Genomic DNA, 72,089 nt, shown 5'->3' with positions numbered 1-72,089 from the left:
ATATATATATATATATATATATATATATATATATATATATATATGTATATATATATTAGGGTGCGTCAAAAAACAACATTTTTGAAAATCATCTGTAACATGTACCTTCATCTGTTCTTTATAATAAAATAACACTGGGTTAAAATTTTTTTCAGTGGTACTTCAACCATACTTCTTTAAATTTTTAATGGGTCTTCAATAATCATAAAAATTTTTTTTCCTCAAAAGTATCGTTGTTAAGTCTTGTTGAAAATCGAAAATTAAAATTTTAAAAATAATAATCTTTTTTTTAAGAAAAACATTGAAAAAAAATATAACAAAAAAATTGGGTAAAAATGCACATTTTATCATTTTTAGTTAGAAAGTTTCAAATGCTATTTAGTATAATCTAAAAGTAATAATTTTTTTTATAAAATGATTATTATTTTTATACAAATTCCTTTCATTTGAGACCTAACAAGAAAAAAAAATTTTATTAATATTAAATGACCCATTAAATGTTTAAGGGTCTTGAGACACCCCTAAAAATATTTTTTATTCAAAAAAAATTTTAAACCTAGCGTTATTTTATCATATAGAACAAATTAAAGTGTACTCTGCAGACGTTTTTTAAAAGTATTGTTTTTTGAACCACCCTAATACTTATACTTTTTGGTTTCAAAGTCATTTTTGTTGTTGTAAAAAAGAGTATGAACAGGGTGATTTAAAGGTAATGTAGAGTGATTGAACATATATGAAGATATTAGTATTAAAATAGCTTGTAGCTTTGTTAGGTTAATATACATATTTTTTAAATTTGCAATTTAAATAACTTAACACTTGCGTTATATTTTAATAAACCTAATTTTGAACCAATCAAATCTGTTACCATTTTGCCGCGTAATAGTTGTTGCTTATTTCAACATCTAAATGTGAGTTATCATCAATTGGTTGCACAAAGTGTTATAACAGAGATTATACTATTTTAATTACATTTAAAATATAATCAGTTGCCGCTAAATACCTAATTATTATTAATTAATTTGTTAAAACTAGTTTTTTAAAAACTGATAACCTGATGATTACTAACCAACTGATAATCTGATAATTTACTAATTACAATTAACTACGACAAAATAACTTTTTAGCAAACTATAGCTACGTAAATCTTATTAATAAATTCGACCTAGATACTCCGTAGCGCTAACATTGAATGCGCTTGTTAAGAAAATGCAACATTTAGTTTATACACTAAACTATTTTGTGTGTGACTTTTGAGTCAAATATATAATAAATACATCTTACATATAAATGGACTACACTGCATTAGCATCTAGCATTGCATGATAAAAAGCATTCGTTCTTAATGAACTGGGTGTATATGTGGATGCATTTTATTTCATTTTATTTCATCCATTGAATGATGTATGGCATTATTACTTCAATTATTTTCATGTTTTTTTTTGTTTTTTATGTTTTGTTAATTCATCTCCCTAAAGCCCAGAAGGCCACTACAGACGAAAAGGCTACTTAATTGTGGTTATAACCCTCCCTCAACTTTATAACTCCGAAACACGAACCTTGAAAAACAAGGCCGCTGCGCGGTAAAACAAGTTAAGCGCGGTACTACCAGGGACGTGGACGTAACTGTAAAGTTTATTGTTATTATTTTATTATATATATTATTATTGATTTATTGCAATTTATATTATATTGTTGATTATTGTTGAGTTATTATGTAACATTATGCAGAGTCGTTTCTAATTTATGTATTTATACATTATGTAGTTTGTAATTCATACTTTGTGTTTCTCATTTCTAATTTTACTTATTAACATTATACTTATTAACATTATAATTAAAAAAAGTTGAGTTTTTGACACTAGTGGCGGTCCTTAGTGGGATTAATTTGAGTATAAAATTATGAGGTGATAGCTTTTTATAATAAAATAAAACACAATTTTTGCATTTTATTTTGATTGACTTAACACTGGTAATACGTACTTTAGGTATATAAATAAACACACAAACTATTAATTAAAAATTTTTCATAAAACTTATATTAATCATTATAAATTAATAAATTTAGTAAAGTTATGTAATATTGGAAAAAAGCACACAAAAACCAACTTTTTTTAAAAAGCCCATCATTTTTTAAAACAGAGGTCTCTATCAGTTTTCCAAAATGGTCTGTAATTTTATTACTTGTGTGGCTGGTCAGCTTTGATACAATGGTATGCATCACTTGACGTGCTCCTGAAAACGAAGTAGTATGAAATTCAGAAAATGAAATAGTGATCAATTCATCAAAGCAATACAAAGGGTTCAGGATCCAGGAATGTTGAATTTAAAAAAGTAACTGAAACACAAATTGAAACCAAGAATTGAACTCGTTTTCTTCATATTTTATAATTTTTTAAAAATTTGTGGATGTCAGTTATTAAACACTGTGAATTAATTAGGTTACTTAGACGTTACTAAGACGTTGGTTGATCAATTTTTTAAAATCTTTTTTTTGTTTTTTGTTTTTTGATTTTTTGTCATATAACATTCTTGTATATTTTATTGCACCACGAAAATGTTAGTTGAAGGCCAAGCCAACAAAAATGCTAGTTTAGCCGCAACAAATTAATAACATAAAATTTAAAGGGATTTAGAATTTATTTTGAAAATATAAAACTTATTTGTTTCATGAACCCTCCATATTACAAATATTCTTTTGATTTGTTTTGTGTAATGCGTAAATTTTGTTATGCTCTGTTGACTGTGCTAAAATTTAATATAAAATGTTATAAATGTTATATATCGATATAATTATAATAAACATGCTTATAAATGAACATGTTAGCTAATGAACGTTATGAGTGAGTACGATCGATATTTATAAATTATCAAATTAATTAACAATAAAGAAAAATAAGAAACTTAACGTTGTTTATTTTGTCGACGTTATATTGTATAACGTCGACGTTATATTGTATCGTATTCAAAGATAAAAAAGAATAAGATTAGTAAGAACGCCAAGGTAAGAAGAAGTGTACTGTCTTTTAAAGTTATGTCAGCAAGCTGTCGGGTGTTTGTCAAACGTTATCTTGTTGAGGGCAACAGACACTAACTAAAGTGCGCTATTATGTTTCTGCTTTCAATATCAGGCACTGACTATATTTTGGAAAAGAAAGTATTTGCTAAATCCAAGTTTCATTTAAGACAGTACTCTTCTCGTTCTCTTGGTCGCTCATGACTAAACCTCTTCACCCAGTCACCATTATTTTTAGGTGTATAACTGTTCTGCAACCATAAATATTGGAGATTTTCAGACCAAGTCAAAAGGTTTAGAAAGACCAATCAGAAGAGAATTTGAGTACCTCTGTGACGCCAATATTTCCATAATTTACGCACCATTGGTAGCCACTTTGCACTTAACTTGTGCGCCTTCTTATGAGATCGTTTAATCCGAATACCTGTTAATGTACATGAATCTAATTTTTTGAAAATAATACTTTAATAAAACAATTAAATTGACTAATTGTTTTAATGGATATTGAGATAAAAAGAAAACAAACAGTCAGTACTCAGCAAACATTGTTTTAGTGTATTTGCAGTGGACCTATATAGACATTTTTTAGCGGTTCATTGGGGTTTTGTTCATCGGTATTTAATGGACCATTAGTGGCAGCCCCTGTAAATGGTAAATTGATAAATTTCTGACGTTTTAACATTGGCTAATCATTGGATAACTACTTTTGGCGGCTGCCACTAATGGTCCACTAAGTAACCAATGAGCGAAACTACAGTGGTCCGCCCAAAATTTCCGTATAGATCCACTGAAACTCCATTATAAAATGTTTGCTAGGTAGGGTTAGTAAGGAATGGTTAAATAACTTTGTCAAGATTTAAGTTAATCATTATAAAATACTTACTAAGGATTGGTTTGGAAAAAAACGAATTGCACCTCTAATTCGAATTCAAGCACTATTTCCCAGCAAACATTGTTGTAGTTTGCAGTGGACCTATATAGGCATTTTTTAGCGGTTCATTGGAGTTTTGCTCATCGGTTACTTAGCGGACCATTAGTGATAGCCGCTATAAATGGCAAGCCAATAACTTTCTATTAATACTTTACACTTTTGGCAACTGCCAATAATGGTCCACTAAGTAACTGATGAGCAAAACTACAGTGGTCCGCTCAAAATGTCTATATAGGTCCACTAAAATTCCACTATAAAATGTTAGCTGGGTTTATTGTAACATACTTGTCATAAATTAATTTAAAAGTTATTATTGTTGAGTTAAATTTAATCAGCAAAATAACTGTTTTATATTAATTAGTTTTATTATAGTGTTGGGTGCTATAAACATTTTTTTGCATATTTTATTGATTTATTTATTTGCATGTATTATTTATTTTTTTATGCGCTTTTTAAAAGTTGTAAATTTCTTTTTATAATAACCTTGAAAAATAGAAAAACTTTTGAAAACATTCATTAAGAGAACAATTTTTTAAAATACCTGAATGCAAAATTCCATTGGTATTCTCTTTCGTTGAGTTCACTACAATTATACATACACTCATATATATATATATATATATTTATACATATATATATATAAATATATAAATATATATATATATATATTTATATATATATACATATATATATATATATATATGTATATATATATATATATATATATATATATATATATATATATATATATATGTATATATATATATATATATATATATATATATATATATATATATATATATATATATATATATATATATATATATATATATATATATATATATATATATATATATATATATATATTAGGATGCATGTGCGATGCAAGTGTATGTAGTTGCATTTTTACTTAAACAATATTTAAATAAAAATTGTGTTTCTAAATGTGTATGCAATTAGTTTGAAAATTTAAAGATTAAAAAAAAATAAAGTAAAATGGAGAAATACTGAACAGTGGGGGAAAATGAACACTTATGAAAAGATAATTTTGTTTAATTTTGTTTAAATTCGGTTAAAATAAAAATGTTTAATAATTATTTTAGTTCTAAATTGTGGAGAATTTTGCACTTTATCTTAAGAAATAAAAATAAAATAACTTCAATTAATAATTTTCAGATGCCAGAGGGCACTGGCCCCCCTCCCTTACTTTTTCTCTAAAAGGCCTTTTTTTTTATATTTTAGAAACTTCTAGATATAGAGAACTTTTTTTAGAAATTGACGATTTTGTCCCTCTACTTTGAAATCCACGTTGTCGGCCCTGGCATGAGTATTTTTTTTTTTTAATTTTATTATAATACCAACGAAAAAATATTGGAAATAAAATGAAATAATATTGAAGTAAAAAGATATATTTGTAGTAAAAGTTATGCTGATTAAGAATCCTTTTTCGGAAATGAATTTGTTATTTTCTGAAAAGTTATAACGGAGATACGGAAAAGTCATGTTTTCGGGTAAAAGCTGAACACAAATAATTTTCGCACTTGGGTATTATTCGCATCAAATTAATTAACTTTTTAACTCTATTAATAATTATCTTTTTCTATTATTATTATTCCTTATTCTTTACTATAATTTACTTATAAAACAGCCTCTATATAGATGTTGGTGTTTAGGTGGTCCGTCAAAATTTTTAGGTGGTCCGTCAAACGCTGAATATACAACTTCACCGTCAGGATTGATGGAAGATAAAAGATTTGTGCAAAGGATGAATAAGTTATTTATACCAAAAATTAAAAAAGTCCAGGCACATATGTGTTAGTATTGGATGGTCATAACACAGATGTAACATGTTGAGTTGCACTAACGTGCATTGAGAACAATATCAAGTTAAATGTTTACTAGCTCACTCCTCTCACATACTTCAGCCATTTGAAGCGGGAGTATATTGTCATGTCAAAGCGCTTCGGCAAAACTATTACAACATCATTATGCAAGCACATTATACAGGAGTTTATCAAAAGAAAAATTTGTTTAACTTCAAGCCAAGGTTTAGTGGTGAAGTATTTACGCGAAGTAACTAGAGGATTTCAAAATACTGGTTTATTTCCACCTGATGTAAGCAAAATTGATAAATCTAAATTACAAATTGCTGAAACATTTGAAACACCTTAAGTTTGTGTAGTTGACAAAGTCAAACTAGACAAACTCAATCTAGACAAACGCAACCTACACAAGCTCAATCTAATAAAAATCTTAACGCACCATTTTAATCAACGCAACATTATTTGCAACTTATTGACTGAAGTATGAAACAATAATTTGTCCTGTGACACCAGCATTGATACAAGCATTACTTTGACTTGAATATCTTTAAAAGAACATTTTTGAGTCCAAAATGTCAATACAAAAAAAAATATATATATGTTAACACAAAGAGTGGAGTGTGAATGCCTAAACGAAGCTGAAATTCTAAAAAGGCTACAACAAGCTGAAGAACTAAAACAAAAAAAGCGCAAACTTGCCTTAATGTTGATGATGGGCTTGAGTTACAACTTTCAAAGAAGCAAAAAATAAACAATTCTGGACAGCAACAAAAAAACTCCGAAAAATGCTGAAACTTGTGGAATGAAAATGAAAAAAATAAAAATTATAAATGGTCTACATGTGAAAGTACAAATTCCAAAAGCTGGTTTTGTCAAACATGTTAATCTAAAAAAATATAATAATGGTGAAGAATTTTATTGTATAAAAAAATGTCGAAACTTGTAAAATCTCTTTTTGTTGTATATTAATCTTATCATTTGTAAAATAATCCTATCTTTTTGTAAATTAATTGTTTTTATTATAATTAAGTAACCTCCGCCTCCCTAGAAGTATCTACGTACTTAACCTACCTACCCAACATTTTATAATATTTATTTAAGTTTAGTGTTTCCTTACTTTTATAACTGACCCTATGCCCCACATCTCATATTAGCTATTTAGATACCCCCTCTCTCCCATCCGAGCGTACATACTTTATGAACAATCCCTAACATTTGTCTTGGTTTAAACTTAATTTTAGCGTTTTCTAGTTTTTGATGCAATAAATAGTTTGTAAAGTTGTTTATGTTTTTAGAGCAAGTTTTTTCCAAAATATTTTCCGAGAACTCGGGAGTTATCTTATTTTGTAATTGTAGTATTTTTGGATATTAATTTGTTGTAAAGATAACTAAAACGATATATAATAGAGAAATGCGATTGTTTTGTTAACTTTTTTGAAAAGTTTAATAAAACAAGATCAAGTTTATATTTTAGCATAAACAACAAAATTTGTTGTATGTTAATTTTATAAACATTTAGTGCATTAAAAAATTGTAGCAAATATTCAGCATGGTTGAATATCTTTGTTAAAGACTATTCTTGCGGCATGTTATTGATGTCAATAAAATGAAGCTAAGTTTGAATCTATGGGTACTTGTCCATGCTATATTAACATACATACAATTAATTTGTATGAAACAGAAATATTGTTAAGTAACATTTTTAATGTCATATTTTTTTATTTTTTTTAAGAAGAATAGCGTGCTCAACTGCTTACAATGCTTTTGATAGATTAATAAGGGTTCCTAGAATTTTCTGTTATCGAACGAGTCATTTATGCTATTTACAAGATCTAAGATTGCAGGTTTTATTAAGTGTTGCTTTTGAAACCAAATTGTTTTTCATTTAAATTATTGTTATTTGTTAGGTAATATAATTTATTGTAAACTATTCGTTCAATATTTATAGAAAAGGCATGAAGAGTTTGAGTCTATAGTTATAATGTGAAAATGGAGTTTGTATCTATGGGTACTTGTCCATGCTATATTAACATACATACAATTAATTTGTATGAAACAGAAATATTGTTAAGTAACATTTTTAATGTCATATTTTTTTATTTTTTTTAAGAAGAATAGCGTGCTCAACTGCTTACAATGCTTTTGATAGATTAATAAGGGTTCCTAGAATTTTCTGTTATCGAACGAGTCATTTATGCTATTTACAAGATCTAAGATTGCAGGTTTTATTAAGTGTTGCTTTTGAAACCAAATTGTTTTTCATTTAAATTATTGTTATTTGTTAGGTAATATAATTTATTGTAAACTATTCGTTCAATATTTATAGAAAAGGCATGAAGAGTTTGAGTCTATAGTTATAATGTGAAAATGGTTTTATAGTTTTAAATATTGGTATATCTTTTGCAATTTTTAATTTATCTGAAACAGCTGCTGCTATAATAAAATATTTAAGCATTTTAAAGATTGCTTTATTTATTAGCGGAAAACTTATAACTAAATAGCTGCTAATCTCATCGATTTCTTGTGCTTTGTTCATTTTTAGGGAGTTTATTTTATTTTATTTGGGAGTTTATTGCATCCTCGAGCTCTTCATGTTATAGTTCATTAATTTTACTTCAATATGTACAGTAGCGAAAAAAATAAATAGATTGATGTTCAATATTACTGCTGCTTATCAATATTACTGCTGCATAGATTTCTGATGCTAAGTTAATTTTTATGAAGTTTTTTGCAACTTTGAGTTCTTCATTACGTAGTCCATTGAATTTTAGTTAGTTATGTAGATCTGTAAGGTTTCAAAAGAAGTATTTGGGCATTGAATTTTGGACGCCATGTTAATGCCAATGTTTGCAAAAAAACTGTTGAAATGTTCGGGATCAGAATATTAGCCATACTCTGATGCATTCACAACAATTCTATCAGATATTTTTTTTTGTAATTTTTCACCAGTTATTTCTATCGTGATCGAAATATCGGTTTGGCTCAGTACCTTCCGGCCGGAATTACTTAGCAATAATTCGAGAAATACTCAACGAAATAATACCAAATTTTTTTATAATGAAATTTATTGTATCATTTAAAGTGTTTTTTTTTTATCAATTTGTACAGATTTCAGAAGACGCTTAGAAAGTATTCGAAAATTATTAGGAGTAGGTGCCATCCTGGGTCTTGTTTTCAGTAACCTTTTTCGATGCTGCTATCCATTTATGCTTGAACTTTTTGTCATCTTTCGCTGATTTCTTGCTTTTCAATAAGATAACAACTCAACAAAATTCTTTAACAATTTCAGATTTGTTGCTTTTCAACAAAACAACAGCTTAACAAAATTCTTTTACAATTTCCCAGTAACTCTCAATGACGCTCATTTTTTTTCTTAAGGTATTATCGCAAGTCTGGTTATTTTTGAAGAAAAATAAATTCAACGTTCTGTTATAAATTTCTTATTAGAAATATGTTAAGATTATACACTTATGTTGTAAGTTTGAATTTATACTTATATACAGTTATTATATATTTCACAATAAAAAAATGTATTAATTTATGGTTAACCTAAAGTAAAGAAACGTACTATTATTTTTTAATACCATCATTAGTTTTGACCCAAAAAAGCGAAAATGAAGTTAAAAAAATACATTTTTGTTGATGTAAACATGCGGATTAAGGTGGTAATATGATCAAAAATATTTTATGATGATTTTGAATATAACTTTTTTAACATTTTAAGGCTTGCTGAAACAATAGAATTATTTTCCAATTATATAAATCTTTTATTTCTTATTTAAAGTATGAAGTATTCCTTCTAGGCAACGGCGTAGCAACGAAAATAAATATCATTTACTGATTCTTATTAAACTACTAAAGCAAAATTTTATTAAAAATTTTTTAGAAATTACTGAATGCTATTTCAAAAATCAACTGTGCATCTAACACCTTGTTGAAACGTTTGATATAGAGCAAAGCCGACTACAATTCAATCTCTAAATATATTGCAACTTTTGACTGGAATTCGGCTCTTGACGGGTAAACGATTTCCAACAAATACCAACTATTCATCAAAAAAATATAACAAAATAACATCACTATACGTTATAGATCCCTTCAACAACCATTCCTTATACTTTGAAGCACAACACGTAGGTGACCGAACACTTGAAGCCACGAAACACATCTCTACCTTAAAGCACTAACCCTACACTCAGCGACTATCAAGATTAAACCTGACAACGCTAACTAAACAACGAGCAAGAGAAGATCTCATTGAATAATACAAAATTAACAGCAAAATTGACATAATTAACTTCGCAGTCTCTCAACGTTAACCAAACTCAACGTCATCAAAGTACAGTTTAAACAACTCAAAGCACAACTTGTTTCATCAAAGTACACATTAAACAACTCAAAGCACAACTTGTTTGAAATTGCGTGGAAAGAAATACAAACCGTGTGGTCAAACCATGAAACACTTTAACCAAAAACGTGGTAAATTCAACTAGTATAAATAACTTCAAACATGAATTACCATTATTATAGCACTTAACTGTAATTTGAAAGTTAAAGACTATTTTCATTCCGAGGCTGTATTTTCATCATAGAGAGGACTGGCGTCCCGCTCTTCAACAATAGTTTCTAAATTTAATTGATTGTGAATAAATTAAATTAAGTTTGAATTTTTTTCTGCCGAAAAAATAATAAAAATAAACCACTTGCGTGCTAATTTCTGCTTATGAGTTGTGAAGTTCTACTTCAAGTTTATTGAAAGCTAATGTTATCTATAAAAGTTATTGATGATAAATATAGCCAGAGAAAAATTATTTATCATTGTTTTTTTTATTTTTTTAGTGTATATTAACATAAACATATTATTTCTATTTGTACAAAACGAATACTTGCATTTTGAGGAGTAATAAAATTAGTTACTCCAGCGTATTTTAAAAATAATAAACATTTAAAGAAAATCAAATTTTTTTAATTTTATCACGAATTAAAGACATTTTTTTACTTTTTTGGAACCATTGATGCACTTTACGCTTTCTTTTCTTGTTCAACCCAGCGCTGAGAAAAGCTCAATGCCATTGTAACTGTGGCTTTGAAATCTGACTCCACTGCTAGGTGGAGCGCAAAAATGGAATCAGGAAAACCTGTCAACAGATATCTCAAGGAAATAGAGGATATTCTCCAGAACATAATAAACAATTAAGCGACGTAAAGCATCTGTATAACCGTATATTAACATATGATTAACATATGAATGCGTTTAAATAAAGTTGGGTCTTAGGTCCCAGCATCCTGATATGAATTTTTATTGTGCAGCTTTGGATTTAGAAGTTTTCCAAATTTATTTTTATGATGAAAGAGAAGTGCTAGTTATCGTCTCACTGAATACATGAATTCGAATTTGCAATATACGGGACATTAAATTTGAAATACTGCAAAGAAAAAAGAAAAGATTAGATAGCGAAACATTGAGAGATATTTGATAGTGAAACATTGAGAGATATTTGATAGCGAAACTTTTCGCTATCTCGATCGGCTTAAAAAGGAATAAAAAGAGTTAAGAAGAGAGAAAAAACCTAACAACCGCCATCATGAATTTCACGAATTAAAAAGTAGAATCATTCGTGTGTTAAAAGTTAATGAAAATTTTTAGAATTCTTCATGATATGGAAAGGTTGTGTTTTAAAGGCAAAACAAGCTATTTGAAAGAGCTTTGTAGAAAATTTATGAAAACCTACAGTTGTGTTATGGATAGGCAAGTATTGTATGAAGAAATATTTGATTTTAGATTGCTCCTAACAAACTGTTTCTAAAAAATACCAAGATCAGAACAATTAATTTATCGTTCAGTATGCAGATGTATACGTTTTTCCTAATATGCATATAACATTACAAATATTGCTGACAATTGCAGTTTCTAGTGCCAGTTGCGAAAAATTGTTTAGTAAATTAAAATTGTATCAATTTTAATTTTCGTATAAAAAATTTTGTATAAAAATTTGCCTGCATGGGACAAATTCGATTATATAATCTTGCTTTGCTGAGCATAAAACAAGAAACGACCGAAATTAACTTTGATAACATAATCAAATAAATTGCATCAGCAGTACTAGAAAGATAAATTTATAATACAATGTTAATAGATTTAGTTTGTGTTCTTTTTACCCAATTTTAAAGTAGTTTTTTACAAAATGAAACGGAAGCAACTTATCGTCAAAGAGGGGCGCATGATTGATATTTCACCGGACGCCATTTAACCAAGGTACGCCACTGCTTGTAGGTAGATAGGTTAACTTTATTTTTGTTTTTTAAATATTTGGCGTAGCGTTTTTTTTTGTTTTTACAGATTTTTTTACTTTTCAAATATATTATTTAAATTTCGTTTACTTCCATTTTGTAATGGTTATTTTAGTATTTGTGCCCTAATGTGTCTTTAAAACTTTAAACAGAAAATTAATAATTTTTTTTGTAAATTTTGCTATTACAATTGTAATTTATTCTTGCATCTTGATTTATAAAAGGTAAGTTGGGAAACGATCCGAAATATTAGTTTCAGCTAAACCTGTTTTTAGATAGGAAATCTAGAAATGAATTTGTAAATTTGTTATCTATAGCAGAAATTAAAATTGGGCTTATTCGCATAGGTTTGTTGATGATTTAAATTTGATGATTTGTTGATGAATCGGAAAATTTAATTCTGAAACATTTTAAAGTATTAAAATATATTTAGTAGTCGTAATCTTTACGTATTTTAAATGATGTTTAGATCGCCGATGCAGAATAAGGATTTTTTGTTCTCTATTTGTTTTCAAAAAGACATTTTTTTCGTAATATATAAAAGTTTTCAAACTTTTATATATTACTTTCAGGCGGTTTGTAACAAGTGGAAACATTTTTATATTTGGTATTGGTGGTTTCTATGGTAAGGACCTAGCTATCGGAATCAGAAATAGATTCATCATAGCACCGAGTTTCTATCAGGCAAATCATACTAAATTAATAACTGCTATCAGTTAGGAAGTGTTATTTTTATAAAAATTTTTGTTAATACTTCTTATATTTTATCAGGGAATTTACAAATTCCAAGGTTGTTTTATTGCTCAATATGCAAATAAATAAGTTAAACTTGTTTTGCTGTACGATTGTTGATACATCTTGGATGTAAAACAAAGATGGAATATAATTTTTGCTGTGTTCGGAAATTTTGAAGAGTGATTAAGTGCATTCCTTTCTAATACATCAAGCTTTTGCATTAGAACGTCTTTATAATGACAAAGTTCAAGACCATATGTAAGTACCGGAACCGTATCCTCGCAGTCGGAAATACATCATCACCTTTACCTCGAACAGCTACCATTTTAGTTACGGGAAAACAAACATTCTTTCGGAAACGCCAACACTGACGTAAACAAAAGAAGTCTGTATAATGCCCAAGGGTTGTTGTGACTTAAGATGTTTTTAATGCACATATACATAAGAATATAAATACACACACAGATATATTTATATATATATATATATATATATATATATATATATATATATATATATATATATATATATATATATATATATATATATATATATATCTGTGTGTGTTTTGTAAGCTGGTTTTGTTGTTTTGAATCAACTCTGGTGACTAAGAAGGAGAATTGTGTTTTCAAAACAACAAAACCACAGCTCAATATCATGTGAAAAACTTCCTGCATCTAGCCACAGACAAAATATTTATAAGCATATAACGCTTCGTAATATCCCATGACCTTGAAAGAAAAAATTTTAGGATGTTTTATTAAGTAATGATAAGTATTGAATTCATGGCCATAAATAATGATAAGTATTGAACTCATGGCCACTCAAATGGGTCATCTTTCCAAGTATTTGCAAGAAACTTGTATGGACATTGGTTGATTCCAAGCATTGCAAGTTTGTTTATATACCTTTCTGTATTCATAAACCGGAATCTCTTTTTTTAAACTTTTTAATTTACTTTTTCATACGAATTCTCCAGCTTTATTGACTCACTTATCATTTGTTTTACCCCACCCAACAGGGTAACCATTTGCGCTATTGAAATTTTGCAATGCCACTTAACTTTCCGACTGCAAGGATTGTGCTCTTTTCTAAAAGTGTATTATATGCAGAAGAAAGAAAAACCATTATATGAAAAAAAAAATTCAATTTGAAGGTTGTCTACTTGTCCGGAATACCATCCATATATAGATGGTTAAGCACCAAACCAGCCTATACAAAAAAGTTGAAAAGAAATCTGTTTATGTTAAAAAATGATTTATGTAGTGTTTCTTTACGAACACCAATATACTAAACTTAAAAATTTTAAGTGCACTGAACTGCAATTACTTTTAATTTTTTTTGGTTTAGTGGCTTTTGTTAAAAACTTTTAAACTGTGCGTCTAATTATCTCATTTCAACATATTCTAAGGCATTAAAGTGTATTTATGTTAAAAAAGAAAAATGTAAAACGCGTTTGTTAAATATATATGCAGCAAACCTTGAGTAAATATTTTACTGCATTTTAAAAATTTGCTTTTGCTGCTTCCTTTTTTTTACTTCTTACCAGAGCTTCCTTCTTCATTTATGAATACCAAAACTTCATTTATGTATAATCCAGTTTCTCTAAGAAGCTTTATTGCGTTGAGAATTTTGTTTTTGTATTGGAAATTTAAAAGTCTTTATACTTTTGTTCTTGACTTATTATCTTTAAGTTGACCAACGCTCGTTCTATCACCACTTACCTAATTTTTTCAGTTGTTTTTTAAAAAGCTCTTTACCTCTTTTTTGCGATTGTCCCAACCTTTTCCAAGTGTTCCTTGTGTGTCGTGTCTATCAATTTTGTTTAGGTTTCTATCTATTTTCAAGTTTTTTTCTCCTTTCAAATCTATAGTTTTTTATATAATATATTTTATGGTTACAGTATTTTTTATCTGTGATAATTTTTCTGAGGTTTTGTCTTCTTGAAAACTGAAACTGTCTTCAATGTAATTTATATCTTATTATTCGATATTCGAAATTTTCCATTTACTGCAACTATTAACTTTCTTTATCGTACTTAACTTATCGGTAATAACTTTGAGGTTTGCACTGATTATCGAAGTCAATGTTTTTTTTCCTGATCTATAAGTAATTCTTTTCTTTTTAAAATACCTTTTTCCCGTTTTTATTCGTTTTTTTTTAATGATCTTCGTCGTGTTTTTCATTTTTAACGTAAAAAAGTTGAACTTTTTCACGAAAAATGTTCACCATAATGCTCACTGTGCAAAAAGGGTTCTTTATTTATGAGACGGTGTTTATGTTTTACTGTTAAAATGCGGTCGAATTACCTAAAAAGCTAAATTGCATAAAACGTAACCAACTTTTTTTTAATTTGAAAAATTTTATAAAGCTGTTATTTTTTCGACTGTCATTTTTTACAGTAATTTTATAAAACAAATAATTGTCGTCCCTGACGTCCCCACGCTTATATCTTTTTAAAGGCAGCCTTAAAACTTTCAAATGAGCAATGATTATGCAAATACAATAAATGTATGAAGCAATAACAAATATGCATGCAGCACAAATGAATAAGTGCGTTTCAAAGGCAAACTATATAAATATAATTTATACAAAAAAGTATTTTTTACATATATTTTACCTACCTTTTTTATTCATCATTGTTAGGTTATCATCGTATCCTGAACCAGACTCACTATCTTCGGAATAATTAGCATAAGTGCTTGATAATCCGTAAATGATGCATAAACATACTATTAGTGCTTTCATTGCTTTTCTAGATCCACGAATATTTTTAAAACTCATAAATATTAAATTCTTTCATTTATTTTTTAATACATTAAATTTTATTAAAAGTTTATTTAGAATTAAAATTTTATTTTTAATGAAAGTAAAAACAAATTAATAAATTTTTATAATAATTAATTATAAATTAGATAAAAAATAATTTTTTTTTATCACTATATCATATAGTTGTCGGTATTTTGCTTTTTTATTCCTGATGTTAGGTGTTGGCTACACATTTTGGTTGAATAAGTTTTATACTCATTGTTGCAGACGGAATTGCTACTAAATCTAATTAATCAGTTTAATGGACCAAATATTCTCACCAAATTCAACCTGAGAATTTCAAGTAGTTGTTTACTATATTCTTTTACTTTAATTCTTTGAAATTTACTATAAGTTAATTTTAACGAACTTATTTTTTATAAAAACAAACAATAGTAAATATTGCCATGAATAAATAACGTAATCAGTACGGATTTTCAATTTAAAAACAAAATCAAATTATATTTTTCCTCCAGTACTTCAGTACAAACAAATAAACTCTCGGAGTGTTTGTTTGCAGTTGAGTGCGCTCGTTAATTTTCAGTGATTTTTTCAGAAAGGTTCCTGGTGCGCATGAGCTGTGAGATGCACAGTAGAACGCCTTCGTGCACAAGAAATTTTCAAACGCAATTAGTTTAAAACTAAAACAAAACGCGGAATTTGATTTTTTGCAGAAAAATTCATTTTAAAATATCAATTACTTCTCATTCTTATTTCATATACATATATAGAAATAGAAGGGGGGTTTTAGTACACTTTTCACTTGGTTAGGGTGTGTGCGGCTAGCATAACATTTAAAAACCCTTTAATACATTTTTTCTTTTTTTTTTATTACCTATATTTGTACTCAAAGGTAAAAATATATATACCTGCATATATATATATATATATATATATATATATATATATATATATATATATATATATATATATATATATATATATATATATATATATATATTGCCGCAAATTGTTTTTTGAGATTGCGTCAGTGCATGATGGAGATTTTCGATTAAAATAATGTCAATTTAAAAAAATAATTTTAATAGTGCTAAACTATTTTCCACCATTAAAAAATAAACTCCGTTAATTCGAGCTTGTTAACCATCGTTTGACACCAATATAAGCAAATTGAAAAGTTGTAGAAAAGTTTTTAAATGGCAATGCATTATACTTCTCATAGCTCATGATATTTTGCTGACTGAATTTTCGGTTCTGTTTCATTAAAGTATATTGAATAATATATCTGATATCAAATAAAAAAGAAAAACAACTATTTTCTATATTAACGCAAATATGTAAAATAAGTTATATTTAATGGAACATTCGACCAACTTTGAACTTTTATATGAAATGTTTTAAAAGGCAATTTTTTTAAACCTTTTTTGTTTTGTTTTTTCTTTCTGGCGCTCTAAGACGCTCCACGAAGTCCTTACGGATTTATCAAAGAGCACCACGGAAAAATGTTTTACAAGAAATTTCACTCCTTCCTTACCGATGTTGTAAATATAATCAGAGCTAGCATTAAACTTAGGACTTCTCAATTTTGAAGGACACGCTCTAGCCACAGCGCCATGGTTGCATAGAGATAAATCTTGAGTGTGGGCCTCAAATGAGAAGTTAAATATTAGGTATTTTGTCCAGGATTTAGTTGGCGGCAATTTTTGCAAAATGTTATAATTTGACATCTGTATGAGCATACAAAAACTTTGAGTTTTTCTATACCTTGAACACCAGTGTCAAACACTAACGCAGTAAATATCTGCGACAGAATTTTAGCCAAAGTATTATTTTATTTAAAAAGTTTATTTTTCCGAAACCAACATCAAGTTCCAATAAAGCATAGTAACGAGCTCTTTTATGAATTTTTGCGTAACCTGTGTAATGCATATATACTAGTCACAGAAACTAATACCACGGCAAGTCTGAATTAATACTACGGCCAGGGTCGACCCGAAGGGGAAGGTGGGCAGTAGGATGTCTCAACCCCCTCCCCCCTCCAAAGCTATCATATAAGAATCTGAGTTGGCACATTGAGCAAGTTTTGAACTATAGTTGGCAGATTGCAAATATTGATGACCTTTTTTTTTTTTTTTTGGTGTCTCTAGTAGGCAAAAAAATACATACAAACCCCTCTTCCCCCCATGGAAGAGCTCTTTGGGATGGCCCTGACAACGGCATGTCTGAGTTAGCATTAAAGTATTTCATATAGTATGTAGAAGAAAGGATAAGATGGTGAAGGGTGTTAATGCTAAATAAATTTCAAATAGTTGATTAGATAATATTGTTTACTTTTATTTAATACGTTTATGCATAGTGAAGTTATATTAGCTCTAACAAAACAGTTGTCCTTAAATCTTTTCTTCCTTATTGACCAACAAATGCAAGAAATTAGTTTTATCTCTGAAGCTGACAGGTTAATAACAAATTTGGAGATGATATCTGTTAGGTATACTTATATTGTATAAATGTAATAGAGTTTCCTCTCTCTTTTTATTCAGAGGCGAATATATATATATATATATATATATATATATATATATATATATATATATATATATATATATATATATATATATATATATATATATATATATATATATATATATATTCATACATATATACTGATGCATATAAAAACTTTTGAATATTTTCGAAATAACTAAAACATACACAATGGATTCAACTTATCAGAATGATTTTGAAAAAATGTCAAATTTATTTCAAACCAATACTTTTAATTTAGACTATGAATCTGATCCAGATATTAATTATTTTAATGAGATTAATGGATCAAAATTCGAATGCTCTTACTTTTATCCAGATAAAATTAAAAGCATATTAAAAAATGATAATCGTGATTATTTTAATATAATCCACCTTAATATCAGAAGTTTAAAAAAGAATTTTGATAGCTTTTTAAATATGATTTGTCAAACGGAGTATTTTTTTAACGTTATTTGTTTAACAGAAACTTGGTGTACAGAAGAAGATTTTAAATCAAACTCTAATCTCCATCTTACAGAGATTAATAGTGTGTTTTTAGAGCGTAATATTAATAAGCGTGGAGGAGGAGTTCTTTTTTACTTAAAAGAAAACATTGAATATAATATTAGAAGCGGAATGAGTGTTTCTGATGAAAATATTGAGATTTTAACGGTTGAAATATTAAACAAAAAATTTAAAAATATTTTACTAAGCTGCTGCTATCGGCCACCAACTGGAAGAACTGAGTACCTAAGTAATTATCTTGTTCATAATATATAGAAAAAGCTAGTCATGAAAAGAAAAAAAATTATATACTAGAGGATTTCAACAATGCACAATGAAAAACAAAACATTACAAAGTTTTATAACCATTTATTTGAAACGGGAACAGTACCTATTATAAATAAACCCACCAGAATTACAGAGTTCTCATCCTCCTTAATTGACAACGTTCTTACCAATGACTGTTTCAATATAACGCTCAAAAAAGGTATTGTAAAAACTGATGTTTCGGATTTTCCAATTTTTTTCTGCTTAAGCGCTGACCTCAAAACAAATACGCACGGAAAAGTAACTATAAAAAAACGTATTTATAACAACAATAACCTAGATTTATTTAAACAGCAACTTTTAAATCAAGACTGGAGCTATATAAACTTTAATGAGGATATAAACGTCATCTATAAATCTTTTTTTAATATATTTTATAAAATCTACGAAGCAAATTTTCCGTTACGAGAAATTATTTTTAACGCCAAAGACATTTATTCAAGGAATAAAAAATCCTCAAAAATAAAACAAAAACTCTATGTTAAATATCTTAAAAATAAATCAGACAAACATAAAAATAACTACACAGCTTATAAAAATCTATTTGAAAAACTCCGCAAAAAAGCCAAACAAGTTTACTACTCTGATTTGCATATGAAACACAAACATAATTCAAGGCGGGTTTGGCAAATAATGAAAGAAATTACTGGCTAACATAAAACAAGCACAAATTCGATGCCGAATGCTATAAAAGTAGAAAATAAATTAGTTACTGATTCAAGTGAAATCACTGCCGAATTTAATAAGTTTTTTTCAACAATAGGAAATAACCTATTAAATAAGATTCCTTATGTAGACAACAATTCTGTTGACGAATTTATATCGTCACCAAGTTCAACTATAAATTTTTCAAATCTAAGTTATTATGAATTTAAAATGGCATTTAAATCATTAAAAAGGAATAAAGCAATTGGGCCTGATGATATAAATGGAAATATTATGATTGACTCTTTTAATGTGATCAAAGATATCCTCTTCAAAGTCTTTGAAGCATCTATTACTCAAGGATCTTTTCCAGATAGTTTGAAAATAGCAAAAATAATTCCAATCTTTAAAACAGGTGATCATACAAATATAAAAAACTATCGTATCTCAGTTCTACCAGCCTTTTCAAAAATATTAGAAAAAATAATGTATAACAGAATATACACTCATCTTATTGATAATAAACTCCTCTATAAAAATCAATTTGGTTTTCAAAAAAACAATTCTACTGAACACGCTATTCTCCAAGTACGCGCAGTATTGCCGACTCATTTAAGAATTCTCAATTCACACTAGGCGTATTCATTGACTTGTCAAAGGCTTTTGATACTGTTAATCATCATATTTTAATTTAAAAGCTGGAGAACTATGGTGTAATAGATAAAACCCTAAATTGGTTCAAAAGCTACCTAAGTAATCGCAAACAATTTGTTTATTATAAAGAATCCTCATCGCAAATAATAACGAATATAACATGTGGTGTCCCCCAAGGGTCCATACTTGGGCCACTGTTATTTTTATTATACATGAATGATCTTTACGAAGCTTCTAACTTAACGACCGTAAATTTTGCTGATGAAACAGATTTATTTCAGTCGATCGAAGACATAGATATACTTTTTAATAAAATGAATAATGAACTAAAAAGAATATCATATTGGTTTAGAAAAAATAAATTATCTTTGAATACGGATAAAACAAAATTTTTACTTTTTTACCCAACCTCTAAAAAAAAGAGAACCCAAAATATCTTGCCTGACTTATTAATTGACAATACAATCATAAAAAGAGAAAAAGTTATAAAATTCTTAGGAGTCATGATAGACGAAAACTTATCTTGGCATCAACAAATTGATAATATTTCCATGAAAGTTGCTAAAAGCATTGGAATTCTATATAAAGCTAGATATATACTAAATAAACAACAAATAACTCAACTGTACTATTCATTTATTCATTGCCATGTACACTATGCTAATATTATATGGGTTAGCGCTCACAAAACCAAACTTAAATCTCTCTATCGGCATCAGAAACACGCAGCTCGCATAATTAATTTTGCAAATCGTTTTTCAAGCTCAACATCACTTCTTATAGAAATGAAAATTTTAAATATATACGAACTAAATATTTTTAATATTTTATGTTTTATGTTTAAATGTAAAGAAAATCTCCTTGTGTATTTATAAATCTCTATAATTTGAAACCCAAAAACAAATATGAACTTCGTTGTAGTAAAACTATTCAAGAGCCATTTTGCAAAACAAAAATTAACCAGTTTTGTATTTCTTATCGTGGTCCGTTTCTCTGGAATAAAATAATATTACCTAACTTTGATTTTTCTTTCAAGTGGTCTTTTTCTTCCTTTAAAAAGAAATTAAAAAAAAATAATATTTTCAACACAAAATATAATTATCTATTTTTAGCATTTTAAGTTAATATGATTTAATACATTATTTTTGTTTACTGTATGAAGAATATAATTTATACAACATATATTGAATACTTTATATTATAATATTCAATATTGAGAATGTTATATACCTATATTATAAAATATTATGTTAAAACTTGCTTAACATCTGAAGAGTATTATAACGCATATGTAATTTTTTAATGTGCGACTTTTTTTATATATAGATTGTAAAGGGCTTCATGATAAGATCATGTGATCTTCTGGAAGTCCTACCAGTAATATATTCATTGTAAATTTACCTTGTTTATATTATTCTGGAAAATAAATTACAAAAAAAAAAAAATATATATATATATATATATATATAAAATAATAATAATTTTTTCCTAATTTTTTAAATCAGTGGGGGATAAAAAGGAGGAGGCGGAGGGGCTGTGGCTAATAGTAATATCATATTCTCTAGTAGGGTGAGTAATTTATCCCTCCCCCCTCCCCTCACTAGAAAATATAGTAAGACCATTAGGATTTCTTGGAGCACCTATTATAACTAATAGAAGAAGAAGAAAAAAAAAGTTACGACAGATAAGTTCATAACTTAAAAAGTGATAGCAAATTAAACCATAACAATATATATGTTATGTTTATAATCCTCTTTGTTTAATTTACTTTATTATTATTATATGGTTGCTATTATTATTTAATTGGTGTTAGATTAGTACTCGTACTATTAGTAAGACTACAGGGGAAAAAAGGCACATGTCACATATTTCCATTTTTGAGATAAATGAAATTTTGTCTTGTATATAATATATATTATCCTCTTTAGGCCTTTTCTTTCTATGTTTCTGCAGCATTACAAAGGCCTTTTTTTTTGTTGGATTCTACTATTTTGCTAACCTTCAGATTTATGTTTTTATAGTAGTGGACATAACTCAAATAATAGGAAAATGTGACATGTGCCTTTTTTCCCCTGTGGTCTTACTAATAGTACGAGTACTAATCTAACACCAATTAAATAATAATAGCAACCATATAATAATAATAAAGTAAATTAAACAAAGAGGATTATAATAATAACATTAAGACTTTTAAATATATATTAATGACAGAAATAATGATTCTATTAGTAATTATAATAACAACAACAATAATAATAATAACAATAATAAAATTAACAATAATAATAACAATAATAATAATATTACCAAATATCACATATAAGTATTAAACAATTTTAATTAAGTAATAATGAGGGTAATAAAAATGTAAATAAAATGTAAATAATATTAACATCACATATAATAATAAAACAAATAACAATAGTAATAATAATCTATTATAAGTCTAACATTTTAATTAGAGTATTTTTCTATTAAATAGTCAAAAACACGGCTTTTAAATTGTGAAATAGAGTTGAGTGATTGAAAATGAAAAGGTAAATTATTCCACAATTTTACGCATTGGTTTGTAATAGAATTATCACCGTATTTTACCGGACAGCAATTTGTAATAGATAATTTAAAGTTACTGAAAGATCGAAGGTAATAACGAGAACTTTTTTTAGTGGTAAAAAAATTGGAGAGTGACGGAGGGAGGTTTACTTGTTTGTGTTTCCAGTCAAATAAATAATTTAATAGGTAAACAAGATTATATAATTTGAGTATTTTGGATAGAAAGTAAAGGATGTCAGAGTTAGAATGATATTGTTTTGCAGGTTACATAATCTTAAAAAAATATTAGACTTACATTGTCCCAAACATGACAAGCATATCTAAGATGTGATCCAAAAGTTGCATGGTATATATTAAGTAGAGTTTCATAATTGACATAGTGGCGAATTTTGGCTAGCACCCCATTTGATCTGCACAATTTTATTGCTAAGTTTTTAAGATGAGAGGAAAAGAATAGATCTGAGTCAATTCGGATTCCAAGATATTTTAATGAAACTACGGGAAAGATTTTTTGGCCACTTAGTCTAAAGTTTAGTTTTTTATACATTTTAGATCGACTTGGTTTGAAAATAATAAGATCAGTTTTGTTGGTATTAAGACTTAGTTTGTTAAAGCGCAGTCATTAAAGAAGGTTGGATAAATCACGATTAATATGATCGTGATTTATCCAACCTTCAATAAAAAAGATATGATGAAAGCCATCGGAGAGTATTGTCTTGAACACCGTAGTGTTCCAACTTAATTAAGAGGATGGAGTGATCAACAGAATCAAATGCTTTCTCTAAGTCAAGAAACACTACCCATGCAAAAAATTTATTGTCAAGATCATTTCTAATAATTTCAGTTATTTTAATAAGTGCATGAGTTATGGAATGTTTGTAATGAAATCCATACTGATGTTTGTAGAGACATTGGTTTTTTTCAAGAAAGCTACAAAGCCTGTTGTACATTGCTCTTTCAAATATTTTACTAATGTTAAGTAGAAGAGAAATTGGTTGATAATTTGTGTAATCCATTAAAGAACCCTTTTTATGGATAGGAATGACTGAGAAAAAGACCTTTATTAAAAGAATTATTCAATATGGTGCAGAGAGGCTTGCAAATAACATGAGAAGTAAGTTTAAGAAGGTGTGTGGGGTTACTATTTAGTCCTAAACTTTTACCATTTTGTAAACTATTTTTTATTAAATCAGACACCTCATTGTCACTAGATTAGAAAAGAAAGAACTAGAATTAGCACGTTTTGAATAGTCAGAGAAGATACTTCTAGAAGAAATCATTTTACTTTTGGGTAAGTGTTGTATTGTTTTATAGTATTTGTTAAAATGTTAGCATCAGCCATACTGTCTGAGATAGTGTTACCATTAGACTTGAGAATGTAAGATTTAATTGGTGTAGAGGTTTTAATGTTAATAATTTCCTTTATTCCTTTCCATGTATTTTTTATTTTGTATTTATTATATTTATATTTTATATTATATTTATATTTATATTTTTTATTTTGTTGTAGTATGACTTTTGGAAATTCCTAATAAATTGCTAATTTTATTTCTGTACAATTTAAATTTATTGAATAGTTGACTTTTTGAGTTGGGATTTTTAGATTTTATATGCATTTTGTAGAGCTTATTTTTAATTGCCATTGACTTCAGAATTCCATTAGTGATCCAAGGTTTAGATTTGAGTTTAACTTGGTTTTGGTCAATTTTTTGTACGTGGCATGAAGATCAAGAATTGTGTTGAATGTTTTTAAAAAGAAGTTCATTGATTCATTGACATCATCGCCGTTTTTGATATAAAACTTCCAGTCAATATTAGAAATATCTTGAATAAATTCGTTATCATTGAAATTATTAAATGATCATTTAGTTGTTATGAATTTTTTTCTTTTGAAAGGAGTACTAGAAATGCAAACAAACTGTGCCATGTGACCTGAAATTGATATTGTTAGGTTGCCAGAAATGAGATTAGGAATTTGAAAATTGAAAAAAATATTATTAATAATTGTTTTAGATTTACAGGTTACTCGCGTTGGTTGAATATTGTTGGGTAAAAAGAGTAAGAACAAAGTGAGTCAAGGTAATCAGAGATAATAAGGGGTTCATTGTAGTTTAGTAAGTCCATGGTAAAGTCACCCATTAGCATGACTTGTTTATTTTCAGAACTAAGTTTTTCAAGTTAAGGATTAAAATAATCAGAAATAAATTCCTTTGGGTTCATAGAAGGATACCGGTATATGCAGCCAATGATGTTATTTTTCTTAAAAGGGTTGATGATTTCAATAAAGATAGATTTTAGGTATTTTGGAGCATATGCTATAAGATCTTTTCTAACATTGTAGTTTAGATTGCATTGTGAGTATAGAAGAGCACCTTCTTTTTTAGCTTCAGTAGAGCATTGTTCGATGTTATAGCCATTTATACTTATGTCAGTTATATTGGGATCGTTAATGTACAATTTAGATTCCGAAATTCCAAATACTGTTGAAAGAATGGTAGGTGAACTTATGAGACTGTGAAGATTATCAATAAGAAAGTGCAAAGATCCAATGTTTAGATGAAGGTACAATTCAGAATTAGATTTTAAAGTTTTATTAAGATCAAGAATATCGTAGTATTTGCAGTTAGAATAAGTGTTAGAGATTTTATTTATATCCTTAAACAAGTTTTTGAATTATTTTTAACTTTCAAAAGAATTAAGGTACTAGTTGGTAGAGTCTGACATGATATAGTTGAAGAAAATTTTAAGTCCGAAAGTGTGCTAAATGGCACATTCATAATTATGTAGTCACTACAGTACCAGTAGGAAGAGTCTTTGACAAGAAGGTTATACGAAATTTTGTTGATTAAACTGCATTTAGCATAAACTCAAAAAGAACAACAATCACATAAAATGCCTCTTTGATGATTGGCCACTGCTTTATTGCAGAACTTACAATGGTACTTAATTGCCATGTAAAAATATAATTAAAAACAAAGCAATAAAATATATAGTATGGTATAAATTAATAATAAATAAATACAGTATAATATAAAAATAAAGGATATAATAATTAACTAGTAATCATAAAAATATATAGTATTCAGAATTTTAAATAGTTAATTTAATAATAAATAATATAATAGCAGATAATATATGTATAATAAATAAATGACATTAAAAGATACAACAACTAAAAAAAAACATCGAACAAAAAATTATTAACTATATTAACGAAAAACAATAATATAATACAAGAAAAATAATAATAAAAGAAAATAATAATGTAATAAAAGAAAATTAATAATAATAAAATTAGAAAGACAAAAAATTGTAATATTACAAATTCAATCGTTAAAAAATAAGTATAAAACAACCAATCTTCTTATTCTTCGTTTGTAATTTTCTTTATTTTTCCTTCTTTTCTTTCTTTTTATTTGTTAACTTTTTTTTTGTGTTCTTTTATTGTTTTAATTTAATTGTTTATTTTAAATTAATTCATAAGATTATTGACTTAATTATGATTTATTGTTGACTATTAAAAACAATATTTAACTTTTAATTTGAGTTTAACTTTATTCTTTATCTTTACTTTTTTAACGGTTGATATATGATATACGACTTAAATATCTAGTACAAAAACATTTTTCAAATAGCTATACCATATCTGTGCACACACACACAGACTTGCATGCAGTAGCGCTCTATAAGAATTTTAGTAGCATTAAAGTGGCGTACGAAAGGAGCGATCTCTCTGTAAACTCTAATATTTCAACATTAAAAGTGTATTCTTTGATACTGAGTCAACATGACTTGTTCAAAATCTTTCTTGAAACGAGAATATTTCAGTAAAATTTAATGTTGTTACAACTGTTAAATAGCTCAACTGTCGACTAAATCAACTAATATATTTTCTAAAGTCGACTAACACATTTTCGAAATCAACTAAAAGTCGAATTAGTCAAAGTATGGGAATAATTTATTTTTTTGAAATAATTGTAATAAAAATAATAAAGTATTTTATATTCGGTTTCTGTTATTTAATATCACATCATTTATACAATAATTGAGCATAACGATATGAGAGAAGGGTCGCTCCGACAACGGAGCAACCTATTTCCAGATCACTATAATTTAGGGACCGCCTTAAATACTTGCTCTATATATATATATATATATATATATATATATATATATATATATATATATATATATATATATATATATATATATATTAAAAAGTCATTACAATCATATTTACAATATAATTGTATAGATTAATGACATTTAGATTTTGGAGCTTCACAACTTGATTTTACTCCAGGTCCCAGGGTCCCGAGCCAGCTTGGAGCGGTCCTCATGAAAGTATTTATGAAAGTTACAAGCAAGCACAAAAGAAAAAAAATTTATGAAATACATAACCGAAAGTTTAATTAGTTTTAAATAATGCTAACATGCAATGAATTAGATAAAAACTTTAAGAGAGTAAACAAAAAACTATGTAAAAGTTATCATAGTACATACTATTGTTTTTAAATAAACAAATAAAAATTAAAGATTGAAAAGTTTAAAAGGATTTTAAGATTTTTACTAGACTAAACTGATTTTTGTTCGATTAGTAGGAAGTCCATATTCGTTGAAGTCGACAAATTTTGACTTTCGACTAGTCGACTTTTAGTCGATTTAGTCGAAGTCGATAACAACACTAGTAAAATTTGTATTTAACACATCATTTGGAGATTTCAATTGAACTTCGAATTGAAAAATTTGAACTTCGCTGTGAATATTAACTTTATAGTTGGGACTATCCCTAAAACAAAGTGGGAAGAGAAGTGTTTTTATTTAAGGATAGAATAGAAATAGAACGCTTAGTTCAGTTGCATGCCCTTGCAAGGGTATATTGTCGTAGAATGCCTTGTAACCTACTAAATAAAAAACTTGAATGTCAATTAAACGACTTCATTGATAGACAAGTTTCATATTAAAAGAACATAGATCTAGGAATTTAGACACATACTTGCACTTCAAGTAGGGGAAAAATGTTTCACAAACAAAGGAGGTGGAGGGGATAGGGGAAGTAAGACCCCTTTCAAAGAACTGTAACTAGTGATTGTCTTAAATGGAAATCCTAACGGATAGTCACCCATATTTACAGATAAAAGAAACTAAAAAATTAAATATACATATCCGTAATATAATATAATACAATGATTGTGTGTGTGTGTGTGTGTATATATATATATATATATATATATATATATATATATATATATATATATATATATATATATATATATATATATATATATATATATATATATATATATATATAAGTTTTATAATAAACTATATTAATAATGTTTATAATAAAACCGATAAAACGGCTAACATCCAAACATTTCAGAGTTGTCCGTAATAGTAGCGTTATTTTTTCAGAACTTATACAGTATTAAGAAAAAATTAAAATTACATTTTTATTTTAGATTAATTTACAATTTGTGTTTCTCATGCAACACGTCAACATTTAACACATACAAAACAAACACTAAAAAAATTTTGGTATCATCACTTCTATTTCTTCAGGAGCTATTTAAAACTTAAGAAGTCTGCAAAGGCTTGCAAAAATATTTTTTATCAGAAATCCCATTTAAAACTTTGATTCCAGATATCGTTAATCGATTTTCGGAAAAATAAACCAGATTCGTTTCCTTAAAATAAAAGTTGAAAAAAATTTATTTTTATTGTATTATTGTACTGCTCACTACCCTGGAGTTAATTCTGAGTTCATCAGGCAATACATAATTATCATGTTATAAATATCACACATAATTATCAAGTATATATTCCAGCAAAAAAAATTAAATTTGAAGGGAATCCTAGACTGTATTTTTGCAAATTTAGTTTTTTAGAATTTTCTATTATTTTAATTCAATAAGTTCACTTTCAACAAGACCACTGTTATATTTAGAAAACCACTATTAAATTTAGAGGTTTCAAAAAAGTTGAAAAGAAGGTTAAAAAGTAACACAGTTAATTTGTTAATTTAAACAACGTTTAATTGTACATGTCAATTGTACATGTCAACTGTACATGTCAATTGTACATGTCAATTGTACATGTCAGAAAAATATGTAGACGAGAGAGAATTCTAAAGCACTGACGCTGGAGGGAAAAAATAAAATTGTTTGAGTATAAAAGAACAGTTACAATGAATGATGAATTTTTGATAAATGACAGTAAATTACTTTACGAAGTCTTTGTTAAAACATGATAAAGTATTTATCACAAAGTTAGGTAGTCTGGAAAACAAGCTCAAAAAATGTTGAGCTTTAGTCCCAGCAAAGTTAGCACCAGAGTCAAGGCACAGAGTTAGCACAAGAGTCAAGGCACAGAGTTAGCACCAGAGTCAAGGCACAGAGTTATCACAAGAATCAAGGCACAAAGTTAGCACAAGAGTCAAGGCATTCAGAATTACGAAAGTGTAACTATTAAACCATTTAATAAGATGCAACTATTAACACAAGTAGGTGTGGTAAATTATCGATAAGGTGAAATTGGAGGATTGTATATGTGGCTTATATAATGCACGACAATATTATTATTTAAAGTACTAACAAGGACATGACCCATGAGCAACATGGCACTGTAAATACTCTGTATTAAAGCTGGTGCTGGAATCAACCTCTCTGAGAAATACAAAAGAGTTGAAGGAACCTTACTATTAGTAGGTCTCAAAACCATTCAACTGAGTTTTAGAGCTGTATCCTAATTAAGAGATAACAGAAATAGTTGCTTAGCTATAACCAAAGACACAATCCAAAATCTATTAGGATACGATAGGATCTAATCTATTAGGATGATATTGTAATAAACTATGTTACCAGTAGCAGAGTGATTATAATCGTAACTAGCAACATAGTGTTATCATAAGCACACTATGCGGTAAGTAAATGTTGGTAGTAGTGGACAGTGTTAGGTAATGTTAAGGCTATTTTTAGTTTTTTTTAACATCTTCACTTCCAACAAGGCTTCAAGCAACCACCATTAGAGTTAGTAGAAGTTACTGGAATAGAAAAGGTAAAGATATTAAAGCAAGATAACGATTGACAGACAAGTTAAAAAAATTGCAATTTAAATGAATCAGGAAAATGAAACATGAAGGGAGCAAATTCCAAAGAGCTGATGTTTGAGGAAAAAAACTAGACGAATAAGAATTTTCGGAGCACTTTTGAACAGTCACAGTAAAAAGATGAGACCTTATTGAATGACGAGTAACACGATAATGAATTTTAGTAGATGGCAAAAGAGACACTAAATCTTTAGAGCAGCGCCCATTATAGTATTTATAGAAAACAGAAAGAAAAGCAACATTACGGTAATGTGACAATGGTTGAAGGTTGGCTGCAAGGGCAAGTCCAACTATGTTTACAATGCATTTTTGCACCTTGTCTAAAAGAGAAAGGGCATCATTCGAAGATCCACTCCAGATATGGCAACAGTATTCCATACAAGGACGGATTTAAGATTTATAGAGATAAAGAATAGAATCTGGAGAAAAAAAGTGGAGAGCAGGATAAAGAGATGCAACCTTAGCAGGTGCTATTTTTGTAATAAATTTGACAAGAAAGATCGGAAGTAAGAGTTAATCCTAAAAGACGAAGGGTAGATGACTCATCTAGTAAATTACCGTTCATAAATACAGGAAGATCTAAATTGTTGTGATAACGATTAACTGAAAAAAATTGAGTTTTATCTGAATAAAAGTTCACCAATTGTGAGGCCCATGCTGTAGCAGAAGTAAGATCTCTTTCAAGCTCAAATGCCCCCTCCAAGCAATCAGAGAGTGTTGGGTTCTTATCAAGACAAGAATAAATGATAGTACCATCAGCGAACAATGCTACCTTAGATTTGAGAATTTCTGGGAGATCGTTAATGTAAATTAAAAAAAGTATAAGGCTTAGGATAAAACCTTGAAGTTACAGGAAATGAAGAAGAGTGCTGTCCATCGAGGACAACTCTTATACTACAATTGGTAAGGAAGGATTCAATAATCTTAAAGATGTAACCTGATTCACCGTAAGAAGAGAGTTTATGGAGAAGACCATGTCAAACTTTATCAAAGCTTTAGAAATGTTAAGAGCGATAGCCATAGCCTCTGCACATCTATCTAATGTACGATAAAACTTATCAGTTATTACCATTAACAAATCAGCAGTAAAACAAGAAGATCAAAATCCATATTGATTATTGGAAAGTAAGTTGATAGATTCAAGATGAGAGATTAAGTGTTTGTTAATCAAAGACTAAAAAACCTTGCTTATGATACAAAGAAGATTAATGGGACGGTAGTTAGACAAGTCAGATCACTCTCCAGAATTTTTTAAAATAAGGATAACAGATGTCGCTCTGGAACTTGGACTCTGGTCCAAGTTAATGATGGACTCTGATAAGTACTTAATAAATAGTTTTGAAAGTTGTAGATAAGTTGTCTGATGGACTCTGATAAGTAATTAACAAATAATTTTGAAAATATAGACGACAGATCTAGAGAACACTTTTGCAAAACTATAACAGGTATGTTGTCAGGACCACAAGCTGTAGAATAATCTAAGCAGGAAATCACTTTAGATACGAAAGCTGGAGTAATAAAAAAGTCAAGCAATGGATCAACCTATTTGTCAGCTATATTTAATAGGATATGATTAGTGGAATCAAGAGATGAAAATGATGAAAAGTTCTTAGCAAACAATTCAGGTTTGTCTTTAGGTAAAGCAACAAAATCTGAACCATGCATAAGAGGTGAAATAACAGATTTTCCCTTATTATCGACACTGTTAAAGATTCTCCAGCAGTCTCTGGAGCCTAATTTTTTAGATGAAATATGACATTTTGTGATCTGAGAATAGTGGCCTTTGGTGTTAGACAAAACCTTTATACAATAGTTTCTATCAATAGTAAACAGATGTCTATTTTCTGGAGAATCGTTTTGGCAATAGATATGGAAGAAATGGCTACGATTGGAAATTGCAGCAGAACAATGAGAAGAAAACCCTGGAAAAGTGTGAGGCTCGACTTGGAATCATCAAGAGAAAATAAAAGATTCCATGCCAACTTGAATCAAAAAAATTATATAAGAAGCACATTTGTCAGCAGCAAGATGAAAGATTACTACCCAAGGACCATCACGAAGAAAATCTCGGAAAGAGTCCCAGCTTTAATGTAATTGTAAGAGGTACAATGATAGGGGGATTTTGATGATGAAGAAAATGAGATAATAATTTTAAAGAGATCAAACCGTGGTCAGAAGGGTGACAATAAAGAAACTGAGCCCTGACTAGGATCAAAAACAAGACATAAGTTGAGTAGAGAATGTAAATGATTGGGATCATCTGGAAAGCGAGTTGAAAAGTTGACTATTTGTGTTGGAGATTGAGAAAGCCATAAGTTGTAGGCCTGAATGCCGGCAGAGTCACTGACACTAGAACTAAGCCATTCAGTGTGATGAGCATTAAAGTCACCAACAACAATGATATTGGCTGAAGGATAATGAGAAAGGGTTTAGTCAATTTGATCAGAAATAACATCAAAAAGAGCGCAGTCTTAAAATGGAGAGCGATATAGAAAAAAAAAGAAAGGTGAGAGAGTGAAGTGGTGCTAAGCGAAAGCACATAAAAAAATAATTTGTGGATTCAAACCTAGTTTCCTGAAAAATGGGTTAATTTTTACGAATGTAAATGTCTAGACCAAGCACATGACTATTGGAGCCTTTACGAATAAAAGGAAGATAACCATCAACACTAAGATCACAAGATGAAACAGATGAATTCAAATTAGTCTCATAAAGAGCAAGGTAGGTCTGGTGAACTTTGCAATAGATAAGACTCAACAGAACAAAAGTTACTTCAAAAACTATGAATATTAGTAAATGATAGATTTAGAGAACTTGGTGATGATGATATCTGTTTTTATCTAGTCAACAGATAAAGTTTGTTTACCCCTAAACCCCTGTTTACTTCAATTGGGCAAATGATGTATTTATTTCCGCGGCTCTAAGTTTAAAAAAAAAGTGTCATGCACTACTATTTTGCATATTTTTGAATGTTTTCGAATAATTGGTAAATTACCCAATAATGATTTTAACATATAAAATCATTATTGCAATCTGATGATGATTAAAATCATCATTTCAATTCCAAAAAATGCAACTAATTAAGTTATTGACTGGTATTATCTCAGAAAGATACTTGATACTTATACTACTTATGATACTTATACTGCTTATGATACTTATGAAAAATACTTGATATACTTGATAATTATGTATAAAAAAATCCAACAATGCAATATACCAACTAAAAATTTTTTTCTGGTATTTGAAATTTGTAAAAAATAGATTCTCACCCATCAATTGATTTTTTCCAAAATTTATAACTTTATCAGAATCTCCCTCCAAAGTTTTTAACTGTGTCCAATTAAGATCATTTGCAATATCTTTAAACTCATGGTTTGTTACAGCTAACCATTTTTTTAACATACTAGAAAACACCAAATACAATTTCTGGTTTCTATGCATGGCATATAATTCTTGACTTAATATATGATGACCTAGTATTGCACCAATACGGATATCTATTTCTAAGATTTTTATAAATTATAAGCTTCAAGAAATGAAATTAATTAAACTAATATTGATTTAAGAACAAAATACCTTCCCATAACACACCATAATCTTTAGAAATGTAGCAAGCAGATTTTTGTAAACTAAATATAAAAAATTATAAATGTATGTTTACATAAATACCAACAATGGGTGGACAACCCCTCAATACTTTGTATGGCTAGAAATGATTTTGGCTCCTCCAATTTTCAGATATATTATGCTGTCTCCTGACTTTAAGTGCATAATTATTAATCTGAAAATTGAAAATGTCACCAGGCACATATAAAATGCTTATTATCAAGTTACAGGCAACTAAATTATCAAATAATTTTTACAGGTTCAAACAATAGGTTTAAACAATAAAGTAATGTAATTATGCTCTAATTTAATGACATTGATAAATAAAAAAATGTGCAAAATTTGATAAAAATACCTAAAAATTGGTTGCATTTTCACTCCAGACCCCATTAAAATGGGTAATTAAAAAAACAAACCTTTATTGGTTTAAGTTCAACTTCTTTTTAAATGAAAATCAAAAACCTTGCTACTGTTTTAATTAACTGATTCTATTATTTTATATTCTAATGCATTAAAAAGGCTTTGATCAAATGTGATATTTGAATAATAGGGTATTATCTCTCATTTGTAATGTTGAGAGAATCTAACAAAACTTGTTATGTTTATGTACATTTTTAAAACTAAAAAACAAAATTAGTTATTTTTGTTAAATTAAAAGATTAAAAAAATCTAACGTGTTAAAAAAATTTAATTTTAAATTACTAAATTATTCTTATAAAACTATAATATTTTAATATATTAATCTTACTATCATTTATTTAACTTTTAAAATTGTTTTTGTCAATTTCAACTTTATTTAAAAAAGTTGGAATTAAGAATTAGTTAATAAACAAACAACTTTAAAATTTATATAAAAAACAATATAAAAAAAAAAAAACTGTAAAACATTTACATAATTAAAAACCAAAAGTTTAATTCTCTAAACATTACAAAGAATCCTATTATTCAAACATCACAATTTGCTTTCTTATCTGATAACTATTCAATCGAATTTATCTAGATCCTTTTGTATTTTTTACACTGAATAATACAAATTAACAAAACCAAACCTGCGTACTTGAATATAGAAGAAAAAAAAACTAGATCCTACCTTGATATACCAATCAAAATTTTTTCCATTGTTGGACCACTCCATGATTTTCCTCAATGAGTACTGAGTTAATTTTTAGCCCTTTTTTTTGGATGAACTGAGGGTAGTGTTCCCATTATGCAAATTATCTTTTATGAAACTTTTGTTGTTATTTGGAAAAGAAAATATAAATACAATGTTAAGCATAATTTGTTATATTATTTAAAGAATGATAAAAAAAATTCAAAAAGATTTCTGCGTAACATTTGTGTTTTATTTAACATAATGCCTAACATGTTGAAAAATTAAAATACCAATTAGTTTTTTAAAATACTATTTGTGACTATTAGTATTTTTATCAATTGACCTTCCACTCTTATATTTGTTTGACAAAAAAAAGATTGATGAATATTTTATATATTTAAATGTAGTAAGCTCATAAAATAAATTGAGATTTGTTACAAAAATAGCATTACAAACATAAAAAATGTTAACCTAAACTAGATTTATGGCCTCCTCACTGCAACCATTTACTACTTCAAGACACAAGAATATTTACAAACTATTTAAATTCTAGACAAGAGAGTTCAGTGTATTGAAATTAACTTGCTGTTTTTCTACAACAAAAGGTGAAGGCTTTGGAGTTGAGTACAGCTTCTTGGCAATTTTACTCCACTCTTGTACATTTTTGTCAACAAAAGACAGTACAATATTTAGGTTTATATAACAGATGTGTCTCTTAAGAGATTCATTAACAGGTTTTGCCTGATCAGGTTTAAGTTTTGAGTATTTCTGCCAAAGAGCTTTGATTTCTATAAAATTTTTTGACTATGATACAACCTAAAGATATTTTATACAAATAAAAAAGTAATAAAAAGTAAAACAAAAATTTCAAAAGATTTCTGCTTGTAAAGCGTAAAAATTACACCTGATATGGGGCAATGCACCATGGTTTCTGAGACCTGATTTTTTGAAAGAAACCCATTTATTTTAAGTAAAAAAAAAGATTTTTTTATGTGGATACCTTAAAGTAAACCCTTCAAAGTAATAATAAACATGGTCTATTTTTAAATTAATAGCTTAGTTTGTTTGTAATACGCACTCAAATTGAGAATATTTTTTAACTCTGCTTAACTTACAGTATGTTAGCATAATGTAAACAGTTAATTTAATAAATCATATTTTTTTGAATAATAAATATTTTTGATTTCTGTGAATTATTTTTAGACAAGTAAAGTAAAACCAGGTCAAACCGCACACCATATCATTCCGCACATTGATTGAAATTTTTAAATACAAACTAAACGGATATGGCTATAAAAAAAAAAAAAAATTCAAATACAGACCTATCTCCTCTATTCAAATTAATAAAACTATAAGCCAATTCAACTCCATTTTTTTCTTTTTTTATAAAACTTTAAAGGAAAGTTAAAATTTTTTTTATATTTATTATCATTGCGAACAAATAGCGCTTGAACCGAATTCGATATAAAAATAATTTTAGCACTATCTTGTTGGAAATTTAATTTTAATTCTGATAGTATAATTTTTATGCAGCTAGAACAAAAAAATAAATAAAAATTCAAAAAAGTAAAAATAACTCTTTTTTCTGATAAAACCGCACACTCGATTAATTAATTAATTTAGTTTTTGCAAGTGACTAAGTGCCTATCTTTATCTAACTAACTTAGTGTTAATTCCGGTTTAATTAAAAATGAACTATATGGTAATATTAACAAATAACTATGTTATTTGTTATTATAATCACATACACCAAAATTCAATTTCAAAATCAGGTTGGATGAAGCACGATACATTTATTGAATGGCTACAAGAAGTATTTATAGCCGAAACTGAGCAAATTGGTGGTATTCATATTTTAGTATTAGATGGACATACAACTTACATAACTTTGGAGGCGGTATTGCTGTGCAAAAAACACAATATAATCTTGATTTTTTTACCAGAGCATTCTTCACATATTCTACAACCATTGGATAGAGGTGTCTATTGTCATGTCAAATAAGCATGAAAAAAAATTCTTACAAAGTAATACAAAGACTCAAAATGTAAGAATTTCGATAAAAAAAATTTCCACTGTTGCTCAATCTGCTGCACGAGAATGGTAAATGTTTTACATGCTTGCATGCAATTGCTGGTTTCCAGTACACTGGCTTATTTCCACTTAATAAAAACAGCATAAATCATAAGGCATTAGCAATCACACAAACGGTTAATACACCTTCATAAACTTCAGCAGCCTCTGCAGCACCTACATCATCTTGCTCAGACACAGCTTCATCATCTTCAACAGCCGCCGCAGCACCTACTTCAACTACACATCGATTACCATCTTTCTCAACTACACCAGCCTCAAGTTTTGATAAGTATCGAACATGTGTTGAGCGTTGAAAAAACAGTATCGAGATAGAGTTAAAGCAGTTTTTTCAATCCAGAAATCAATCGCATGTTAAGAAATCGAAGCAGTGCAACATGTCAAAACTTGCCGGAAAATTTATTACTGAAGAAAATATGATCCAATTCCTCTAACAAAAAGATGAAAAAGATGAAAAGCAACAAAGGTAGCCGTGAAAGTTGCTAAACTTAACGCAAAGCATAGACTCTCTATGCCAAGTGCTCAAATGCCTGAGCATAACAATGCTAAGCAACCTCAGCAAAACAATAATGAAGAACAAGTACCAGCAGCCAAATGAATAAAAGTTGCAAAATGTAAAAAGTGTAGAGTACAGTTACACACAGAAATGTTGCAATGCGAGAATTCAATGTGTCAGGAACGGTTTTGCAAAGAAACATGTTTACCAAAGAAATATGTAGTTAGAACTAAATTTTTTTGTTGCAAAAAATGTAAAAACTTTAATATAGTTTCTTAAACATAAGTTACATTAAAAAAATAATAAAATTTAAAAAAATTCAATGTTTTCTCAAGCGTGCGGTTTATCAGAATATCGCCTAAAACCGCACAATTTTTTTTTCTTTACAAATAACATTTTCGATAATTTTATTATTATTTTTTTAACATATATTTATATTAACTTATATAGTTTTTTATTACTTATCTAATAAAAAAAATAAATAAAAAAAAATAAAAAAGTAAAAAAGTTTTTCAATTTTTATTGATAAGAGTGCGGTTTGACCCAGTTTTACTCTATTTACTTTTTTGAAATATTCAATTAAATTAAAATATTGCATTATTATACTAATTATATAAAAGCCATTAGCGCTTTTCTTCTTCTGTTACTTCAGATAATATTATTTCCAGTATTAATTTACACAGAAAAATTCAGAATCATTGCTAGTTCCCTATTTTATATATATATATATATATATATATATATATATATATATATATATATATATATATATATATATATATATATATATATATATATATATATATATATTATATATATATATATATATAAAACAACAACAAGCTATATATTTTCTGTAAATCATTTTACAATAGTTTTGATAATAATAATAAAAATAATAACAGTTATATATAATAATAATATATTATAATAATATAAGATAAAAAAAATTAATACAAACTATAGTAATTGTAATAATAAGCATGTTTACAATAATTACAATGAAAAAATAACAGTAATAGCTAATATTATAATGATAGTTATGAGCATAAAATTGTTTATAATAATAAGTTAATGATTTAATTAGGATAGTGTCACTCATAAAGAAATCTGATCAAAGGAGTGACATATGGGCTGTAAACACATAGATTAAAGCACATAGCACATACATTAAAATAAACATGTAAAAATTTATAGTATATATACAGCATAATTTGCAGGTTTTAATAATAAAAAAAATAAAAAGATAAACAAAAAGTACTGATGATAATTGTAGCAATGAAGAAAATTAAAAGAATATTTTAATTGTAAGAAAAATATATCTAAAAGTTGGAAAAAAAATTTTTTCAGAATTTTTTTTAATTGATATTGTTTAAGATGGAGCAAAGGTATTTTAGGATATAGTACTTTGGACTCATTCAAAATGCATGCAAGGCTCCTGTTCCATTCACAAACGCACTGATAAACAATAGAATTTTCACCATACTTCTGGGTTTTAAAAGATGGTACATTTAGTTTTCCATTGTTTATATTTTCTAGTAGAGTAGGAATGTAATAGTTTACTTTCTGTGAACAAGTTTGTGATAGGAGATGGTAAGTTTTTAAAAAAGGAGTCAAAAACAAAAAGAAAATTAGCATACTTTACTAGCGCTTGAAATGTTGGAATGAAATATTTTTCAAAATGTCAGAAGGACTTCGATGAATCTGATTTAATTGGTTAAAAGTTTATTATTCTAATGGATTGACGCTGAGACAATAGCAAATTGTTAATGCAATAGTTTTTAACTTGACCCCAAACTTAACAATATCTGAGATGAGATGAGAATAATGCATAGTAAATATTCTTTAGTGTAACTTTATCAACATAATGACAAATTATGGAAAGCATACCATTTGCTCGAGTTTCTTGCTTAGTTCATTAATATGAAAGTTCCATGAAAGGTTGCAATCAATTAATACACCAAGATATTTAATAACTCTTGAAGTATATAGCTTTTTATTATTAATTTTGTTTTCAAAATTTTTAAAGAAATAATTTTTTCTCGGAGATAAAAAAAAAAAATTAGTTCAGTTTTTTCAGTGTTGAGACATATTAGAAGAGCATTTAACCAGTGAACTATACCTTTTAGATCCAAACTAACATTTTTACATAAAGAATGATACGATTTGTTGATGTGCAAGAGATTTGTACCATCAGCAAACAGATGAACTGAAGAGAAGTGAACAGAGTTGATTAGGTCGTTAACGTAGAATAAAAATATAAGAGGATCTAGAAACAGAGCCTTGAGGAACACCACACAAAACATATTTATTACTAGAATTGAAACCATTAATACTAACAAATTGTTTTCGATCTGAAAGATAAGATCGAAACCAGTCATTAACAATACCGTGAATTCCATAATAATTTAATTTAGAAATCAAAATACTATGATCAATGGTATTGAAAGCTTTTTGTAAATAAAAAAACCAAACGAAATGACCAGTATCAAGAGCTTTCCTAATTTTTTCCGTTATATTTATTAATGCATGGCAAGTAGAATGTTTTGATCAATTAAATGAGTTTAGAAAAGAGTACACTCTAAAATACATAAGTTTCTCAAGAAGCTTACTAATGTTAGATAAAAGAGAAATAGGTCTGTAGTTAGAGCATGAAAGTTAAGAGCCATTTTTAAATATTAGAATAACATGAGATAATTTCAAAATATCAGGAAATGTTCCGTTTATAAATGAGGTATTAAATAGTTTAGAAAGAATATTTGAAAATTCGTAGTTAAAATTTATATGAATATTTGTGAGAATGCTGTTTGGACCTAATGAGTTTTTTGGATTAAATTTAGATATATGAGATGAAATTTCTGGAATATTTATTGGAAATAATAATAAACTATGTCAATTTGGATGTTTAAGATACTTTTGATAGTTAATGTAAGACGAATGAATATTGGATTTGAGTTTATAAGCAAAAAAAGTAAAAAAAGTGTTAAATGATTCAGAGATTAGAGTGGGATCAGTTATATATCTTTCATTTTCTTACAAACAGTTGGGAGGTAATTTATTAAAATTTTTTACATTAATTAGAATGTTAATGCCTTTCCAAAGTTCGCAAAGATTTTTTACATTTTCTGAGAAAAATTTTTTTAAATTGGTTTTTTTACTCAGTTTAATTAATGTAATTATCACATATTTATATCTTTTAAAAATACTTTCCAACTTTTTTTTAGTAATAAGATCTTTAGATCTTATCAATTTTTGTTGGAAAAGATTGTGCACTTAAATAGATTTAATAATTCTTTTAGTAATCCATGGTTTGAATCGACGTAGCGATCTAAAATCAATGTTGTTTCAGTAATAAACGTTTGGAAACATGTGTTAGTATCATTTGACTTCATAACATCGCCCAAGTCAATTTTTGATAAATCAGATTTAAAATTTTTTTTATTAAAGTTTTTAAAACTCCTGCTATATAAATTGTGTCTGTGGTATAAATAATTTATTGAAATTGGGACAAATACAAAATTGAGGTAAATGATCAGAAACAGAAGTTGTCAAATTTCCTAAAACAATTTCATTAGCTAATAAACTAGAGAAAATACTATCAATAATTGTAGCATCAGTAATTTTAGTCAGCAAAGTAATAAAAGGGCGAATATTATAAACAGAAAATAAGTTTATAAAATCAGACGTAGCAATGTCATTATTTGATTGCATCAGATCAATATTATAATCAAGTAAGAAAATAGATTTATTTTCAGCAGATATTTTTTCAAGTAAAACCGACACAATATTATAAAAAATATCAATATCCATGCAAGGGTGTGTATAAATCCATCCAACAATAATATTAGACTTTTTAGAAAAAATAACTTCAACAAATGTGGATTCTAAATAATCAGGTGCGTAAATCATTAAACCATCTCTTCATGTGTAAATTAGTTTTTTTGATAAATATAATAATGTACCGCCACAAGAGGATTCCGTTGGTGTGTGATCAATGTTGTAATTATCAATGAGAATTGAATGAATTGAGGATGTTCCTTTTTTTAACCTTGTTTCAGTTTTACCAATAATGGAAAAATCAAAATAAATTAATGATAATATTATGTTTAAATCCTCAAAATGTTTTTGTAACGATGATATATTTAGATAAAAAAAGGAGAGAGCAATTATTTTATTAAAATTAAGTGTACATAATTCGCTTATGTCATAATATTTACAAACTAAGTCTAATGAAGTAGAAATTTCTTCCTCAGAATCTAAAACACGAGATGAAACATAATTATTAATTTGATTAAAGATTTTATTTAAATGAAAAGATGGGAAAAGGTTTGTAGACAGAGGTAAATCATCAGTTTTAAGAGTTTTATCAGAAGAAAATAGCAATTTAAATTAATTATCTTGTACATCTGTGAATGGAAAGACACTTAAATAATATAGTTTACATAATTCCGCAATGAGCGACTTAATTGTAGTAAACTGTACTTAGTATCATTAAGCCTGTTACATTTTGTATCAGTCCAAAATGAAGAAATATTATATTGAGATGAGCGGCAACTTTGGCTAATTAATTTTTTTACACAAGTGACAGATTAAAGCCATAGTGGAACCGCAATATTAGAGAGAATGTAAAAAAAAATAAGTAGAAAGTAAACAGCTATGTTATTAATAATTGTTAAAACAAATAATGCGTATGAATAGATAATTAGGAACGACCGATTACAACATCGAAAAAACTAACAATTGTAATAAATAATAATAATAATGGTAGTTAAACATTAATGCAATAGCCAAACAAACATGAAAATATGACAAAAACAAAAAAATTGAAGAAAGTTATAAAATCAAACTAAATAAGTAAAAAAAACTAATCAAAGTCAAGAGAAATAAAAATTAAAAATATAATAACAATAATAAAAATAAATATTTGATATTTTATATCGAAATAAGTAATCTTATAATAAATTGTAGTAATATAAAAAAAAAATAAAAGTGTAATATTTAAAATATGATAAAAAATAATAAATACAACAATAACAAAAATAAAAACTATAAAAATTCTCTTTTGATAAACTGATCTTCTCTTCTTATCTTCTTATTAATTTATCAACTTATCTCTTTTTTTTTTATCTCTGTTTTTTTTTTCTTCTTATTTTGTTAAGTTAAAATCGATGTTTGAATTTTCTTTTATTTGTTTTTTTAAATGGTAATTTTGAGTGTTTATTTGTTAAAAGTTTCTTTTTTTATATTATGTATTTTTTTTTTACTCTTCTTTTTTTTTGATATTTTTGAATTCTTTATTTGAAACAATTGGTAATTAAATCAGTTTTTGATTTTCTTTCTTTTTTTCTTTTTTTTTTCAACAATTAAAAAAACATGACTGCCATCTGCATTGACATCCACAAAATATCCTTCACTTTCTATTTAAACTATTTAAACCAAAACTTATCTTTATAGTTTGTAAATATTACGACATAAGGGAATTATATAGGCTTAACTTTAATAAAATATTATGGAAAATGTAAATAGAAGCTACAATTCAATTGTAATAAATTGCAAACACATCCCTACTCCTTTAGTCATGTTATTAAATGTTTTCCCAAACAAATTTGATTCAAAGCAAATCTAGTAACGAAGAAAAGAAGGTTTTTCAAGATATAAACCTGGTAAGAAAACTAATTAATAGTTTTATGAATAATCCAAGTCTCTCATGTTAAGAACGCGCAAAAAAGAAAGGATTTTCTAATAGTTTTAATGTAAAAGTTCAAAATAAACATTTTTTCAAGCTTTCAAATCACAAAAAGTTTCTAACTGCTCTGAAATTAAAAAAAAAAAAAGTGCAAGAACCCGCTGAAAAAAAGTTTTATGACAATTATATTTCTAAAAATTTCTGAATTATTAAGAGTGATAGAATCTTTATGAAGTACGATTATCAGCAAAATCCTGATGCTGTCCATTATAATGTCAGATATAGAAGAAAAGCAGATAAGAAAAATTAAATATGGAAAACATGACAAGCTTCTTAAAAAAACCTTGATTTGGCAGGCTGTTTGTAGGTATGACAAAAAATTAGCGCCCATATTTTTGAGTCATTACTTTCTGGTAAAATATATGTTAAAAAGTCTTTAAATATACGTTATTTACCTCTTACTAAATCATACTATAGTAGACATGTGTTCTGGCCTAATTTATCATCAAGTCATTATAGCAAACTGGCTTAGGATGATATAAACAAAATGATGTAAAAGTTGTATCTAAAGCAAATCCTCCGAACTGCCTATAATTCAAAATTATTGCAAAGTACTGGATAATTATTAAGCTAAAAATGAAAAAAAAATTATGCAGAAATGTTACAGATTTAAAAATGTCATTTAAAAAGTAACAAATAGTTTTGATTGTTATTCTGTGTGCAAGCTTGCGTACCACCAAAGCAAAAGTTGAATCAAAAATTTATTAGATGTCAAAAGGAATAAATAGTTACTTTGAATTATTTTATCTTCTTATAATATTGTATTAAAATTAATACTTAGTTCGAAATAAAAGTTGATGAGTACCTTTTTTTAGTTGTTTTTCTACTTTCACACTTATTTCTTGTACACGCTTTAAATTTAAGTTATCAATTTATGCCCAAAAATCGGATCTCAGAAACCATAGTGCAGGGCATTTCCAAAAAATCACGCACGGAACATTGCATCTGTTGCATTAATTATTTTGAAAATAATGCAATTTGTAATAACTGACTTATTTAATCGACATCTATGTATATAATACCTATACAAAGTATGGCCGCTATGGGTTGCGTCATTATAGAATAAATTAACTTTTTAATAGAGTCACGCACGGAACAAAAAAAAGCAAAAAATAAAAAATTAATAAATGAACCCTATTTTCTCTGAAAATGTATTAGTGACGAGTGTTTTGTTCTTTATAGGTAATTATACAAGCATTCTTAAAGATTATTACAAAGTTACAGAATTCAATAAGGTATCTTTGCTCCACAATAGTAGTTTAAACCAAAATCACGCACGGACAAAAAAAAAGTAATGAACGAAACATGCAAACTTTAGTCATTTTTGGATTGTATTTTTAAAAATAAATTGCTTGCAACTATCATAAATAACATATATATCAATACTAATTGATTAAATACATGTTTGACTAAAAAACAATACTTTAATGTATTATATTAAAGATAAATAATGTATTATATAGATAATATATTATATTAAAGATAAGAAAGATATAATATCACATTTTAAAAAATAGGTGTAGTCGTAACACTTTGGCTCGATAATAATGTGTCCACGGTTATCAAAAGTGTGGTTGCGGTACTAACGGTTTTAACTCACACAAGTCATGCCAGGAGAGGTCGTCTACAGATGGGTATATAAAATGAATTCATTTTGTTCCTTTAGAAATTTAATATGCGCCATATTATCTAAAATTTCTAATACTTCGGCAAGGTATGTCTTTGCTCTACCAGCAGAACGCAATTCTACAAAGGCAAATATAACTGGGGATATAGTATTAAATTTGTACCTTTCAGATGGAGATGATACCCCGTTTATCAATAATGATGATGATGAATTCTTAACAATTTTTCCATTTCTGGTTGGTTACAAACTGCCATAAAAGCACCATCAATATTAAAAAGAAAAGAGTGGTGCCAACAAATACCCTTGACTTTAAACTTATCTTTGAGAAGTGTCTCATCGATCTCACTTTGGTTTGTGGTAATACACTCATTTGTAATCAAGATGATGTAAAAAAACGAAATTTTAATAATCAAAAATTTCATATCTACAACCTTCATTTTGAGGTTTTTTCTCTTAATAATGACTTAAATTAATTTTGGTATTTTTTTCACTTGCAATGCTCACAAAATCTTCTAAACTGCGACAATATCGTTTTCTAGATTTTACTGTTGTCCAAACCATTCTTTTTATTTCTTCACCTATGCCATCAACTGCCCCCTTTCCATGTGATGTTGCAAAAAATGACCAACGAATCTCAACAAGATCAGATTATAATTTGTGCAAGTTATTCATGGCTGTCATGACATAAGAGTTTTTGAATTGTGATGAAGGACCATCAGTGAAAAAGTGTAATTTACAAATATTATGATAACGATTTAACAATTGTTTGATAATGAACAAGACGGCTTATTTATCATGAAGTAAATGATCTGATACAATGGCATAGGAATGTGCATTTTTCTTACTCCAAACTGCAGCAGTGAATACTGTTAGTTGCTGATTAACCCAGTAAGCAGATTGAATTTCACTTTACTCCATTATTGTGTAATTTTCACTGAAATTCATCTGATTTTAGAAGAAATAAAAATATGGATGAATAGTTTATTTATAAATATAAAAAAAAGTTTAATACAAAATTATTAAGTTTTGTTATCGTACTACATATAAAATTACACTTTCACTTACTTGTATAATTAATTCATTTTCTGATACATTTTGGCGACATAAACGAAAATACGCACTATGTTGTCGCTTTATATACACATGACGTATATAATCTGGCACATGCTGACGCAGTAATACACACGCCTTTAACAAAGATATTAGTGGTTGTTTAATTTTCAACGCATTTTCTGAGGACCATTGGTCAAAAACAAAGAGCGGTTTGTTTGAATCGTCACCAAATGAGTCTATTACATTAGAAACATATTCATCAAACTTTGGCAAACCACAGTTCGCTTTACATTACATAAACATGCAAGATTGGTTGTTTTGATTACACACAGATCTGGCAACTATGTCTGACATAATATTAAATTTTTTTTGAAGGGCATTTCTTAACAACCTGAAATTTTCATGGTATATGCAGAGGCAAATATTGTGGGGAAGATCGTTTACTAGCTTGACATAGAATGGCCGCAGATTGTAAAACTTAGATTTCCCCACTTTTAAATTAATATGCTCACTTTTAAAAAGTGAACATGCTTCTCCTATGGTCAGCATGTGACGAATTTGTTTCTAAACGAAAACAAAAATTGTTTACAAAAACTGAAAAACTTATAAAATAAAATGCGATTCCTACATATAAACTATGTGTCATACCTTCTCTTTTGTTTTCTTATTAATATCAACATCTTTGCGTCCTGGAGCCATTCTATTAATATTTTCTTACAAATAAAAATCAAGAACTTTGCAACTAACATCGTCCAAACCAGCGTAGTCAGGGCCTGATTCTGAAATATCAGAAAGTAGTATGTTTTCACGTTTACAAACTTCTTTTAAATAGTATTTTCTTTTGTTTGAATCGGCAGGTAATGCTGAATTAATTTTTTTAAGTGCCTTTTCAAAACTCTGCGGAGATAAAAAGGATTGTTCAATATCAGATGTAGATTGGTTCACCTCTCGCTTTCGCTTCTTTCTTTCGCAATCTTTTCGATGTACTTTCTCCTTTTCCTTTTCGCTCATGTTAGCTCTTTTATTTTTCATAACTATTAAATGCTTAACTTTGTTCATTTTAATTCTAAATTCTTTTAAGCAACTGTTATCAATCTAACTAATTTATACTCAGACTAATTAATTAGCAAATATGCGATTCAAACGTTATAAAGCTGAAGAAAAATAATTATCATGCATTGATGAATATTTGTCCGTGCATGATATGTCTGTGCGCGATGCAAAAAAACAATGCTAAAATATCATAGAAGAAAAAAAACACTTTTGCGATTCAATTCAGTAGCCTAAAAATACACAAAGTAAAAAAAATCACTTTCATTGAAACTTTTTATCACTTCTTTTCCTAAATAATTGAATCTTTTAAACCACGCACGGAAATTCAAAATGCCGTTCACTTAGGCATAAAATTTAAGATACCTCCAAGATACCTAGTTGCAATTTATGATAATGAAATATCAAAAGACATCATTATCTATAAGAATCAAAAAAATCTGGGCCATGAAATCAATTTTAAATATTATAATCACATGTAATAAGAATTTTTATTTTTTGTATCAAAAAATTTTTTATTTATTGCGAAGTTTGGATAATTAAAAAATGAAGAAAAACTTGTCTTCTATAATTTTTTCTTTTGGATAATCAAAATATTACCTATCTTCTTTTAAATTTCATCTTCCGAATTAAAAAAAATATTTGTTTTAAAACTTCATTTTTTTTGACTCACTGGAATGGAAATGCCCTGCAATGACAGGAATTTCAACCCTTAAAAATTACTTAATGTAAAATACATATGAAGAAAGCTTTATCTTTTGTTACATTTTTTAAAAATTCAGTCAGGCTGGAAATGCTGCCTAGAGAAAGACATTTTTCAAAGTATATTTTCTTTGCCATATATCTTGCATGATGTACAAGCTCAGGCTTACTTAGTCTGCACAGTTCATCACCAGATAACAATATTGTTGTCAATTCTGTCAACTCCAGATAATCACACCTGCACCTATCTCAAATAACACTATTTATTTAAATACAAAACAATACATTAATAAACTTATTTTTTATACAGAGTATTCAGTATACTTGAAATTTTAATACCTTTTTCATCATTTTTGTCTTAATATTGTTTTGAAAAAAAGATAAGGTTTCTTAAAACTATTCCTGCAGCCAGCTATCAAACATATTTTTCACTTAGTTAAACACAATGGGAATTATTAGAGTTTTTTTGATTATTTGAAAGAAAAAATAATTTAATTAAAAACAGAAATTTTTTTTTTTTAAAATTAATAATTCCAACTTGCGCTTTGACAATGAGGATAAATGAAAATTAAATGAGGATAAATTTGAGAATGAGGATAAATTAAGATTAAAACATTTGTTGCTAAGAGATTAAATAACACAGAAAAAGTCTGTGCTGCTGCATTGAGGGATAAATCAAGCCAAGGAAAAGCAGACTTCTGTCAATCTATGAAATATCCAACTCCAGCCAGGAAAAGTACATCTTTTTCCGTCCTTTCAACCACTTCCTCTGCAACTCTAAATGCAGTTGAAAAAGATAGTTTTAAGTTAAAAACATCACCTCCTGAATTAGCAATAACACTTTCCACTATTGTAACGTTTTACTTTATTAAAAGTCACTTGCCTATTGCTGTTAAATCTGTTTTTTTAAAAATACTTATAAGCAACTAAACAACAGAAATTTTTTTTTCGTATCTGCTACATATTCATAATCAGATTGATTTACACTAATTAAAAAGTTTTCTAAATTTTATGAAGTGTTGTTGTTGTGATTGTTGAGTGTTGTTGAGTGTTATTGTTCTTTAGTTTGATTTCCATGTTTAACTTGAAACACAATTTTTTGTGTGATCCACTTATAGTGCATGTAAAATTTTAATTGCTTGTTCCTATTCTTCCCATCTTAATTCCAAGTTGGTCCAAGATAAAGGTAATATTTTCATTTTTGGCTATAGATGTTTTTTTCTGTTTTTCCTAATATCTTCAGTTAGCTCTTCATTTTTTTTACTAGTCCTAAATCATTCTAGCAATTCTTTAAAAAATTCATTTTTTCTCTTTGCATCTGATGGGCTGTTTCTTTGAATATCCTTTTTTAACTTGTATTAGTTGTTCGCCATCTTATTGATTTTCTTCCTTTAAAGTGTTTCAAGTTTTAAAATAAAGATTTAAATTTCTTTGTATATATGTGCATGTAAGACATGACAGAAAATAAATAAAGTATGACATATGGGCCAAAGATAAGAACATGGTGCAAAAATATTTTTTGAACTTTTTGATCTCAATTTTGTTACTCAAATAATGTAACAAGTTATACCTAACGTTATATTTATATTTCCTTCTTTTTAAGCAAAAAAAAAAAAAAAATAAAATAAATAATTTGTATAATGAGAACACTTTCTTTAGCTCATCCAAAAAAAGGGCAAGAAATGACCTTTGCACCCATCTATAGAAGTCATGGAGTCATCCAATCATGAAAAAAATATATTTTAATAGTAATACTAAGGTTGGAGCATCTTAGAAATAGCAATGTTAGTTAAAATTAATAAAAGTCATTTTTTTAACACTTAGTGTACATATATTATTTGGGTGGGATGTTTCCACAGGATTGTTTTATTCTGTATCAGTTAGTTAGGGTGCCAAAAAAAACATCCATGTTCATTTTGTAAAAGAATAAATTATATTTAAATATTCCAAAATTAAAGAACAAAATATAAACTTTATTAGCTTACATTGTTGCATGCTGATTCTTACATAGATATATTTGCCAATTGACATTATCCAAATATATACCTCGACCATAATATCCTAATTTGATAAAACAAACAAGTGTACATATTTTTACTAATTTAGTATTTACTAACTATTTAAAAATTTACTTAAAATACCTAATAAATGATTTGATATACTTGGTACAATATCAATAGGACAGTGTTCTTTTAAATTTTTTCTCATTGTTCTAAACATTGTTCAAGATACTCCAACAATATTTTCAAAAGATAGTTTTATTGGAATATCAATGGTGTATGAGCCATCAAACAAACAGCTTGGATTGTTAATTGTGGCAGCTATACTCTGATATATTCCACTGTCTGTCAAATTGGAGATCTATAATAAAGATATTATAGTATATTACTTTTTAAAAGAAACCATATCAACTTTGATTTAGGTAGAAGAATTTATACACCATTGAGAGGATAAATTTTATTACCTTATATTTAAGATTGTTTGAAAACACTTTTAAAACATTCAATTGTGTAATCTCTGATTTTAACTTTACAAAAGATGGTAATAAATATTCCCAAATTAAGTTAACAGCTATATCAGATTTATTTGCGTAACTCAGATAAAAAGTAATATTGACAAATGTTCTAAACAATTTAAAATTAAAACTGATTAATAAATATTTTTGAAAAAAAAAAGGAATTTGTACAAAAAAATTATGGGTCTATTAATGTTGATTTATACCTTAGAATTACCATGGAATGTCAGAGAAAATTTTTTTTTAGACATCAGTAATTTTAAACAACATGTAATTTTTAAAGATATAATTTTGTTAGTTTACACTGACATTGAATGACACTGAACCTGGCTGGAAGTGGTTGATTCATAAGGTTATGTAGGAGACACATATATCAGGAAAAAGACAAAAGATAGAAGCAGAATGACCATCACAAAAGGAATAAAAAAAACAAAAAAAAAACCAGTCAGTTTTGAGATTAAAGTAAGTAGTGTGATGATAGAGTGAGTTTGAAAAATAAGTGAAAAATAAAAGATTTAAAGAGATTATGGGATGGTCAATAGCACCTAAAGGAGAATAATGAGAAACTAAATACTAGCTAGGGTCAGAGACAAGACACAAACCAAGAATGAAGATAAGTGATTAGGATTGTCTTGAAAACAAGTTAGAAAATTAACTATTTGAGTAAAAGTTAAAGAAATACAGAAGTTACGAGCTTTAATGCCAGCAGGGTCAGTATTGGGGCCAAGCCATCCAGTGTGATGAGCATTAAAGTCACCAATAATGGCAAGTTTTTTTTTTTAAACATATTCGCTTTTAACAAGGCTGCAAGCAGCCACTAATTAAAGTTGGAAGTTACTGAAAGGAAAAAGATGAAGATTGTAGAGCAAGATAACGATTAATGGATGACTTAAAAGATTGCAGATTATATGAATCAGGAAAGCAAGATGAAGGAAGCGAATTCCAAAGAGCTGATGTTCGAGGAAAAAAACTAGACGAATAAGCGCTTTTTGAGGACTTAGGAACAGTCACAGAAAAGTGCCCATTATAGTATTTGTAGAAAAGAGAAAGAGAAGCAACATTACGATGATGTGATAATGGTTGGAGGTTGGCTGCAAGAGCAGGTCCAACTATGTTTACTATGCGTTTATGCTCCTAGTCTAAAAGAGAAAGGGCATCATTAGAAGAACCGCCCCAGATATGGCAACAGTATTCCATACAAGGCCGGATTTGAGATTTATAGAGATAGAGAATAGAATCCGAAGTAAGAAAGTGACGAGCTCGATAAAGAGATGCAACCTTAGCAGATGTTAATTTTGCAACTGATTTGATATATGGTTTCCAAGAAAGATTGGAAGTAAGAGTTAATCCTAGAAGATGAAGAGTAGATGACTCATTGAGTACATTACCGTTCATAAATATAGGAAGATCTAAATTATTGCGATAACGATTGGCTGAAAAAAATTGAGTTTTATCTGAATTAAAGTTCACCAGCCACTGTGAGCCCCATGCTGTAGCAGAAGTGAGATCCCTTTCAAGCTCAAATGTGATTGAGTCAGAAGATTCAAACCGGACAAGTTTGTTTAATCTTTATTAAGAAAATGCAAGCAGAAATCTATAAGTCGAGTCAAGAAGATCCCACATTCACTGTCCTAGAAACGAAACAAAGTAACACCGATTTACATCTACGCCAACCTGATAGATGAAGAAAGAGTGCAAGGCTGGTCATCAGAATTATTCTGCTTACCCCGAAAGTCTTTGTTCAGGAGGTCTTCTACAAGACAGTAGCTGAGTGCAGTAAACATCTACCCAAGTCAAGTGTTTTTATCAAGACACCATTTCTTTTGCCACAACTAAGAGGCTTAAGGTAGGGAAATTTTATGTCAGAATTTGAGTTCAACTGTTTTATCTTTAGATCTTAGAATTAATAGCTATTATCCATTTCAAAACTTTAACATTGCATGTTAAACCTTTGCAATCACGATAAATGCGATCGTAATAAATAAGTCATCTATTTGCATTAAAATCAGGTTTGAATTCTCTGACTATTCTTTAATGTGTTTTCACTTAGTAACACTTCACTCAAATACCTTCATCTTTGTATTTTATTCTAAGAGTACATTCCTTTTAATGTCAATTCTAATCAAATTAAATAGGCACTTTATCTTTATCTATCCATTCATAAACCTTTATTTATCAATGCTGCTTTGGTAACTTTAATGCTTATTACACTGTGCTAGAAAAGTCAATGGAACTGGAAGGTCTAGAAGGTCAATCGAACTGGCACGCTAAGCACTAGAAGGTTAATATAACTGGCACGCTGGCACTAAGGCTAAATTGTTTTATTCTATTTAATTTCTTACCTAAACAAGTTGCAAAATATTCAACTTTGTGACTTGTTTTTCAGAAATCCTAAAACCTTTGCTCTTTGATTTGTGTTTTTCTTCTAACCCTAAATTGCGCTCGGTTTCTCATTATCTTTCAAGTCATTTAGGCTATGATTCGATCTCACTAAAAATTTTATCTTCATCATCACACTTCTAAAAACTTTTTTAAGGTTAACTAGAAATCCTTTAATAACTTTTATAATGAAAGTCTTTGGATTAATATCTTTTGACTAAGTGTTGAAAATTGCTCCTATGTAAACTGTTAGAAACAATCAGCATGGTAGCTTTTATTCCTTCTTTTAAATTTCACTCATGCCCCTCTATGCCCCATAGTTTTTTTTTTCCTGTGCAGCTGTACAGGAAAAAAATATATGGTATTTCTAATTGCAACATTTTTTTGCCTCTACTTCTAGTTAAATACTTTTCGGCGGTGCTCTGTGACATCTGGTAGCACCTTAAAAAATAGAAAAAATAAATTGCTTACTCATTTATCATTCCATCATATTCCATGTTAAGTAGAGGTTTGTTAACTAAGAAAATTAAATTTTAAATGTTGATTGTGTATTTTCAAGTTTAAAAAAAACTGCAAAACATACAGGTTAAATTACACAAATAATAAACCAATAAGACATGTACCAGAAAAAATCTGTGCGTGTTCTGATGTGGTGATTACGTAAACCATGCATAATTTTAAATAGCTAATTGTTTTAAAATGTCATTGTATTAGTGTTATTCAAAATTTAAGCAACTCTATTATTTAAATAATTAGTTTTAATAAAATGTCATTAAATCAAGATAAGAAGGAAGAAAAGTTTTGCATTTTCTTGTTGAAAATCCTGGTGTATCAAACAAAACAATTTCTAAAGAGTTGCAGGTTGCTTTGAGAACAGTGCAGAGCGTTGTGAAATGATTTCAGGACACTGATACAATCAAAAGGAAATCAGGAAGTGGAAGAAAAAAATGTTTTGTTAGACGAGATCTTGGTAAAAAAGTAAAAGATGCCTTAGACAGAAAACCGGAGATATCTGTTCGAACTGTAGCGAATAAATTCAAAACAAGTGTTTCCACTATACAAAGAGTGAAGAGAAATTGTGGTTATAAATCTTACAAAAAGGAAAAAGTTCCTCCTCGTGAAGAAATGCAAAAAAATGTAGCAATTCATTGTTCAAAGCTGCTCTATAAAAAATTATGTGCCAAAAAATCTTGTTTGATTATTGACGATGAAACTTATTGTGCTGCATATTTCTGATCTCTTCCAGGTCACCAATACTACTCAGCAATTAATTGCAAGAAACTGAATTCCAATTACAAATGCATTGGAATGCAAAAATTTGCAAAAAATTTTTAGTTTGGCAAGCAATTTGTGAATGTGGTAAAAAAAGCTCTTGTTTTTTGACTACAGAAATAATTAACACCAAAATATACATAAAAGAATGCCTCAAAAAACGTCTTTTGCCGTTTTTAAGAACAAACACGGGTAATCCGTTATTTTGGCCTAATTTAGCATCATGCCACTACTCTGGGACAACTTTAAAATGGCTTAGAGAACATAGAGTAGATTTTGTTGAAAAATACTGCAATCCACCAAATTGTCCCGAACTACGTCGAAAAATATCGAAAGATATTGGGCTCTTGTCAAAAGAAAACTAAGGTTCAATGTAAAATAAGTCAGAAACATTAAAGATTTCAAAAATAAATGGATTATAGCTACCAAGAAAGTCCAGCCGAAAACCGTGTAAAAGCTGATGTCGAATGTAAAACACAAAGTGCGTGCGTTCTCACATACAAAACTTTACCAACTTTCTTAAGTGAAATTTAAGAATATAAATATATGTACTTTCAAAATAAATATAACATTCAATATCGAAATACAATAGTTAAAAAAATATCCTTTAAAATGTCCACGCAGATTTTTTCTGGTACATGTCTTAGAAGTTATAATTGTGGCATTTTGTTTATCATATAACAATACAAATACTTTAAATAACATAGTGAACCAATTTTAATTTAAATTAATAAACACTAGTACATAATTACTAAAAAAGGTATTCAAAAAAACTTTTTTTTTCTACTTCAGAGCGCATCCAGATATGCATATAGCAAATGGTCATATTATTAGATACATGTCTTTTGTTTTTTTTCATTTAACTTTAAATATAGATTTTAAAAGAACAAATTTACTTCTACCCCAATATTCCTTTAGATTTAAATATTGACAATAGTGTGCAATACCTTTTTTTGAAATTGTTCATAAATAACTGTGGCATTAATTTTTACCATTGATTAGATAGATTATTTCAAAAACATGAATTATTCTAAATTTTATGCAAAATCTTTAATAAGCACAAGAAAAAAGCACAAGTAATCAAAGCAAAAAACTTGATAAAAAAATACCCCAACAAAGTGTCAGAGGTTGAAAATATTGACTATGCATCACTATGCTGAGAGCTAAGCGAATAATATCAATTGCGTTGAAAAACAAAAAAAAAGTGCAAAAACTTTTCCTAATCGTACAAGAAAATAATAATAATTTCTAACAGAACTAAAGGTAGAAAATATTCTATTGAGCATTTAACAGCATTAAATTTGTATTCAGCATCATTTAATTAGTTGCATTTTGAATTGAATGATCCAAAACTAATATACATTAAATTCCATAGCAGCACAAACTAACTTTTTTATTGTATATACAGGAGATATTCTCCAATAATTGGAGGTCATTAGAAGACATTTGAGGTCATCTGAAGACATTTAGCTGGTAGTTAAGGCATAGAGGAATGGCTTCTCAGATATTATAACTCAACACTCAAATCTGTAGAACTAGGAAAGTTAGCAGTTAAACCCCGGTATTCTCGAATAGATATATTATACAAAAAAATGAAATAATATTTAATGACAAATTGATGCACTTGATAAAAGTGGATTTAACAAAATATTTTATGTTAGTCATATTACCCAAAGAGAAAAATTTTATGTAACTTTGTTTATTTTATACTTCAAAATTTGTCTCAAAGAAAAAATTGTTTCAATTAAATTTATTAGATTCGTTGGCTTGGGACAATCGCTAGCTTGTTAATTTGTTAGATTGGGACATTATTTAGCTTAAGACATAATGCATTTAAGGTTACATCACTGCTTTAAAATGTAAGTAAAAACTGCAAAAAAAAAAGCCTTTTTTTTTTGTGCTAAATTAAATAGTTTCAAATCATTCTTTATAACATAGTGAAAGATATAAAAAATTATTTTTTGATTTTCATGTTCATAAAGAATTGAAATTTTATTAATTTGGTGAACATTACAAAAATATTACATTTTCTATTAAAAATATAAACATAAAGTATAAACACAAATACAAATGCATTAAAAACTGGCTTTTTGTAAAAAAATTATTAATGTCCACCAAAATTTAGATAGAACAGACATTCATTGATAAGTGTTCTAAATTTCAACCATCAAGCATAAAGATAAGTTATAAGTTTTAATTGACCCAAGACAGGTTTTCCATAAAAATTGTTTACAATATAAAAGCAATCCCCAAATCATTAGCAATATTTTGACAATATTAGTTTTTATTATGCTTAATGTAAATATTAATTTTACAAGTAAAAATAGATCTTTTATGATTTTTTAATTTGAAGATTAAAGTATGTATAAAAAAGTTTTGTAAACTATTGGTATCTTAAATCAGTGAATTTTGAAACTTTTTTTGCAAAAATTGTTTACTTTTTGATAAACTCTCTACATAATGCCCAATTTTACATTGCATTAAACATCCATGACACATTAATGCACCAACAGAATGAAAAGATGAAATCATTTCATTTTTTGAACCTTGTGAAAACATCTTTTCATTCTGTTGAACCTTGTGAAAAAAGATTATATTAATTGTAATTTTTATTTTTTCAATTTAATAATTATCTTTTTAAATTTGTTTTTAGCTTTAAAGTTGTTGTTAAAATTATTTAACAAGAAATAATTAGAGCAAAAGTCTTTAAAATATGTACGTGAAAAATGCCTACTGAAAGAGAGGATATTGAAGTGTCACTAAAACCTTGAAGGAGGAGGGGGAGTCCGAAACCTAACATTACCAAACTGCCTATTACCAAGAATAGTTCTATTATCAAGTTTAATATTCTTCAGAACTAATATATAAATAACCAATATAGTAAAAACAGCAAAAGAGAACAAAGAAAAGTTCTTGAAGAAATTAAAGGAAACAAATTTGTCAATATATATCCATTTAAAAAAAAGTAATGGTCCAAATAAAAAATTTTAATAAAAAAGTGGTCCAAGAAGAATTCTTAATGAAGTTCCTATTTCTAGTTACGGTATTACCATCAAGTCTCTCAAAACATAATAAAAAACAAGGAGATTATGACAGCATAAATCGAAGTAATCCAATTTCCTATTAGATCACTTTGCTATATTCAATATATACCAATTTTATATATCTAATTAAAGCTCATAAAGCTGAAGAATCTTATGTTATGAGCATAGTTATATTAACTATGTAAAACGTCTAACTATTTAGTAAAGAAAATACAATCTATCAATCAATATGTATTGAATCAATCGGTATTAAACAAAAACAAAACATGCTTGAAAAATTTTTTGAAATAAAAAAAGGATCAAGTTTTATTTGATGTAGTAAAGCTGTATTTTGAAAACCAATTTCATATAGTGTTATAATAAAAAACAAAGTTTATAAACTGTAAAACGAAATTGAATTAACTAACAACCAATGCTAACATATTTTATTAGTAATATATTAATATCTTACCATAAAGTTCTGGAAAAAACAAAAATAATAATTTTAATAATTAAACCTTTTTTGTATGATATCCCCAACTTAATGCGATTATTGTAGGCTTTACAAAAAACATTAGTTTGCAATTTATCATTGGGCATAACAACAATACCAATATAATTAACAAATCCAAAATGATTATTTATAGCATTATTGTAAAAAATTAGCAAATCAATACAGTTGTATCCAGGTTGCATAACAAATGACACAAATTGTTCTTTTAAATATAACTTTGAGTAAGTATACAACATATTTTTCAGACTTTTAAATGTATTATTGAATAAATTATCTTGAGACACTAACAAGTAGACACGTACTTTAAGGCTATTGAAATTAAAAGAATCAAAAAAACCATCTATTGAAAAATTTAAACTTGCAACAATTACATCCGAAGTCAAATTAACATTATATGCAAATAAGGATGTTGACGGATAATCATAATATTGTCCAAATAACACACTGTTAATTAACACATTTTCAAACTGAAATAGACGTATTTTTGTATGAAATGTCTCAACAGATAATAACTGTAATTGATCTGAAAAATAACATTTTACAATTTTAACTTTATTAATAAAAAAAAATAAACAAAAAATAGCTACAAAAAACAATTTTAAACTAATTTTTTATTTTATTTATTATTAGCATCTAAATTGGTATATATATATATATATATATATATATATATATATATATATTATATATATATAATAATAATTTCATATATAATTTTAAACTAATTTTTTATTTTAAATTACTTGAAAATCATTAAAAAAATTTTCATTTAACACTGTGTTTCATCAATAAAGGCTCATCAGAAATGAATGATCAAATTAATAAAACTTCAATTTATATCAAAAACTAATTTACAGGAAATCGTAATGTCTCAACTACTGTAAAATTTTACACATATGTGGAATATGCTAATACTATTATAAAAAGAGTTCTTAGAATTGATTACTTCTGCTTTTTTATAAAAAGATTTTTTAAAAAATGGGGGATTTAATGTAATTATTATTTGAGCTCACTTATTTTTATAGATTTTAAGGAGAAACTTATTTTCATGCCTGAATTTAGAAATCAATTCTGATTTTTTGTTTAGTAAACATTGTTGGTTTGCATGTGTAATTATTTCAAATTTTTCTTGTAGGCAGAGTATGCATTTTTTGAAAATATTGTTATATGCAGGTGCTAATTTAAGAAGGGACCAATTTAGTATAAAATCATCAATATTTTTATCTTTTAATTCCCATATGTATTTTGACAGCATAGTGTCTTTTGAAAACTTTTAATTTTTAAAGGATTGCTTATGATTGACAAAACATTTTTTCCATTTACCCTCTGTTTTTGTTATTGTTATTTAAATCTTTGTAATTTATAATTGCTCTGTTCTTTTAAGAACATCTAGTATTCTATTTAGTAGAATACATTCTAAAATTGTTTATATATATTAGGCTCCTTATTAACATTTGTTGAGCACTCTTAATTGTATTTTATAACTCTGTGTAAATATGGAAACTAATAATTTCACTTACTCCTTTAAAAACATACGTATACTAGATGAAAAAAGTTATACTATTTCCTTGATTGAAAAAGTTTCATTAAAAGTTTCATTAAAAAGTTTCATCAAAATTTTCATTAAAATTTTCATCAAAATTTTCATTAAAAGTTTTATTAAAAGTTTCATTAAAAGTTTTATTAAAAGTTTCATTAAAAAATTCGTTAGAAAACCCATTTTTTCTTAAAACCAAAAAAACAAACACAGATTATGTATTTAATAATAACCAAGATAATGATAATTATGAATTTAAAACAAGAAATACTCCGCCCTTTATACCTGATTTGGAAAATTTTGAAAATGACCTATTGCATTTAATTAAAACAATAGTTTTAATTAAATGCAATAGGTCTAATAATAAGTAATAATTTTTGTTTTTTTGTAATAATTTTTGTAAAAATATTTTGGTTTTTGCTGATAAAACAAATACCATTTACCAACTCACAACAGAAAACTTTGAAAAAATTTTACTTGACAATATTACAAGTTCTTATGAGAAAACCCCTTAAAATTTAGAAAATGCAATTAATTTAGAAGCACCAAATTATTGCAAAAAAAAATAAATCTTGATAATAGAATTGAATCAACTACCCCTGCCCAAGCCTTTGTAACACTTAAAGATCAAATTTCACAACAAACTTTCTTGTAGGTGATTGGTTTTCTCAAAAAGTGAGATTGGACATGTAAGCAAAATTAAATTGGACAAAATTAATAATATTCCTAGAAATAAATTAAATTTACAACAGTGGAAAATACCACTGATGTTATGAATTAGATCTCCATAATTGAAAATAAAAACGACTGTAAATTTATTCAGTTTGACATTAATGAATTTTAGCCCTCAATAACTGCAGATATTTTAGATAAAACAATTGAATTTTCAAAAAACCACACAGTTATTCTAGAAAAGACAACCCATATAATAAAACATTGCAACAAAACCTTACTTTAATTTAATAAGGAAACTTGGAAAAAGAAAAACATACATGACTGCTTTGATGTAACAATGAGCAGTTATGATGGAGAATTAGATGACAGTTATGATAAAATTTTGTGAATTTGTTGGACTATATCTTTTAGATTTATTAAGTAAAATAATCAATATTAATGATTTAGGCCTTTATTGTGACAATGATTTAATAGTAGTGCATACAAAATCTGGCCCATAGCTGATAAAATTAAAAAAAATATTATAAAATTTTAAAAAGATATTGACTTTCAAATCGAAATAAGCACAAATTTAAAAATTGTGAATTTTCTTGATATCACATTTTAAGCTCTCTGAAAATTTATCTAAACCTTTCAAAAAATTAAATGATGAATTATTGTGTATTAATATTAATTCAAATCATCCACCCCAAATTCTAAAACAAATCCTAATTTCAATTAATAACAGGCGAAACCAAAACTCATCTAATGAAAATGTATTCAATTCTTCTTTTTGAAAATGTCCTTAAAAAGTAGTTTCCGAAATTTTGAATTAAAATTTGACCCTGAAAAAAAGAATACAAAAAAGTGAAATAGAACTAGAAATGCAATTTCTAGTTCTATTTCACCCCTTACCCCCCACCCCAGTCCATATAGCAAAAATGTTTCCACTAACATAGGAAAAGTGCTTTTAAAATTGGTCGATAAGCATTTTCCGCCCTTTAATAAATAAAATAAAATTTTTAATCAAAATACAATCAAAGTTAGCTACAGTTACACAAAATATAAGGAAAGAATTATAAAAGGTCACAATAATGCTTTGTTAAACAAAAAAAAAATGCTAGATGAAAAAACGACAGAACATTGTCATTGTAAACAAAAAAACAATTGTCCAATGAGTGGAAATTGTTTATCAAAAAATGTGGTATATAAATGTGTTGTTTCCTTTAAGAATGTACCTGATAAACAATATATTAGCTTTACAGAGGGTGAATTGAAAAAACGTTTTGCCAATCATAAGCAACCCTTCTAAAATAAAAAGCTTTCAACAACATTTCCTGGTTGCCATTTATTTCCATCATGGATACGAACACTGTCTTTCTCACCTACTTTTTCAATTTTTATTTGCATTTTTGTCGTAATATTTTTTATGTAAATTTTGGATTTTTTCATGATTATTCTTGAATTATTTATTTTCGTCAACTGGATTTACTTGAAGTAGTGACTGCGACATTGATAGTGTTGATCTCAATCTTCTTCCACTTATAAGTTGAGCAGATGATACAAAACCGTCAATAGAATATTTTTCTACCTCTAGTAGAGCTATGCACAGATCTTGATTTGATCTTTTTGCTTTGGTTAGCAAGTTTTTTTGCTATTTACACATGTCTCTCAGCCATTCCATTTGATTGTTGATACTGTGGACTACTAGTTATATGTTTAAACTCCCACTCTTTACTAAATTTTTGGAATTTTGAATATGTGAATTGTGTGCCATTGTCTCTCCATACTATCTACAGAATGCCAAGTCTGGAAAAGATCATTTTTAGTTTTTTTTATCACTTTGTGCGATTATATGTTACATAATCTTTTAATTTCCTAATAACGACTATAATAATAGACCACTATTAAAAAATATAGATTATTCCAGTGGAATAAAACAGTTCCTACGATTTAAAATTGATGATTTAGTATTTAATTTGATATCATTATTTCCTTTTTTTACTTTTTTGAGTATTCTTGACATGTTTCTATGATTTGTTTGTTAATGCCAGGCCAAAATACAGTTTCTCTAGCTATCATTTTAGTCTTTTCAATCCCCATGTGTGATAGAAGTAATTTTTAAATTGTTGGTTTCTGCATTGATGTTGGAATTCAACGTTTTGTCCTTTAAAAATTATTCCTTTAATAAGTGTCAGTTTATCTTTAAACAACCAATAAGGTTTTACTGAATCGTCAACCATTTTTTTATCCTGCAGCTATCCATTTGTTATGCAATTTGCTACTACATTTAATGTAATAACTTAGAGTGTATTTATTTTTATTTCTTTGGGATTTTTTTCTGATGATGAACAGTTTGCATAGACCATATGCACTTGGGCAATCTTCCAGGATTTCTTCTTCCATTTCATGGGTGCGAGCTCTGGATAATGTATCTGTCAAAATCATTTCTTTACTAGCTTTATATATTAAATCAATGTCATATTTTTGCAACCTTAAGAACATTCTCTGAAGACACGGAGGAGTGTTTGCTTACACTTTCTTCATGATATTTTCCAACTATGACTTTTTTTCCATACATATATTGGTGAAATTGCTCACATCCAAAAAGTACAGTGAGAAGTTCTTTTACAATGATTGCATTGTTTAACTGAGCTGGTATCATTGACCTTGATGCAAGTGCAATTGGTTTTTTATTTTATTTTTTCATTATTCATTTGTTTCCAGTTGTGTTTATTTGATTCAAACCAGTCTGTTTTGCTTTTTGATACATTTTTGTTGTTCATGAATTTTCTCTATTTCAATATTTGTCTGAATGTCGGATTTTCCAAACCAATATCTTTTTTGAATGTAATTGATTTCATTTCTAAATTTGCAACTTCTTCAGCTCTGCATATGTTAATCACTTTTGTTAAAGTTAAATCTGTTCCTTTTTGAAGTAGATTGTTTCAGATGAAGTAGATTGTTTTAAAGTAGATTATTTCAGACTTCTTCTGATTTGATTCTGTCAATTATTTTGCATAATATAAGACCACTCATAACATTCTTCTTTCAAAAACCAGATTTCTTTTCGATAAACAGCATTCTTTGAAACTTTCAAACAGTTCTTTTACTTTAATTTCATCAATTTCACCATTATCATTTTCTATTTTATTTCAAGTCCATGTGTTGAATATTTCTCTTCCTTTTTCACTGATAATAAATAAGAATATTTGTGATGCAAAATTCTTTTTTTTAGTGAAGACTTTCTTTTAATTAAAAGGGTATCTCGCCAAACCAAAACCCTCAGTTGATGTATCTACATGCTGATTGTAAAATCAACTATGCCAAAATCTTACTTAGTCGATGTGTACACTCCGTTAACGGAGTAGTTACAGCCTGCTAACGGGCTGTGACTGCTGTATGTGCAGTGCACGTTCTGCGCTTTGATTTATATGGCTCAAGTGCAGAACTTTGTTTAGTTGGTGCACTAAAGTGTGCAGCAACAAAATAACAATCTTTGTGAACTTGAAAAAAAAAAAAATTCGATACTGAAAAGAGAACCTGGAACTCTCGGCTTACTAGCCGGAGGCAGAATCCCATCGACCATGCTTACGTTGCTAGATAAATGAAAATTGTATTAATAAAATAATATTTTTGCATGTATAATATATTATTATTTATTATATATTATACATATAAGATTTTGCATGTATTATATATCGGAAGAATAGATTTTTAAAATTGGTATCATATTTAGGATGGCAATGTTAATTTATACAATTTTACACGGAACTATTAGGGTAAAAAAAAAACATTAAACAGACTGAAAAGTACTATTTAGTTAAATTAAAGAAGCTCAGAGAATTATGGACATTATTATATTTAAAATCGTTTTGTATTTCATAAAATTTTGTCCCAATATTTTCTCTGGACAATACTTTTTAACGATTGTTAGAAATTATTCTCTAGAGAGAATTATTTACATAACAATCATTACATATGTGTATATATATATATATATATATATATATATATATATATATATATATATATATAAATATATATATATACATATATATATATATATATATATATATATATATATATATATATATATATATATATATATATATATATATATATATATATATATAAATATATATAAATATATATATACATATATATATTTAAATATGTATATCTTAATCTTAATATATATAAAGGGCAATGTGTGCGTGTTCGTTTGTTTGTTCTCTATAGAAATCCAAACCGCCAGACCGATCTCGATGAAATTTGGCATGGGGGTAGTCCTCTAGGGGGAAAAGGTTCTTATCTGGGTTTTGACCCCGTACCCCGACCTCCGGGGTCAGGGGGGGACCAAAAATGGGCCCCCTGACCCCGGGGTCAGGGGCCATTTTTGGTCCCATTTTTGTGTACAGATATCAGGTAAGCCAGTTTAAATATTGGCCCGGGCAACGCCGGGTAACTCCAGCTATCTTAATATATATAAAGGGCAATGTGTGTTTGTGTGGGTGTTTGTTTGTTTGTTCTCTATAGAAATCCAAACCGCCGGACCGATCTCGATGAAATTTGGCATGGGGGTAGTCCTCGAGGGGGAGAAGGTTCTTAGCTGCGTTTTGACCCCGACCCCCGGGATCAGGAAGGCCCATTTTTTTGGGCCCATTTTTGGGCCCATTTTTCAGTACAGATATCAGGTAAGCCAGTTTAAATATTTGCCCGGGCAACGCCGGGTAACTCCAGCTATCAGGTAAGCCAGTTTAAATATTGGCCCAGGCAACGCCGGGTAACTCCAGCTAGTACATATATATATAAATATATACATTTATATATATATATATATATATATATATATATATATATATATATATATATATATATATATATATATATATATGTATATACATGTTTGTATATATATATATATATATGTATATATTTATATATATATGTATATAGATATATATATATATATATATATATATATATATACATATACATATATATATATATATATACATATACATATACATATATATATATATATATATATATATATATATATATACATATATATATATATATATATATATATATATATATACATACATATACATATATATATAAATATATATATATATTTATTTGTATATATATATATATTTGTATATATATATATATATTTGTATATACAAATATATATATATATATACAAATATATATACTTGTATGTATATATATATATATATATATATATATATATATATATATATATATATATATATATATATTTTAAACATCTTTGCTTCCAACAAGGCTGCAAGCAACCACTAATTAGAGTTGGAAGTTACTGGAAGAGAAAAGATAAAGATTGTAGAGCAAGAGAACGATTGACAGACGACTCAAAGGATTGTAAATTATATGAATCAGGTAGGCAAGACGAAAGAAGCGAATTCCAAAGAACTGATGTTCGATGAAAAAAACTAGGCTAATAAGAGTTTTTGGAGCACTTAGGAATAGTTACAGAAAAAAGATGAGACTTAATTAAATGACGAGTAACACGAGAATGAATGTAGTAGATGGCACAAGAGACGCTAGCTCTTTAGAGCAGTGCCCATTATAGTATTTGTAGAAAAGAGAAAGGGAAGCAACATTACAATGATGTGATAATGGTTGGAGGTTGGCTGCAAGAGCAGGTCCAACTTTTCTTACAATGCATTTTTGCACCTTGTCTAAAAGAGAAAGGGCATAATTAGAACAATGGCAGCCATAATCTAATGTGAATTCTAAATACGTGTACATGTTGCGTGTAATTTTGTGTGCTATAATAAAATTGAGCTGCACAAAGGTGGTTTTTTTTTTATTTCTTTAAGGCTAAAATTAAGCTTTATTTCAAAACAAATTAGTGAGTAAAAAAAAGAAACTGGAAAGAAAAACAGAATACCCAAATTACTAACAAAAAAAACTCACATGAAATTAAAAAAAAAATTACAGTTCTTATAAATTTAAGTTCAAATATAAAGCTCCTGATTTATAAAATAGATTTCTCCATTAATCAAAATCAAAAAAAAACTCAAAACAAAAAATAATCAAAATGAAAATCAAAAAAAAAAAAAAACTGAGCTATTGTTCACAATCATAATTTTAAAATATTTTCACATCCATAAAAAGAGGTTTTAAGAGAGTGTTCTCAACAAAATTCATCTAATCAGATTATATAGCTTGTGAACAATCTAAAGCTTGTTCATTTTGTGACATGTTGTTAGTTAAAGACAATAAAGTATGACCACTAAGCAGAGGTGGAAAATAACAAATTACATTTACTCGCATTACTGTAATTGAGTAGTTTTTTTTGTGAACATTTTAAGTATTTTTTTTTTTTTGTTATAAAATTTTTAAAAAATTGCCTGTTTTATAAAATTTTTCTATATATTTATCAGTGATGTTTCAAGTGAAGTTATAAAGACATTTAGCCTCACTTATGTTTTGATTTTTAATTTTATCTTTAGAATTTTAAAAGAAAATTTTAAAAAGAAAAAAAAAATCTAAAAAGAAGATTTACTATCTTTTTAGAATATGAAAAAACATGAAAACTAATTTGTTAGTTTTAACTTATTATAAATCCTACTTACACAACTATTGGCTTTTTTTTTGAAGATGTTCTTTTTTAGATGCTCCTTGTTTTAAGAAAAATTTATTCAAAGCATTTTTTTCATATATGCATAGCACGCATACCTTTGCAAAATATAATCAGAAGTTTACCAATTCTATATTTCTGCAAACACAAAGAAAAAAAATGCTTTACTAATAAAATGAGTGTTAAATAACAAATTTTAATATCGTATTATTTATATTAAAAACACACACTCTTAAAAATATTACTTAAATATAATAATTGTAAATATATACTGAAAAGGATAGATCATGTTGTTTTTGACAGGTAAAAAACAACATGTTTTTTCCTGATAAAAAAGTAATGTGGTAACATTTACTTTAAATACATTTCTAATGAGCTACTTTTAACTTTGACTTGAGTAAACTTTTTGACTTGTAACGTTTACTTGTAAAATTTTACTCAAGTAGCAATACCCAATAGGATTTTTACTTGAGTACAAAGTTTTGTTACTTTTTCCACCTCTGCCTCTAAGAAAGTTATAGGGACACAAAAAGGAAAACATCTGTCTGATAATAACTTTTTTTTGTAAAAATATTTTTGTTATAGTAAATTCAGCGTGGCCGCATAAAATTTTCATAAAAAAAAAGAATTTTAGAGGATTTTGCATCTAATTAAGAGGAATTAATAAATAGAAATAAAAAATAAAACAAAAAAATAGCAGTTAACAAGGAGATTCGACCAAATTTTTAAACTATTAGAGAATAATATAAGATTTCAGAGGAGGTTTTTGAAAAAAGAGGACTTTAAAGGAGCTGTGGTCACCTTGAAATTGAATCGCAACTTATTGAATAACAATGCGCAATTGTGGCAAAAGCAAAAAAAAAAAAAAATCAAAATGAAGGGATAAAAATGAATGACTTCATGTCTTTTCCATAACACTAATAATTATTTGCAAATACAAATCAAATTTTTTTTTATTAAAAACAACTTTTCAACAAACTCAAAAACTTTTTAATTAAAATAATTATCTGCATGTATTAATTGAAGATAAATTAAAAATGAATACTAAATAAATTTTTTCAGGTTTTCAAAATAAGAAAACACTTTGAGTTTTTCTAAAATGAATAAATATTTTTGAGTTTTTCAATGTACAAATAAAATTTTCCACATTTTTCATCATTAGATTGCCTGGTTTTTCATCAGTACTTTTTTCAGGTTCACCAAGTTGAGTAGAAAACTTTTAATATTATCTCATTAAAATATTCTATAAAAACAATAAAAATATAATACAAACCTTTTCCATTTGATATGCTCAATGTAGTGTATTTTTTGTCAAATTTACAGTAAGTATCATTTTGTGATTCATTGTCTGGCATGATAATGATACCAATATAATTAACTGATCTAGAATATTTATTTATAGCAATATTATAAAGATTCAACAAATCTATACTATTGTATCCAGGGTGCATAGTAAAATATAAAAAATTTTCATTTGTAAGGTATTTCTTTGAATCACTATACAAAATATTTTTCAGATCGGAAAATGTATTATTAAATAAATCATCTTGTGACACTAATAAATAGAAAAGTAACTTAAGGCTATCAAAGCTATATGTTTCATAACAACAATTGACTGAAAAATTTAGACTCGCAGCATTTACACTTAAAGATGTGTCAAATTTAAATGTAAATATTGATGTTTTTGGATAACCAGAATCTTGGCCAAACAATAAAACTGATGATGATTCAAATAAATCAATTCCTGTATTAAAAGTCATACCAGAACCAAAATATAGTGACGAAATAATATCTGAAAAAAGAGAAACAAACTTTTAACAATTAATTACATATAATATTTACAATATAAAAATATATAAACATACTTAAAGCATATATGAATATATAAAAATGTATAAATAAATAGAATATATCCCTTTAGAGCTAAAGTAAATGATTTTACATTTAATAAAAATACCCAAAGAATAAATAAACTCCACATAAATTAAGTTGTTTTACTAAATTTTAGAAGCTACAATGTTTTAGATTTATCAATAAAACTAAGCGAATAATGCTTTTGAAAATTTATTTAAAAACAAAAGTTATAAAAACAATCGTTTCCTAATTAAAACACAAGAACTATTTAACTGAGTTATTTTGGTAAACACATATAGTAATCAAAATAACAATTTTTAACTAGAACAAAAATATTTTTAAACTTTATAATGGGTAAACCACCCAGTGACCAACGTTGACCACCCAGTGGTCAACGTTTTTTTTTTACCTAGTCTTATATAAATAATAATTTCTCACTCGTTATTTCATAAATAATTGATCTTTAAGTTTTATTGTATAAAGGTATAGTTGTTCTTTATAATATTTGTAAAGAACAACTATCCCTTAAATGTGTATTAAGAGTGAATAACATCGAGAATTAAAAAATTCTGGATGTTATTCACTCTTAATACACTTAAGAGTGAATAGCATCCAGAAATTAATAAAGGAGTTAAAGCCCTCAAAATTTCAAAATGTTGCACACAGGACAAGATCAATATTTTTGTTCTCCAGTATTCGACACTTATAAAACTTTATTTTTTTGCTTTACTTTTGTGGTTTTCTTAGCATCAAAGCTTAACTTTCTTTTAACACCAGCTTAACATCAGGTTATTTTTCTTCTTTTCTGCCGTTACCAATTGTACTTATTTGCGAATTTCTTTGATGTTAAAAGTTTCTTTCTATTTTTGGCTGATATCCCCTAACATGAAAACTACTTGAGGTGTTGTCAAGACAGATGTTGCATGGAATTCTTGAGCAACTCTCTTAACTTTAGAAACAGTGAGTTTATAAAATTTGGCAAGGGAAACTGTTTATGATGCAGAAAAGCTATGCTTATAGCTGTTTGTTTAGAAAGCAATGTTGATGGAATTAAGACAGGAGGAGGTAAGAAAGTTCCTTGATTACGCCTTAAGAAAAAAAGAAATTGAATGCAAGAGCACACTATTAAAAAGGAGTGCTAGGGAAAATATTTACAAAATATATGCAAATTAATATTGGATATGCTATTCCAATAGAATTTAAAGGAGATATAAATACCTTTTACATGGCTTCATTTTTCTACATGACTTTTTCCCTCTCATAGAGCATGTTCCTCTACATGGCTTCATTCCTCTACATGACTTTTTCCCTCTCATAGAGCATGTTCCTCTACATGGCTTCATTCCTCTACATGACTTTTTCCCTCTCACAGAGCATGTTCCTCTACATGGCTTCATTCCTCTACAGGATTTATTCCTCTACATGATTTTTTCCTCTCACAGGGCTTGTTGATTGTCTGCATTTCTTCTTTGCTCATTAATTATCTGCATTTCTTTTTTGTAAATAATTAAATCATTTTTTCCTACAGGGAAAACGCAATAATTCTAAATGAAAACATTCAATGACCGAGTCATCGCATCCAAATAAACATCTGTAAAAGATATATACAAACATAAATGGATTAAATGTTTGTATGGCTATTAATTTAAAAAAAAAAAGTTTAATGAGAACAAATAGCATACAAATTTATAGTTGCGCCTGCTCCCAGTGATTCTATAAGATTAGTACAATATTTATCAGGTTTGAGACCTAGCATTGAGCTTTTCAATAGGATCTAAAATAAATTAACTAATAGGACATTAAAAATCCTAAACTTACTTCTTAACATCTTGAACTGTATTGGCAATATCCTCCTTAATATATCGGGATCTTAATGTAATTTTTGAGTAGCTGCGTATTTTAGGAGACATCCTAACTTTATTTTACTTTTAATTCAATTAATTTTTTTTTAGATTTAGAAGAATATAAATATATTGAATAACAATAAAAACATTTCGATATTCATTTGAGAAATCAAATGAATATCTTATATATATGTTTGGAATCTATCTCCTAGTGTTGCGATCTTTAATGATTGTGAAATAAAACTTTACAAAACATTTATAACTGTCCAAAAGGATTGTGTAACAATGATAACATTCAAGAAAGCAATACTTTTTAAAAGTAACTCTCTAAAATCCCTAGCAAACTGAAACATTTTTTTCAATTAATGTCTAGTACGCGGCGTTGTCGTAGACTGGAATATAACTCCATAACTTATAGAAGTGTTAGTTTCAAACATAAATCACTTGCAAAAATCACATAAAATATTAAATTGTGGCTTAGAGCCCCTATAAGACAATAAAGTAATGATGGTTATTTTTTATTTTTATTTTTGTTGAAAACTGGAAAACATAATTAAATCTTCTAGTGTTTTACAACCCATCTACCCCCACTCCCTTTTCAGTGTTTTAATTTTAAAGGTTTTTATATTTATCTTATCTATTTCCGTGTCAGCATGAAAAAGAAAAAGTTACATTTGTCATACATTTCTTGTGGCTTTTGCCCCGAATTATAGTATGTGTTAATTTTTATGTTTATAATAGGCAAACTTCCTTCATTTATAAAGAAAAGATATATGACCATTTCAGACGATATTTTCGCACTTTACTTCAATTAATGTTATTAAAGGTAAACCACCCAGCAGTCACCCATTGACCGCTGGGTGGTTTACCCTCACTATTTTTTACTTTGAAATTTTTAATACTAATTGACCTTACACTGTCGCGTACTATTTAAAAAAAATTTGAATAAACAAAAAATAAAAATGGAAGGCCACATTGTTAACGCGTTTGGTTTAAATAATAATATAATGTATAAATGATACAAAGTATTTGCCAGATTATATTTGCTTACCAGATTATATTTGAATTTAGCACCAAGCTTTATTTCAAATTTTTTTTTGCGTATGACAATAATCGGAAGAAAAAATTCTAACTAATTTTCTTTGAATTACAATTGACTAAATAGATTTAATTAGCTTTTTAAATAAAAAAACATGTACAATAAATAAATCATCAGCTTTTAATGTCATATTTATTAATACTAAAAAGTATACCTTAAAAGTATCAACACTTTTTCGGATTCCAGTTAAAATGTAAAAGTTTTCAAACCAAATTATTATTTTAATCTTATATTTACAAAAACAACACATTAAATATAGTGTAAGGTGAATTAATCAAAAATTACATACACTTCTTTCCCTAAATTTTCCCCCAATCCAAATCAATGTCTTTGAAAGTCAAAAGATTATACACTGAGATCCAAAGATAAAAGAGCAGAATTTAAATTGGCATCGAAGTTAAATTGGCGTCACAAGGAGCAAGTAAGCCTAATTAATTTTGAACAGGTAAAATTTGATGGACGAAAAATCATTTTAATGGTCACAATTATTTGAAAAAAATTAAAACAGTTGGTGGTGACAAAGTTTTATATTCAGTTGATGGTGACAATATTTTATATTCAGTTGATGGTGACAATGTTTTATATTTAGATTATTTGCTATTATAATCATAATTTAAATTATTTAAAAAAAACCTGATTCAAAAATAGGTAGTACTTGTTATCCTAAGCAATAGGGTACACAGGTGAAGCTGCATAAGAACCTCTTTGATTAGTAATTTGAGTTAATCAATGTTTCATTCCCAAATATTAACTCAAAGTATTAAACAAAATTTGCTAATGCACACCTTATAAACTAACAGGAAAACCATTAATGCACCACATCACTGTTAATAATCTGCTATCTTACAGCTATTGATAGAATTAGTCTCTATGACTGTTGATGTAATTAGTCTCTATGACCAACAACAGAATTTAAAAAACTTTACTACTTGCTGGCCTCTTAACCATTCAGATTTAGAACTATAAATGAACCATCAAGTTCTGAAGCTTTTACAGCATTATTACAATGTTTATATTTATATTAGAGAGAGTATTCATCAAAAACTTATAAATTTATTTTGTTCAGCTATATATTATCTGCTTGTATCATTAATTTTTTAATTAAAAATTGTAAAAACAATACATTAAGCAAAGCACTATGCAGGATTATTTTTCACTGATAGTCAGTTTTGAAAATTTCATACAAATGCAATTTTAGTTAAGATAAAATAGAAGATATAGGATGCATATATATGAATATAAATATAGCTGCATAAGTTACTACAGCAAAATCATTGTAAATTGAAATAAGACCAGCTTATAAGCAAAAATTAAAAAACATTTATCTAGTAATAATAAATTGATTGCTATTGAAAATAGAATTTAACTTTCATTCAGCTAAAAGAAATTAATTATAGCATTATATATAAGT

At 27.4% G+C, this 72,089-nt stretch overlaps 2 protein-coding genes across 8 annotated transcripts in view; both read right to left on the bottom strand.

The window, feature by feature from the left end:
• Window positions 1–15,599, bottom strand: part of LOC101238528 (uncharacterized) — a 23,885-nt gene extending 8,286 nt beyond the window's left edge. For 2 of the 7 annotated variants that reach the window (XM_065790792.1, XM_065790793.1), the window contains exons 1-4: window positions 15,421–15,599; window positions 4,489–4,530; window positions 3,345–3,440; window positions 2,110–2,235 (exon numbers count right to left, since the gene is read on the bottom strand). In XM_065790792.1, coding sequence (XP_065646864.1) covers window positions 2,110–2,235; window positions 3,345–3,440; window positions 4,489–4,530; window positions 15,421–15,580 — 424 coding nt within the window. In that variant the 5' untranslated portion in view covers window positions 15,581–15,599. The remainder of the gene's footprint in view (window positions 1–2,109; window positions 2,236–3,344; window positions 3,441–4,488; window positions 4,531–15,420) is intronic. The other 5 variants (XM_065790797.1, XM_065790798.1, XM_065790799.1 and 2 more) reach the window with 3 other exon arrangements.
• A 12,546-nt stretch (window positions 15,600–28,145) lies between these two features.
• Window positions 28,146–67,332, bottom strand: LOC105847919 (uncharacterized). Its single transcript, XM_065789517.1, has 6 exons — window positions 67,155–67,332; window positions 57,058–57,576; window positions 49,336–49,411; window positions 33,462–33,514; window positions 33,155–33,388; window positions 28,146–28,461 (listed from the first exon to the last, which is right to left on the bottom strand). Exons 1-6 carry the CDS (start codon window positions 67,330–67,332, stop codon window positions 28,388–28,390), a joined length of 1,134 nt encoding a protein of 377 aa, XP_065645589.1. The 3' UTR covers window positions 28,146–28,387.
• Window positions 67,333–72,089: the final 4,757 nt, after the last annotated feature.

This window comes from Hydra vulgaris, chromosome 02 (assembly GCF_038396675.1).
Source record: "Hydra vulgaris chromosome 02, alternate assembly HydraT2T_AEP".
In the NCBI taxonomy this organism is placed as follows: Eukaryota; Metazoa; Cnidaria; class Hydrozoa; order Anthoathecata; family Hydridae; genus Hydra; species Hydra vulgaris.
Note: the sequence above shows the minus strand (reverse complement) of the source record. Positions and strands in the feature narration are given on the sequence as shown.

Bases quoted from the DNA above. Each gene is read 5' to 3' on its own strand.
- LOC105847919 (XM_065789517.1), bottom strand. From the start codon at position 67,332: ATGCACCCTGGATACAATAGTATAGATTTGTTGAATCTTTATAATATT. The intron at 57,577-67,154 runs GTTTGTATTATA...GTTATTTTTCAG, and splicing joins GAGCATATCAAATGGAAAAG to ATCAATTACAGTTATTATCT. The intron at 33,515-49,335 runs GTAAGCTAATAA...TTTTATATTTAG, and splicing joins AAGAATCAGCATGCAACAAT to TTTACAAAAATCTGCTTGCT.